The 72,089-nt window shown below is 41.0% G+C and overlaps 1 protein-coding gene across 1 annotated transcript; it reads right to left on the minus strand.

Moving 5' to 3' along the window:
- Positions 1-6,783: 6,783 nt before the first annotated feature.
- RAB4A (RAB4A, member RAS oncogene family) lies at positions 6,784-41,903 on the minus strand. The gene is made up of 7 exons (XM_049776578.1): positions 41,668-41,903; positions 25,786-25,866; positions 15,706-15,820; positions 13,946-14,008; positions 13,526-13,680; positions 11,767-11,862; positions 6,784-6,936 (listed from the first exon to the last, which is right to left on the minus strand). Exons 1-7 carry the CDS (start codon positions 41,897-41,899, stop codon positions 6,821-6,823), a joined length of 858 nt encoding a protein of 285 aa, XP_049632535.1. The 5' UTR covers positions 41,900-41,903; the 3' UTR covers positions 6,784-6,820.
- Between the last annotated feature and the right edge of the window lie 30,186 nt (positions 41,904-72,089).

Genomic DNA, 72,089 nt, shown 5'->3' on the forward strand with positions numbered 1-72,089 from the left:
GTTTTTGCAAACTATCAAGGCATTAAAAAAGCAAATTAAAAGATCTACAACAGATACATATGTATTTTTTAAAGTATAAGTTCTCAAAGTTTGTTAGTGCTGTTGTGTTCTTTAACAACAAAAGTGGTAGGTAACGTCAAAAAAGAAAAAAGAATAAGGAAAAGGTAATGACATCTATCACTTAGACTGTCGCTAAGTAATCACAGCAAAAGAATACATAAGTTGAGTGTTTCAAACTTGTCAGCCTTAAATATTTCAACTTTAAACACAAGTTGTTTTCTACATTGACATTTTAAAATATTAGAACAAGTCCTTCTAATACAACATATATTATACTTCAATATACCTTATGTGAATTAAAAAGTCAACTTGATATCTGTAAGGCACTTAAGTATTCAGCACAAGTTATACAGAAATTAATAATGTCTCCTTAATGTTAACTTGATTCGATGGATTTCCATAAAACGAACACAAAACAATAAAAGACTGAGTTAACCTGTATGGCTGAAATCCAGAAAAAAAGTGCTTTCTTCCTTTCCTTTCCCTCCCACCTTCCCTCCTTTCTTCCTTGTTTTTGGGTCACACCCAGTGGTGCTCAGGACATACTTCTGGCTTCTAGGTTAGAAATTATTCCTGACAATTCTAGGAAGATCATACGTGGTACCAGGAACTGGATCTGTGTCAGCTGCATGCTAGGCAAGTACATTATTACCTAATCTATTACTGATATGGCCCAACAATGTGTTTTTTAACCTGATAAATAAGCATGTCAGGAATATATGAGCAACTTCACTTTATGGGTCAACAGTATAAACCAATACAGTGAGAGATATACAGTATAAATACAGTATAAACCAATAGTGAGAGGAGACTCAGATGCCTAGACTGGTTAAAGTTACTGTAATCCTTAGTGATGGGCATAGTGGCTAAAGAGCGAGTGCTCATTCTAAACTGATCTGGATGAAGATGCTTTAAAATCAAGAGTGCAGGACAATGTAAAGTGGTGGAAAAAACGGCATTTTCCATTTTATTTTGGTATATAAGTAACTACTGATCTGGTATATTTCAAGCGTGGATTATGTAAACACCTTGTACATTGTGGTTAAATAGAGTCAAATCAGGAAGTACTGGCCAAAGACATAAATATAACTGTATAATAATAACTGACATGATGATCAAAGCACACCTCACAATTAACAGATTTTACTTCATATGATTCAAAATAGTAAGACTGCTTTTAGTGCAACATTCTATCAAATCATACATCAGATACCATGCTCAGGGGACTACAGTATATACAAAACGTAGCCAGGGTTTCATTCAAAAGTGAAAGTTAAAAAGGAAGATATGGAACAGAAAATTTTTACATATTTATATCCATCTAATGGCATTGTCCAATGACAACTTAATGATAGGGTTTGCTGTCACACACCTACTAGTTTGCATAACAACCCAGGTTATTATATATATATATATTTGAATATATATATATTTATTTTTTGCACAAAGATCTACTTATGTATAAAGTAGAAAAGGATGGTGGTAAAAAAACTTGATTCTTCAGTTTCCGTGTCTCAAATACCACTGTATGAATGCCTAAAAAAATAAGAACAATTAAAAATATGCATAATTATACATGTGAAAGTCCTACAAGGAATTAGCAAGTACTTGCAATTTTCTTTAAATAGACCTAATCTATTACATATTGCGGACTATAGATTAAAAAGTCCACAATGAAATACTTGTGACAAATGAATACAAACATTACCTATGGAGAAAAAAAATTTCCTATGAAGTTTAAATTCTTTCAAGCAAAACACCTCTTTTTTTTTTTTGTATTGATAAGGTTAGCCTTAATTTATCATTTTACTATCTGTGTAATCTATTCTTTGTTTCATTCTTCTGCCTTCATTTGGACTAAGTATGTGGATTCTACTTTAATTACTTTATTGGCCTATTAGTCAAAATGAATGTGTTATTTCAGTGACTATGTTAGAGTTTATTTCTGATTAAATAAGAGTTTTTAAATCTTTATTTTTTTGCCCCCCCCCCACTTCCACACCTTCCAATCCAGATCGATTTTTTTTTAAATCTTAAAAAAAAAGTTGTTTCTGGTTTGCAGAGGAAAACAGAGGCTTTTCCTTAAACCTGCAGAACCTTCCCTGCAATCAATATCTTTTATTAGAATTGTACAATTGTTACAATGGGTGTTACAATGACATCATCACATCATATCTACTCAAAATCCACGTTCACATTAGGGCTCACTCTTTGTAGTCTCCTTTCAGCGAGTTTAAACAAATGTATAATATGTATTTTATGATATCAAAGTATTTTCAATGTCCTAAAAATATTATGTCCTATCCCTCCCATTTCCAATATCTAATTGTTGATCACTTACTGTTGCCATCATTTACCTTTCCCAGAATGGCATATAGTTAAAATCATAAAGTAAGTATGTGGCCTTTTCAAATTGCTTTCACTCACTTAGTAACATGCATGGGAAGTTCTTTAATGAATTTTTGTGATTAGATAGCTCATTTATTTCTAGCACTGAATGATTATATCCCACTGTCTACATGTACTACTGTTTATCTATCTACCTATCTAAAGGTATTTCAGGAACATTGAAGTTTTGTTATTTATGAATAAAGCAGCTATAAAAATCCATGTGTGTATGGGCCAGTATCTTCAACTCTAGATAAACACCAAGTTGTGAAATATAGTTTGATCATATAAGAATATCCTTTTAGTTCTGTAGTAGATACTTACTGATATTTTCACTTGTATTTTTTTTTGTTTTCTTTTTTCTCTTCTTTGTTCATTTGTATTTTCTTTTTTTTTTTTTTTTTTTTTGGTTTTTGGGCCACACCCGGTGATGCTCAGGGGTTACTCCTGGCTATGTGCTCAGAAGTTGCTCCTGGCTTGGGGGACCATATGGGACACAGGGGGATCGAACCGCGGTCTGTCCAAGGCTAGCGCAGCAAGGCAGGCACCTTACCTTTTAGCGCCACCGCCCGGCCCCTCATTTGTATTTTCTTGATGATAATGACAAAGCAACATATTTGGTATATTGCATTTGTTTGTATTCTCTGATGAGGTGTACAGATATTTGGCCCATTTTTAAAAGGGGTTATTTTCTTTGTTTTAAGACTTATTTGTATATTTCAGGGGCATGGGAGATAATTCAATGAGCTAGAGGGCATGTTCTGCACATAGGTAGTCTTAAGTTTCATCTGGGTGGTATCCTAAGCACAGCCAAGAGTGATCCCCTAGGCAAGGAATCTGGAGCAGTCCCTGAACCCTACAGAGTTTGACCCAAAAAAATAATAGCAAAAATTGTATATCTGGGTCAGAGCAATAGTACAGTGGGGAGAATGTTTGTCTGGCAAGCTGCTGACTCTGGCACCCCATATGGTCTACTAAACCCCACCAGGAGTGATCTCTGAGCACAGACCCAGGAGTAAAAACCTGAACACAGACAGGTATGGCTCAAATTAACCAGATAAAAACCCTGTATATTCTGCTAAACAGTCCTTTGGAAATATTTTATCCTTGCCTGTGGCTTATTTTCTCATTTTTTTGACACTATCTTCCACAGATGTTTGTAATCTTCTTTTTCTTTGAATGGACAGAGTTTGGGACAAGGGATTGGGCCACACCCAAAGATGCTAAGGGGCTCATCCTAGCTCTTTCTGCAAGAGTGAATGCTCTCTCACTGCAAGAGTGCAGTGCTCAGGAGCTCATATGTGATGATGGGAATTTAAACTGGGGTCAGTAATACACAAGATAGTTATATACAGGGGTCAAAGCAACAGTATAGCAGGTATGGTGCTTGGCCTGCAAGCAACTGATACAAATTTGGTCCCTGGCACCCCATATGGTACTATGAACACTGCCAAATAGTGTAATTTTCAGAGTTTTAGGGATTTTAAGGATGGTAGGGACTGAACATGAGAACTTGTGTTCCAGCCCTTGAGTATCTGCAAAATTCTTCCTTTGGTTTCTTTTAATGTTATGTCTTCTTCTGGCTTTGGAATTTGGGTAATGTTGGCTTCGTAAAATATATTGTGAAATATTCCATCTGTTCTTGTTCTGTGAAATAGACTATAGAAACTGGAGTCTTCCTTGTTAATAAATTGGTATCTCTACCTGTTATGTGGGAGACCAGGGTTCTATTCCCTGATGGGGAGGCAAAAAAGGTTGTTTTGTGGGGCACTTGTGGGGCAAGTAGGGCACTTGTCTTGCTCGTAGCATATCCGGGTTTGATCCCTGGCATCCCCTAAGGTTCTTTGGGCATTGCCACGAATGACTCCGAGTAAAGAGCCAAGAGTAATCGCTAAGCCATGTCGGTTATGGTCAATTTCCCACTCCTCCCGCATCCCAAATATATCCAAATATATTCCTCCTTCAATGTTTGATACATTTCATCAGAGAAAGCATCTGGGACTGGTGCTTCTTTTATTTTCTTTTTTTGTGCTTCTTTTCTAAAAATGATTGTTAGATCAATTTCCTTATTAAATATAAGTTTATTCAGATTTTCTACTTTGCCTATTTCTTATTTTTCGGTAGGGAGAGTTTTGCCATATTTGGCAATGCTTGGTGGACCATAGGTGGCACCAGAAATTGAACTGTATGTAAGGCAAGTGCCTTAGCCCCTTGTATTCTCTCTGGACCTTATCCATCCTCTTGTGTGAGTTTTGGCAGACTGTCTGTGTCGGTCAAGGAATTGGTCCTTCATCTAGATCAGCGGTGGTGAACCTATGGCACACGTGCCAGCTGTGGCATGCAAAGGCCTTGCAGCTGGCACATGGGAAGGTCCGCAATTAATAAATTTATAAAATGTATAAAGAGTTTTTAGATACTAAAATCTTGTTATTAAGGTTTAATTGATGTGCTGGCACTTTGAGGAAATTCTTTTGTTTTGTGTAGCAATTTGGGCACTCAGGCTCAAAAAGGTTAGCCATCACTGATCTAGATTATCAAATCTGTGGACACAGTTATTCATAGTGTTCATTATTATTATTTCATAGTGAATTTTTCCTCTTTTATTACTAAGCTTGTACTTTGTATCTTCTTTTTTTCTAAGTTACCCTGGTTAGAATTTTTCTGATTTTATTGATCTTTTCAAATAATGGTATTTTTTGTCTTTTCTTGAATTTTCTTTTGTTTGTTTCATCATTTTTTGCCCTATCTCTTACCATTCCTTTTCTTTTGCTTACTTTGGATTTATTTTTCTCTTTTCTTACAATAAAGACTACTGAATTTAGATCTCTCTTCTTTTCTAATATAGGTATTCAATACCATCAATTCCCTCTAGACAATACTCAATAAATTCCCTCAAATTTGGTAAGTTGCTATTTTTTTTCGTTCAAACTACCTGTATATTGCCAATCTGGTTTGATGTCTGGCACCACATATGGTCCCTTGTAGGCCTGCCAGGAGTGATAGGGCCAAGAGTAAGCCTTGAGTACAGTAGGGTGTGGCCCAATATCCAAAACAAACAAAAATAAGTAATATTTCTTAAGGCTTCTTTGATTCATGTTATTTAGAAGTATGTTTAATTTTCACAGATTTTAATTTTTCCAGCTATTTAATTTATACAGGTAGTGATTTGATTGTCCTCTTCCTTTTTGGTACTGCTGCTGTAATGTCTAAGAGCAGCAGGCCCAATTGGGTGCCCACAAGCTTGATTGTGGTGCACACTTAATACTGGGATAGCAGTGCCACTGACCAAATTCATGCTCTTATGCTTCTTTTTTTTTTTTTTTTTTGATTTTTGGGCCACACCCGGTAATGCTCAGGTGTTACTCCTGGCTATGTGCTCAGAAGTTGCTCCTGGCTTGGGGGACCATATGGGACACCGGGGGATCGAACCGCGGTCCGTCCAAGGTTAGCGCAAGCAAGGCAGGCACCTTACCTTTAGCGCCACCGCCCGGCCCCCGCTCTTATGCTTCTAATCAAATGTGTGCAATGGATAACATCACTGATCCAACTACTATTTTTTAAAGTAAAACTACTGTGGTATGGGAGTAGAAATAATATATTTCTATCCTATTAAATGTATTAATGCTTAACAATCTATAAACTGTGGCTTACTTATTTTGGTGAATTTTCCTTTTTGGCATAATACTCTGCTGTTGTTAAAAATGTCTAACTTTTTCTTAAAAACTTTATTTCACATCCTGCTTTGTACTCATGGGACCATAGCAGATCTAGGTTTCCTATATGCAGAACTCTGGCCACTGAAACAACTTTCCAGTTCCTAAATTTCATAGTTTTAATATAAATAATGTCAAATAGTCGTAACTCATTAGAAAATATTTTACAGGCCTTCAATAATTTATAGAGCTTAGGATATGATTTTTCCCCCTAAATACAGGTAGGTATTATTAAATTCTTTAATTCGAAGATCCAAGGAAATAGCCAAAATATAACTCTTACTACTGTGTCAACCTCTTGAAAAATGTCTAACTTTTATTTTTTTTTTTTGGTTTTTGGGCCACACCCTGTGCCGCTCAGGGGTTACTCCTGGCTATACGCTCAGAAGTTGCTCCTGGCTTCTTGGGGGACCATATGGGACACCGGGGGATCGAACCGCGGTCCGTCCTAGGCTAGCGCAGGCAAGGCAGGCACCTTACCTCCAGCACCACCGCCCGGCCCTAACTTTTAATAATGTAATCAAATCAATCACTAGAGTTAAACAGGTGCAAACCTAAAGAGAAGTAAACAAAGTAAAAGGATATAGGGACAACAGAGATGTTGAAATAAGAGCACCTACCTCTCTCTCTCTATATATATATATATTCTTGTGCTATTTCTAACAACCACACTCCTGAGCATTTGGGGTCTGTGAGCGACGCGGGGACCTCAGCTGTCTCAAGGCAGCATCTCCATACTGAATACCTGAGCCCATTCTTTCCGGGTCCAATTCACCTGCGGATTAAGCAAATCTTTTTTAAAAAAGTACTTATGTTTCTCTGATCATTAACTAATGAATATTAAGTAAAAAAAGTATATAACACATATATAAAGAGGATAAAATATACATGGTATATTGTTTTCTTACACAGGTATAAAAATACTTCTGTAAAATAACTGAATAATAACTGACATCAGGGTGACAAGAATGGCTAGGGGACATAAGAAAGTAATACAAGTTACTTTCACTGTATTCTCTTTAGTACATTTTAAATTTGAAATTATGAGAACATATGCAAAACAAATTAATATTAAATTACACAGATATAATTTGTTACAATATGCTATATGTCCATATCTTTGGTAAAAGTACTTTAATTTGTCACCAACATGCTTTTAACTTATTATTACCTGGATAGGAGGAATTTGATAGCTTCTAATTCCAAATGCTTTTCCTCTTTGGCACAGTAAAATTTATTTTACACAGAAAACTCATGACATATTATATAAAAGGTTATTTACTACATTTTTTGGGGGGCAGCGCTCAGGGTTCTACACTCAGAAATCGCTCCTGGCAGGCTCCGGGGATCATATGGGATGCCAGGATTCGGACCACCATCCTTCTGTATGCAAGGCAAACGCCCTACCTTCATGTTAGCTCTCAGCCCCATTTACTACATTTTTTTTGATGGCAATAAAATGCTGGCAATAACAAATCACCTAAGTAGACTGTCTAGATAAATTATGGCAACCTTCCACTCCCACACAAACATGCATACACATTTTGTGCATAAATGTATATGGACATCTTTACACATATACTTATATATACACACATAAGTTCTTACAATTTATAATGATACATAGGTGTAGTTAAAATAAAGTCCAGGGGTCGGAGAGGTGGCGCTAGAGGTAAGGTATCTGCCTTGCAAGCGCTAGCCCAGGATGGACCACGGTTCGATCCCCCGGTGTACCATATGGTCCCCCCACCCTCCCAGCCAGGGGTGATTTCTGAGCGCATAGCCAGAAATAACCCCTGAGCGTCAAACGGGTGAGCCCCCCCCCCAAAAAAAAGTTCAATAATTTCTAGTATGCAAACCTTTGTGTAAAAGGTTAAGGAAATATATACGTTTCCTTATGTATATACATATGAAATATATACAATATACTGTCTTTGAGCTGTATATTGCATATTGCCTATTTAGTGAAATTACTGCTGAAAAATTCTAATTTATCTTTGCATATTTTATGACTTAGAGGAAATACATCTTGAATTTTGAGTCAACCTATTTCTCTATAGTATTTAAGAATGCAGTATTATTATGCACTTATTTAATTTAAATAAAACACATTTTGGGTCAGGAGAGAAAGTACAGTGGTAAAGGTTCTTGCCTTGCACAATTACTACTCAGGTTTGATAACAGATATCCATTATATCCTCTGGTAGTACTGGGAACTGAACCCAGGTCTTCTGCATGCAAAACATATACTTAGCCTGCTGAGTTCTTTCAGGCCATTTGTGTTCCTATAGAAAACCAGTCTTTTTAATCTCCTTTCCTATTTTATACCAATAAACTTATTTTCTGTTCTCTTCTATCCCTCCTTCTTTCACTTTCCACCTCTTAGTATTCTTATGTGCTACTTCTTCCTTTCCATATACTTATTTATCGTTTGTATTTGCTAATAAACTACTGATTCATAATTATGGCTGACATGAATACCCACCTCTACTCATTCTCTTCATGCATCTCTGACCATTTCTTTCTCTTCTACAAATCTATGAATCTTCAAGACATTGCATTTGATAACTTTTCCCCTTAGAATTTTCCCTTTCAACTGCTCTTTGAATGAGTACATTACTTCCAGTTTCTAAATTTCAGTTACTTTTATAATATTGATAGCTTCAAAATATATATCTGAATATATATGCATATATTTATACATATATGTTTGTAGTTAGCTCAATATTTTCAAAGTTTACTTTAAATTATTCCATGTGTTAGCTCCAATGGTATGGTAAAAAAGAACACAGCCAACTCAGAATCATCTTTTTTCTTGAGCCTGCTGATCCTCTGTTAAAAATCCATCTTTCTTGAGTATCCAAGTATGACATCTAGATAGCCATGGCTCCCCTCTCTTCTTCTTCTATTTTTTTAAAAAATAATTTCTTTATTTAAACACCATGATTACGAACATGATTGTAGTTGGGTTTCAGTCTCCCCTTGACTCCCCTTCTTGACCCCACCACCCCAAATCAATTGCACATCCCTACTATTTAGCATGTAGGTCATATAATATTGCCACCAAAGTATTTCTCAGATTCATCTTTATCTCTTCATTTCTACTTCCACACCACTGTTAAGGAAGCTTTAATTGCTCTTTTCTCAGACTACTAAAATCCTCTCTTACTGGTACCCTGGCCCTATGTCACTTCAATCTGCCTTAACACTGCAATCTACAAACCTACACACTTATCATTTATCATAAGTCACAACTGGACTATATTACTCAATGCTTAATATACCTGAATGATGTCCTGACCAACTATAGCAGCAGTTCTCAGTCCTGACTGCTAGTACTTTGGCCATAATTCTGTAAAGTCAGTTCAGCATTCCAGAGGTGGAAGCTAGGACTCAGATTTTTATGTCCCAATAACTAATGAACTCTTAGGATTAAGTCTTAGTTCCACTGATTATGGTCAGACCTTCCATTGATTATGGCCATTACCTAATAACTTCAACTTTCTTTTCTTTTTTTATTTTGGGGCCACACCCAGTGACGCTCAGGAGTTACTCCTGGCTATGCACTCAGAAATTGCTCCTGGCTTGGGGGACCATATGGGACGCTGGGGATCAAACTGCAGTCTGTCCTTGGCTAGCACTCGTAAGACAGACACCTTATGGCTTGTGCCACTGCTCCAGCCCCATAATAACTTCAACTTTCTATCATATTCTCCAAGTCTTGGCTTATGTTTTCCCTCCCTGGACTATCCTCCTCTCTATTCCCTAGGATGGTTCACTCTTCCTCAAATTGTGAAAGATTAGTTAGCTGTCATGTCCTCTCAGAAGTTCTCCTTAACATCACTTCCATGTTCACTATTTTTTTGTGTGTGTAGACTACAAGACCCTGCATACTTTTAACTTATCATTGTATGGACATGCTGTATTTTAATTTTCCTTTGATAATCTTCCACAAAAGCTTTTTTATTTCCAAGCCACATCTGGAGGTGCTCAAGGCCTATTCCCAGTCTGGAGCTGGTGTTATTCCCGATATTGCTTGGGGAATCACATGGTGCAAAGTTCAGGTCTACTGCATGCAAAGCACATGCTCTACCATTTGAGCTACCTCCTTGATGCAAAACACATGCATTTTCTGAGATGTGGGGGGTTGAGGTCATACCAATCAGTACTCAGGAGTGACCCTCAGTAGTGCTTAGTGGATATGTGGTGCCAGGGATTCTAACCAGGCAGCCTATGCAGCCAGATACAAGGCCAATGCTTTACCTCCTGTACTATGTTTCCAGTATCAAAAGGTACTCTTTGTGTTTTGTGGCTACCCTCAGTGTTACTACTGGCTATACACTCAGGAATCACTGCTGACAGTGCTTGGGGCACCATATGGGATACCAGGTAACAAATCCAGGTCAGCAGAGTGTAAGACAAGTACCCTACCTACTGTACTATCTCTCCATATTATTATTATTATTATCCTTTGAACCACACCTGACTGTGCTCAGGGATAACTCCTGGCCAGCTTGGGGGACCATATGGGATGCTAGGGATCAAACTTAGGTCAAATAAATGTAAAGCAAGCACCCTAACCACTGTACTCTGCCCCATAAAACAAGATTCCTAAAGACATTCTATTTTTTTTGGGGGGGGGGTTTGGGTCACACCCGGCAGTGCTCAGGGGCTACTCCTGGCTCTATGCTCAGAAATTGTCCCCAGCAGGCTCCAGGGACCATATGGGATACTGGGATTCGAACCACTGTCCTTCTGCATGCAAGGCAAACTCCTTACGATTGCGCTATCTCTCTGGACCCTAAAGACATTCTTTAAGTACCCTACTGATTTACATCTTTGAGCCTAACATTTAACTTTAATAAATGACAATTATATAGCATTTTGTCAGTTACCAAAATTAGAATAATTCTAAATGTATTTTGAAATAATACTTGATGCAACAAATACAACAATGAGAAAGAGTACTGCTTAAGCTCAGTTAGCTTCAGAAATAAATTCTCCATGATATCTACCTGCAAGTCATATTATATATATATCTCACCAACTTGATCCTTGGCCATATAAACACTGGCCCAGCAAAGCTAACTAGCTGTTCCAGAGAATGTACAAAGATCTAAATAAAGTGGTGACTCTAAAAGGAAATGAAACCTAAAACCTTGACTGCCAATCTCCATCCCTCATAGGATAGAATGCCCACTTTGAAAGAGGTGTGCTTCCTCCACCTCAATCAGTGAGATGAACATGATCTACAAATCCATAATAAAAAAATCAATAAAAATAAATTTTCCGGGGCCGGAGAGATAGCATGGAGGTAGGGCATTTGCCTTGCACGCAGAAGGACGGTGGTTCGAATCCTGGCATCCCATATGGTCCCCCGTACCTGCCAGGAGCAATTTCTGAGCATAGAACCAGGAGTAATCTCTGAGTGCTGCCGTGTGTGACTCAAAAACCAAACACCAAAAAAAAAAACTTTTTTTTTGTCCTACACTGGCAGATGTGTAGAGAATATACTTTGATCAAATCACTCTGAAATATGAAAAAATGACAATATTGAAACAGTTACTAAAATAAGCTGCAGAAAAGTTAATAGAAAGCCTTTTACCTGATTCAATTTTGTTAAGTATTTTTCTTGCACACTGTACAAAAGCCTCTTCTACATTCTCCCCTGTTAGTGCACTTGTTTCCAAAAACATCAGCTCTAAAATTGACATTGAAAAAATACAAAGTCATATTTAGAAGATGATCATTATTATTCAGCTACTAACAGCCTGTTTAGTATTCTCTTAGAAATGCAGGCAAAATGGAATTTATTATTTAAATCTATGTATCTATAAACAAAATCAGTATGAATCAAGGTCCCAGATTCATTCCAGTAGTAGGAAACTTTCTGCTTTTGGTCTAGGGTGGCAAGTACTGAGTCCAGTGACTCAAATAGTGAAGATATGCTTCTGAGCTGTATCCCCTAATTTAAAAAAATGTTACTAAGAGGCCATCAGGAAAAATGAAGTCATGAAATTTGCTTATACATGAATGGACATGGAAACTACTATGCTGAGTGAAATAAGGGAGGGAGATAGACACAGACTAATCTATTTAAGAATGATAGATTTAACAAAAATAAAGGACAGTATGGTAATAATATCCAGAGACAATAGAGATGAGGGGTGGAAAGACCAGCCCACAATATGAAGCTTACCACAGAGTGGTGAGTGCAGTTAGACCACACTAACAACTACCATTATAATGAGAGAAATAAAATATCTGTCTTGAATACAGGCAGGGAATTGGGGAGGAAGGAGTTGGGGGCATTTGTGGTGGGAAGGCTGCACTGGTGAAGAGGGTGTTCTTTTTTATAACTGAAACCCAACTACAAACATGTTTGTAATCATGGTGCTTAAGTAAAGTTATCTTTTCTGAAAAAGGAACTGCAACTGTTTTATGCTAGGAGGTATATCCATTGAAGCAACTGAAAAAACACAAATGCTCTGTATAGAAGCAGACTGGCCAGAATAAATCAATTATCAATATAAAATTAAGTAGCATTTCCTTGCATTTGTGCCACTACAGTAACAACCTATAAATGTTTCCTTTGGGGAAGAATAATAATGTAATTTGTCATTCTGTCCCTGAAGATGTCCTTTATGACTTAATATCTGTTATCACTAACGTGCTTATTCTTGACCTCCAAAGAAAACAACAATCTTTAAAGTAGAAAATCAGTCAAGTTATAATATAATTTGATCCAATTAAAAAAATTAGAGTACTTCAGTTCTTGACTGGTTCTAAAAAATTAAAGTTCGATACCATTTCCCTTTTTATTTAGACCCAATATTTGACATTAAAATTAATGTCAAACATTAAAAAAATCAACTTAGTTTCAAACTATATATGTTAAAATAATGGTATCTCATCACAAGTACCTTTAGAAACACTTAACAAACTTCACTTTATTTATTTATTTTTTTTTAAAAATGTATATTAATAATTTCTATTTTGACCAAAGTGGATTGCAAATCATTCAGAGTAGTATTTCAGGTACATAGTGACACTGAATCAGGGCATTCCCACCAAATCATTCAGAGTAGTATTTCAGGTACATAGTGACACTGAATCAGGGCATTCCCACCACCAATGAACAAACTTCACTTTAAACAAAGTAAAACATATTAGATAAGTATATTTTATAAGGAAATAATTTTATTATGTAATACAAGTGGAACTTCCACATTTTCTAAATAAGGTTTAATCTCATTTAGATAAGACTGGTAAAAATTCCAAGCAATGTTTTTATTCCTAAATCTGTTACTTAAAAAAAAAAAAAAAAAAAAAAAAAAAGCAGCAACAGGAATAAGGTAACTTGCCGTTTTCTTGAGCAAATCTGGAGGCCTCAAGGAAAGTGACTTCTCGATCAGCATCCAGGTCCTTCTTGTTTCCACAGAGGATGATGACGATATTCTGACTCGCTAGCATTCTGGCATCTGTTAACCAATTAGTAAGCGCATTGTAGGTTTCTCGGCTGTGTAATATAAGATTGTGAAAATAATACATGTATTTTATAAAACTAGCAACTCTTTCCAGTCATTCACATTACTCACTGCTTTTATATTCTTTTCTTCCTTCAATAGTTGTGGTAGTGGTGGTTTGGGAACTGTCTATAGTCCTCACACTGCTTTAAACCATGTTGGGGTTAAAGGCTAACGACCTTTAATAAGGTAACTCAGATAACCTGAAGGCCTCAAGGAGATACCCCAGTGTATGCTTCACAGAGGAGTGTGGATTACCTAGTGATGTCATAGACCAGGAGAGCTCCTGCTGCACCTCTGTAGTAACTTCTCGTTACAGACCTGAAAAAATTAAGATTGCATTTACTTTTCAACCCTGAGAGGTACCATGTCCCTAGACAAAAGCACTTACTTTTGTCTTTGCTTAGGTAATTACAAGGAGGGGCAGGTGTCTATGGGGAAAGGAGTCATCATAATCTTTTGGTGGGCACTAGGTGCTTGGCAACTCTATTCTACTCCCTAGAGGGGTCCATGCTTTCTTCACTTCTGCATAACTGCCTTTCACTTCTTACGGGGGAAAAGGGAAGTCCTAGATGAGAACATCTGCCATTTCCAATCACAAACCAAAACCAACATTGCTTCATCCTAGCTCTGATGTGCCACCGGCCCCAACCCCAGTTATTAAATCAAAAACCATGTTATCAGTTTTCAAGCACACACATCAACCTGCACTTTACCTCTTTTCATTCTTGTGACATTTTCCCCTTCAGTAATCTCTTTCTCCCCTACAGTATTAGTCTCTTTTTTGGTTAGATTTTTTTTTAATGTTTTTGGGCGCTCAGGGGTTACTACTGGATCTGGGCTCAGAAGTCGCTCCTGGCAGACTCGGGGACCATTTGGGATGCTGGGAACTGAACCCGGGTCTGGCCTGGGTCAGCCGCCTATCATGTGCTATCGTTCAGGTGCCTAGATTTCTTTTTAATTAGTACAATAAAATTTGCTCTGGCAGGGGCCGAAGAGATAGCATGGAGGTAAGGCGTTTGCCTTTCATGCAGGTCATTGGTTCAAATCTCGGTGTCCCACATGGTCCCCCGTGCCTGCCAGGGGCTATTTCTGAGCAGATAGCCAGGAGTAATCCCTAAGCACCGCCGGGTGTGGCCCAAAAACAAACAAACAAAAAATTACTCTGCAGCTTCTGTATTAAAAACAGAAGAATATGCCAGAAAATATTCACATGCTTCTCTGCATTCAAATTTAAAAATAGCTATAGTAGGTCACCTCCTTTCAATAATTTACTCTTTAGTGAATATGTCAAAATAAATATTTTACAGTCTTTAATTTCCACCTTCTAGGTCTATCCTGGCTAGGGGTGGAGGTGAAAGACCATTTTTCTGAAATCTATTTAACCTCCACTTTTTCTCCATATTTGGCCTATTATTCAGGTCAGATTCCATTTTTAATGTTTTTGTTTTTGTTTTTTTTTTTGGTTTTTGGGTCACATCCTGCAGCGCTCAGGGATTACTCCTAGCTCTACGGTCAGAAATTGCTCCTGGCAGGTTCAAGGGACCATATGGGACGGTGGGATTAGAACCACCGTCCTTCTGCATGCCAGGCAAACGCTTTACCTCCAAGCTATATCTCTCTGGCCCCACACTTAAGACTTTTTATCCCTGGTTTTGTGTGTGTATGTGTGTATGTACGTGCAAGCTTGCAAATGCATGTATATGTGTGTGTTTTGGCACTGCACACAAAACGTAGGAGCTATTCCCAGCATGATACTCAGCAAACAAGTGCTGGACAACTAATGCAAAGCTCAGTCATATAAAGCACTTACTCCGCCCAACTGAACCATCTCCAGCCCCCTTGAAAGATATCCTAATGTAATTTTGTGAATCATTATTACCAGAGAAAAAAAGTATACCTCACCTATTCTAAAGCTTCCAGAGTAAATGGTTAAGTGATGGTATCTAAGTATGAAGAGGTATAATTTTTTCAAATCCAGTTTTCAAACATTTTTATTAAGTTAGAAAAAGATCTACCTGAATCGTTCTTGGCCTGCTGTATCCCATATTTGTAACTTTACATATTTACCACCAACATTTATTATCTTTGAGCCAAATTCCACTCCTATTGTATGATTTGAGTCATCTTTAACTGAAAAAGAAAAGAATATATTTAATTTTTAAGTAAACAGGCTTACATATCAAAACAAATAATACTAAAATCAAGGGTCAAGTTAAATTCAAATGTAATCAACTCTGGTGTCATTTATTTCTCCACTTGGTCAGTTAATAAGAAGCACTCACTATTTTATTTATTTTTTATATTTTTGGTCACATCTGGTAATTTTCTGCGTTACTTCAGCATAGTATTTAAGGGGTGATCTTTGTAGTGTTCAGGGGACAATGCAGTAGCAGGGATCAAAGCTGGGGGTCTATATGTAAAACATGTATTCCATCCCTCTGAGTCATCTTCCTAACCCAGAACACTCTGTTTCAAACAGAATACATATGATTTCTATTCTCAAAGACAAATTTCCAAAATTTTCCGAACAAACCACACATTTTAAAGCTGATTGCTTAGGTGTGGCCACTCCACATCAGCTATCTACTTTAGGGTTATCACGAATACATAAAATACTCTAGGCACCATCTTCAAGAACTTATGGCCCATAAATTACATATATGTGTCTCTGTTAATAATGAGGGGGTGATCATTTCAACTCTTTGGTAATTATTCTAGAGACATTAAGGGAAAGAGAAAGAAATGTACTTTAGCCTCCATGTAAGTGTCAACCATTAAGATAAAAGAAAAAACTATTATTATATCAAGCACAAAATCTATAATCTATATTATAGTCATTAAGTTTCATGAATTTAAAGTATTCTGTGGCAGTGACTTGTAATATATGTGCTAGAGAAAGTGATAAAAAACTGTCTCAAAGAGCATGGAGGTAGAAAAAAACAAATCAACTATTAGAAAGAGTTGGAAAAAAACATTTCTGTGATAATGATGATGAAGAAGAAATATGCTAAAGTCAAATTTCATATGGTCCATTGACTAGCTCATATTTGATAATCATAGGATAAAAATCAGTCATATCAGAATTGTGACATTTAAAAATTGTGCTACTTCCTGGAATGGGGAAGACCTTTGCACAGCCCTTATGCCTCTGTTATGAGTCCCAGTCAACACACTGTTCTAGAATTAAGCACCAAGTCAACATTGGAGAAAACACCTTTAAAGGTGACAACCAAGGACCAGAGAGACAGCATGGAGGTAAGGCGTTTGCCTTTCATGCAGAAAGACGGTGGTTCGAATCCCAGCATCCCACATGGTCCCCCGTGCGTGCCAGGGGCAATTTCTGAGCATAGAGCCAGGAGTAACCCCTGAGCACTGCTGGGTGTGACTCAAAAACCAAAAAAAAAAAAAAAAAGATGACAACCAAGGTTTCATGATCATGATGTGACATAAGAGAAATAAAGCAGTTTTCCCCATTATTATTTTACAATGGTGGGCAACCTTTTTTTTTTTCAACTGAGCCAAATCTCGCCAAAACCACGATTGAAATTTATTTTGAGAGCCACACAGGGCGTGCATTGACAGAGGCTAGGAGCAGAGTCCTGACTCTTGGAGCGGCCGCCTAACACACGGAAGAGCCGCATTAAAAAATGTAAAAAGCCGCATATGGCTCGCAAGCCGCATCTTGCTGACCACTGTAGTAGACTAATCCAACAAGTATGCGAATTACCCAAGTGACGATATGGGGAAAACTACCAAAAGGAGAAAAAAATCAAGCAACCTGACACTCAACCTCAAATCCCCTGGGTATTATCTGAGATGGTACAATGCAAGTTCTTGGAAACTGTAAATAAATTTAGCAGTCCAATGAATGAATGAATGGTTAAACAGAGACTGATTTACAACTAAACCATGCTTAGTCTTTTACATATGGTCCAAACCATAAACAGTTTATCACTCTGCCCCAACTTCTTAAATTTAAAGAACTATGATTAACAAAGTTATATAACTGAATTTTAGACACACAATGTTCTTGCACCAATTCCACCACCAGTGTCAACTTCCTTCTAACAGTGTTCTCATGTTTCCTCCTGCCCCACCCCACAGCCTGGACTCCCTACCCCAGACTACCACCTTGACAGTACACTATAAAGTATGGTGGCTGTAGTTTGATTATTGTGTTTTCAGTAGTGTTGAGTCAGTGCTTTAAATACACGGCTATTGGCAGTCCCCCTTCAAAACATTGCATTCTCTTGTCCAGTTATTCTACAAATCAGTTGAGAGATAATCCTGTGTTTGCTTTTCTTCTGGCTTACATTATACAACATATCTTCCAGTTATATCCAGGTTGCAGAAAACTGCATAATTTTATTGTTTCTTGCAGGTGCATAGCATACCCTTGTTATATATCATATCTGCACAATCTATTCATCTATCACTGGACACCTAGGTTGTTCCATACCTTAGCTAATGTACTAAGTGATACAATAATAGTATGCATGTATCCTTTTAAATGAATGGCTTTGTATCATGGTGATAGATACCCAATAGTGGAATTGCTGGGTCATCTGTCAGTTCAATTCTAAGTTTGCTGAGAACTCTCCATATAGTTTTCCACAGGGGCTGAATCAGACACCAGCAGTGTAGGAGAGTTCCTTTTACACCACATCGCCAACACAGATTGTTCCCAATATTTTCTTTAGGTACCACTCTCACTGATGTAAGATGATATCTCCTTATTTTTATTTACTTTTAGGTTTTAGGCAACACATGGTGGTGCTCAGGGGTTACTCCTGGCTCTGCACTCAGAAATATCTCCTGGCAGATTAAGGGGATCATATGGTATGGTATGCTGGAGGTCAAATCTAGTCAGCTGCGTACAGGCAAATGCTCTACCGACCCACTGTGCCATTATTTTGGCCACTCATAGTTGTCTTGATTTGGATTTCCCACGTTATAAATGATGATGACATTTCTTCATGTATCTATTGGTCTATCTTCCTCCAAGAAGTATCCATTTCCGTTACTCATTTTAAAAAAATAGGATCTTTAAATTTTCTTTGTTGATCTTTGTATTTTTTATGTCCTAGATATCAACCCTTTATCTGATGTACTGAACACAATTTTTTTCCCATCCAGTTGTCTTAGCTTTAGCCTGTTTTATTTCCGTTTGCCATATAGAAACTTTTTAACTTGATGTAATTCCATTCATTTATTTCTTACTGTAGTACCTTTGCTAATGTCATGGTGTTACTGAAGATGTCTCTGAGGTCCAAATCTTAGAGCATTCTTCTTATATTTTCATTAATATAAGGAAATAAATATATTTACTTAAATAAACTTAAGATATACTTTATATAAAATATAAACTTTACAGGTTTTGGTCTCAAGGTCTTTGATTCACTTTGAATTGTTTTTTGTGTAATATGTAAAGTTAAGATATAGATCCAGCTTTAAGTCTTTCTGTATGTCATGGATTTTAATAATATAAATTAACCTGACATTTTAAAATATAAATATTCATAGATTATTTTCTAATAGACAATTATAAAGATGATGTTATACAGTATAATTTAGTAACCATTGATATATACAAATTTCCAGGGAATGGAAGCAGAGGTAAAAATGCATGGCTATTGACCCTTTGATTTCAGTAGCCTTATGCAAAAAATTTTTGAATGATTTTTATTGTGGGGCCGGCGAGGTGGCGCTACAGGTAAGGTATCTGCCTTGCAAGCACTAGCCAAGGAATGGACTGTGGTTCGATCCCCCGGCATCCCATATGGTCCCCCCAAGCCAGGGGCAATTTCTGAGCACTTAGCCAGGAGTAACCCCTGAGCATCAAACGGGTGTGGCCCGAAAAAAAAATTTTATTGTGACCAAAGTGAATTAAAAATATTTCACAGTAGTATTTAAGGTACAAATGACAATAAATCAGATCCATTCCCACCTCCAAGTTGTCCTCTCTCTACCCCTGTTCCCAGCATGCATCCATTATCTCCCTCATTTGCTCCCCAGACTGCTAGCATAATTGCTCCCCTCCGTGTATAGCTTGTTGTAGATTGGGTATGAATTCTGTTGTCCTTGACTGTGGGTTTGGTGTTGAGTCTGATCATTTTTTATTTCCACTTAATGTTCATATGACCGTTTGGTCCTGGTACCCTCCATTCCTCCCCCCCTCAATTCATGAGGCAGAACAAGGTGATTCAAGTTATGTGGTTCTGTTGGAAAAAAGAAAAAGAAAAAAAAAACTGGGAGGATTCCGTCTAGAGGTTATAAATATCAATTTAAAAGAAGAAAGGGAAAGAAGAAAAACAAAACAAAAAACAAAAAGCAACTACAAAAAAAAGCACCCAGCTACTAAAAACAATCACCATTATATAATAATCACAAGAATGAAGAAAATAAAAAAATTTAAAAAACAAAAGAAAGAAAGAAATAGAAAAGAGAAGAAAAAGAAAAAATAAGAAAAAAAAAAACAAAAAACAAAGGAAGGAGAGATGGAGTGGCAAGATTTTGTGAATTTTTGTTTTGTTTTGTTTTGGTTTGGGGTTTTTTTTTGGGGGGGGGGTCACACCCGGCAGTGCTCAGGGGTTACTCCTGGCTCTATGCTTAGAAATCGCTCCTAGCAGGCTTGGGGACCATATGGGATGCCGGGATTCGAACCACCGTCCTTCTGCATCTAAAGCAAACGCCTTATCGCTGTGCTATCTCTCTGGCCCCATTTTGTTTTGTTTTTGCAGAGGCACAGTAAGTATTGGGGAAATTAGAAAGGTAATTCCCTTGGCCCAAGAGATACAGTGTTTCTCCACCCTTGAAGCATACTGCCATGGAAACAACTACAGGTTTCATATATGCTCATTTTCACACCGCAAGGTCTTTTTATGGTGACAGGAAACTTTCCGCTCAGTTGAGGATAATAGCATCATGTCTCTGTGGCTAGAGATCTTGGTATTTGCGTAGGTCACAGGATGAAGGCTAGGATATAGTCTTTCTTTACGGTTCTAGAAGTTCTGTTTCATCACTGTTTTTATAATCAGTCTTCTGTAATTAGTGGTCTTGTTTTTGCTGAGATCCTAGGAGAAAGCCTAGGATAGAATCTTTCATTATGGTTGAAGAAGTTCTGCTCTGTCTCAGTTGTCAGAGTCAGACCACTGGAAATTAGAGATCTTAATTTTTGTACAAATCCTAGGCTGAAGCCTAGGCTAGAATCTTTCTTATTGGTCCCACGATAGGTTCTTCCCAGTCATGTTTGTCAAAGTCAGTCTTCTGTAGTTAGCGATCTTGGTTTTTGCACAGAGCAAAGGATGACATGTCTTCTGATTTCATCTTACCATTAGAGGTGATGAGATAGGACAACCCATTCTTAGATCAAGTTGTTGCCATTTCCTCACTGTCAGGATGTCATATCAAAACTGGTGCAAGTTGGTTCCAGAGTGGTATTAGGAATTTCTCAAGGGAAAAGTTTGGTTCCTGGTGCTGTTTCTAGGAACTGTGTCAGTTCTATGCCTGGGATCTGGAGTTTGGGATTGGAATGGTCTGAGCATATGGAGACTAAGTTGGGTCCACATGACACATGTTGAGGGTGGGAGGTGCCCCTGTATTATAATATGTATGAGTTCTTATCTATAGTAGATAAGAGCTTGTTTCTGTGCATAAGATTTCCCCTTTTTTAGAGTGCCTATGCAAAAGGGAATGATGCCATATTATATTGCTGGTGTATTTGGGGGTAAGAATATCAGGCTACACAATCTCTGTGCCCTGGTTTTGACCTGAGCTTTTATCCCAGGCAAGACTTTTTCTTCCAGGTTTTTGTATCAAGCAGAACCAGAACCAGAACAGGTGAAGTTTTATATATATATATATGTATATATATACACACACACACACATACATACATACATACATATATATATATACATATGTATAAGAAATAAAATATATAAGAAATAAAAATAAATTTGAAAAAATGTAAATAAAAAATAAGTAATGAAGGAGGCTGCCTTTATATTTGGAAATAAACTCACTAAGAGGTATTATTATAGAGGTATCAAACATACAAAGGAAATATAGGCATCCCCATTAAGTCTTTTGAGATATTCTTTTTTTTTTGTTTTTTTTTTAATTATTTTTTATTATTTTAATTATGACAACAAAGATGCAAAGAAAGAGGACCGGGTAAAGTTACAGTGGAAGCCCAATCACCCATAAACAGAATTCTCGGTAGTCCCATCGATGATATCCCAGCCTTGAACTTTCAGCCAAAGAACATTAAGAAAAACAAAACTGAACCCCTGTACAATACAATTACTTTGTCCCTCAAATCCCCAGTTGTAGTACATACTATTTCTTAGCAGCACACAATATAATCTAAAGACATTAGACTTATGTAACTCCTTAAACATTGAGGGCAACGTACATTTCTCTAGTTCCATGCACATGCTAACTAGTTTAAGTTAACATCAAAAGTTTTAGTGGCTTGTTTTTCTTAAGAATTGGAGTCAAGGGGCCGGGCGGTGGCGCTGGAGGTAAGGTGCCTGCCTTGCCTGCGCTAGCCTAGGACGGACCGTGGTTCGATCCCCCGCGTCCCATATGGTCCCCCAAGAAGCCAGGAGCAACTTCTGAGCGCATAGCCAGGAGTAACCCCTGAGCATCACAGGGTGTGGCCCAAAAACCAAAAAAAAAAAAAAGAATTGGAGTCAAGGGAACATAGTAAAAAATGGAATTAAAGTGGCATTTGTTTGCATAGGCCCACCAAAACATAAGGGACATGGAAAGACAAATTATGGTCTAAATACAAGGAGACCTTACCCCTGAAGTTTCCTGGCACAGGACTGACTCTAGGCTCCAGGCAAATTAGTTTGTTCAATTCAAGTCATCGTCTGTAGTGGCAATACACCTCCATTCCTCACATAGTCTCTGTTGTTGGTATCATGCTTCTGTATTAAAGATCCTGGAGTCTGCATCTCCCATATTGCAGTCGGGGAGGTGCAGAGCATCCTCTCGTTTCACCTCACACTTAAGGGGGACTAGAGAGAACCATGTCCTGTAGAGCAGGTCATTGTTGCTGTCAAGTCTTCTCAGTGTAAACGGAAGTCTCTTTTTAAGAGGTCGATGTCAGACCCTTGGTAGTGTCTTTCCTGGTAGAGGACTGCTTCCAGCTGTTGCTGTAAAAGACCTTGGATGTTTCATAGTTAGCTTGCCTGGTTCCGGCGTGAATGGAGGATGCCCATTCTTCTGAGGCCTGTGCCAGGTCATTATATCAATGTTCAGGGTGTAAGGTACCTTGTACTGAGATTTATTAGATAAGAACTTATCTGTATGTATGATGTTTTCCCATTTTAATGTGTCTATGCAAACAAGAATCAATGCCATGGGGCGTTATTGGTGCATCTAGAGGCACTAGGAACAAGACCAGCAATTTCCATGACATAGTTCAATCATAGGCATCAAACTGGGGGACAGTTCCACCAACAATCCTTACTGAACAGCTTACAAAGAAAAGACAAGATGAAAAGTGAATAGAAACATCATGGTAGAAGACTATATAGAGTGTTACATCAGCTAAAGAAAATACCATTAAAATATTCAAAAGATATATGTGTTCAATTTATGTCCTTCTAAATAGTTCTGGGATTTGTTACATATACTGTATGTCTTAGGTCAGAGATTAGAACTATGTGTTACTGAAGTTAAGAAGGGTAAATCTGGGGTACTGATGGTTGGAAGGAGCAAGTGTTCGCGCGGTTTGCAAAATGTAGACTGGTATGAAATTACCAGTGACAGACTGAGTATAACTAAGCAGCTATCTGCCACCCACCAAATCAAACTCCACCCCCTAAGCCCCACCCTAGGCCTGTCCATGCCGGCTCAAAATCCTGCTCCGGGAAGGGAGGGAGACCCTCCCAAGCCCGGAGTTCAGGGATTTGCTCCCCACCCTAGGCCAGGGACCCGGCCCGGCCTGGCCTGGGAGTGGGGAAAACCCCGGGTGCCCCATCAGCTCCTCCCAGGAACCCACCTGGAGATCCGGAGGAATGGGGGAGGGGGCTCGGTTGACCCCATCCAAGCCCCCTACCCTAGGCTGGACCATGCGGCCGCTGGCATATGGGGGGGCCTGCCAGCTGCCTGTCCATGCCGGCTAAAAATCCTGCTCCGGGAAGGGAGGGAGACCCTCCCAAGCCCAGAGTTCAGGGATTTGCTCCCCACCCTAGGCCAGGGACCCGGCCAGGCCCGGCCTGGGAGTGGGGAAAACCCCGGGTGCCCCATCAGCTCCTCCCAGGAACCCACCTGGGTTTTTTTTTTTTTTTTTTTTTTTTTTTGGTTTTTGGGCCACACCTGTTTCGACGCTCAGGGGTTACTCCTGGCTATGCGCTCAGAAATCACTCCTAGCTTGGGGGGACCATATGGGATACCGGGGGATATAACCAAGGTCCGTCCTAAGCTAGCGCTTACAAGGCAGACACCTTATCTCTCGAGCCACCTCTCAGGCTCTTGAGATATTCTTGTTGGGGGCCAGCTTTAAGATTTTACATGTGGTTATCCAGTTTTCCCAGCACCATTTGCTGAAGAGACATTCTTTACTTCATTTCTTTTGTTGAAAATATTTGTTCACAAATATTGAGTTTTGTTCTTGGATATTATAGTATTTTACTTTTTTTTTCTTCTTCAGAGTTCTTTACCAAGACATTTTATGATGTTTCTTTCACCCTGGTTCCTACCAACCAAACTTTTTTTTTTTTTTTTTTTTTTTTTTTTTTTTTTTGGTTTTGGGTCACACCCGGCAGCTCAGGGGTTATTCCTGGCTCCAAGCTCAGAAATCACTCCTGGCAGGCTCAGGAGACCATATGGAACGCCGGGATTCGAACCAATGACCTTCTGCATGAAAGGCAAATGCCTCACCTCCATGCTATCTCTCCGGCCCCCTACCAAACTTAAGATGAATATATTAGGGGCCGGAGAGATAGCATGGAGGTAAGGCATTTGCTTTTTATGCAGAAGGACGGTGGTTCAAATCCTGGCATCCCATATGGTCCCCCTTGCCTGCCAGGAGCAATTTCTGAGCATGGAGGCAGGAGTGACTCCTGAGCACTGCCGGGTGTGACCCAAAAGCCAAAAACCAAAAAAAAAAGATGAATATATTAAATTAATGGGTTTTGTTTTCCTACTATTAACAAAATAAAACATATGTAATTCTCCACCATTCTTTGTAATATTATAAAGACATTGTTTATTTAAAGTGCCTGTCAAACCTAGTCATCAACCTACCTGGCTGATCTGCAATAAAATGTCTTGGACATTTCCTTTAAGTGAGCTATATTTATATAAATCAAACTTATAAGATATGATTCTGGTGTAAGCATGTGACAAACTATGGCTAAGTAAATTATTAAAAAAAGGCAATTTGTTAAGGAAAAAGGGTGAGGAGAAGCACAAAGTCTTTCTTGGTCACTGGGGGAGGGATGCTGAAACTAGTGGTACATTTTGAGCTGGAATAGTGAAAGCCTGAACTGCTATCAATAGCTTTGTAAATCATGGTTCCTAAATTAAAAAACAAAAAAACACAAGCCCACACCCTCTTTACAAATCACTAAAAATGCCAATGTCAAAACATGGTTTATATGACTAAAAGGCCTGGTTTCGAGACTAACTTACATGATCATCCCCCAAACACACAGCAACTCCTGTTTCTTTATCTGTAAAATAAAACTGATGACAGCATCTGCCTTAATTTCAAACAAGAACACTAAGAAACACACATTTTACAAGGTACGACTGGTACTTTTGAATGGGGAGAGAGGTTGCTTCCTGTCATCAGATGGAAACCCTCTGCTGTCATCTGTATAGTCATAATTTATTTAAGTACACAGATAATATAAAGTAAGGTTAACTATATAATGAAAAGAAAAGCACCATAAAACCAAAGTACTAACAATAAGTCATACAGTCATACTACTAGAAGTTTAACTATGTTCAATACTATTTTAAATATTTATATCACTTTTTCCTTGAAAAGATATTCAGAAATTTTGCTATAAATAAAACTAAACCAAAGAACTGTTAGAAGACATTATGAATTGCCAACCATTTGTTTTACTTACATTTCTTTTCAATAAACTGATGAAGTAAACAAGACTTTCCAGTTCCTGCATTTCCAATAACCAAGAACTTAAACAAAAAGTCTGAAAAACAAAAATAGGAAACAATAACTTTAAAACAAGTTTTATGAATTTTTACAAGTCTAATAAAAACTTAGTTGTAAATAAAATTGCAAAGAGAAAACGAAATGTTTGTAACATTGACAATAAACGTATTAACTAACCTTTTCTTTTTAGTTGGGAAGATGGTAATTTACTGTAAATAGACTCTTACAAATCACATAACATTTTCTCTTTTGGGACCACATCCTGTAGTAGTCAAAGCTTACTCCTGGTTCTGTGCTCAGAGATTACTACTGGTAGGCTCGGGGCTGCATGCAAGACAAACACCCTATCCATTCTGTCCCCAATATCTGCTTTGTATTAGAAAGAACCATTCGATGTCCTAAATGGTTCAGTAGTAAAAGTTTCAAAGATTATAAAGACTTATTATCATCTATATTATTGTCCTTTATATCAGAAAAAAATTAACTCCAATATTTGGCTTACATCATTCATTTTGAGCTTTTTAAAAAATTTGGGGGCTGGAGAAATGCATGGAGGTAAGGTGTTTGCTTTGCATGCAGAAGGACGATGATTCGAATCCCGGCATCCCATATGGTCCCCTGAGCGTAGAGCCAGGAGTAACCCCTGAGCACTGCCGGGTGTGACCCAAAAACCAAAAAAATAAAATAAAATTTATTTTATTGAAACAATTGTGATCTACAGAGTCCTTCATAGTTGAATTTCAGATATACAATGAGTCAGGGGCTTTCCGACCACCAATATCTACCTCACTCTATCAATGGCTCCAGAGTATATCCTATACCACCACCCTTGGCCCCCTGGCCTGCAGTACAACAGAGCTCTTTAAGTTTAGATTAAAGTTTAGGTCCCTTGATTTTATTATCATTGACTTTGGCTTGGATATTTAGTTTTGTCCTTATTTCCCCTCCAATGCATCCAAGACCACCTGGTGCCTGGTCTTCAATATTTCTTTCTTTATTTCTTTGTTTTATAGAAAAATGTGGGAATATGTGATAAAATGAAGTAATCAGTGTCCCAAGGTTTTATGAGAAAGGCAAGACTCCCAATTTAAAAGATAAGAGATTGAAAAAAAATACAATAAAAAAGGTGGGTCTGTGGCAGTTGGTTTTTTGTTGGTTTGTTTTGTAATTGGCACAGCAAAATATGGGGAAAATAGAAAGGAAAACCTTTGCCTAAAAACAGGGAGACCTTACCTATGAAACATCCTGCCATAAGACTAACTACAGGCTCTGGCCATACTAAGTTGTCTAACCCTAAAGTCTATCTCTGTGGTCCCAGTAAAAGTTCTTCACTATCACAGTTGTTGTGGTCAGGTTTCTGTAGTTAGAGATCCTGGTTTTTGTATAGATTCTATGTCAAAATCAGGATGACCTGGAGCGTCTTCTGGTTTCATCTCACCATTAGGTGGCAATGCAAAAGAACCCTGCCTTGAAAGCATATTGTTGCTGTTACCAAATGGTCATATGAACCCACTCTGGAGCAATTTGTTGCCAGGGCAGCATTAGGGCCTTCCCTGGTAGAAGTCCAATTCCTGGTACTGGTGTAGAAAACAGTGCAGGTTCCATAGATGGGATCCAAGGTGCAGGGGTAAATGGCCAATGTCCGATCTTCTGAAGCCTAAGCAAAGTCACTATGGCAAGTGTTCAGGGTGTAAGGCCCCATTGCAACATAAAATTTATATGTTCCTATCCCTCCCTATTAGATAAGAACTTGTTTGCACATGTACGATTTCCCTATTTTAATGTGTCTATGTAAAAAGAAACAATGATACATGGTACTACTGGTGCATATGGGGGTAAAAATAACAATAACCTGATAACCTGGTTCTAACATGAACTCAGAATTCAAGACAAACTTATTGACTAGAATTTCCACTACATAGATCCCAGAAAAGGAATGGGGAAAACTGCCACTACATAAGATAGACAATAAGAATTACATCTATTAAGGAAATATAACTAAAGAAATATTTGAAGGAGGTATACATATTCCCTTTAAGTCAGGGGTCTCAAACTTGCGGCCCACGGGCTGCAAATGGTCCTCCGTACAACATTTTGTGCCCCTGCCCTAGAGGAATCTTTTTTTGTTTTGTTTTGTTTTAGTTGTTTGGGTCACACCCCCCAATGTTCAAGGCTTACTACTGACTTTGCACTCAAGGATCACCCCGACTTTGCCTCCTGCGGCCCGCAGTTAAATTGAGTTTGAGACTCCTGCTTTAAGTCATCTGAAATAGTATTGGGGGGGGGGGGGGGAAAGAATCTGGAGCACAGCTTTAGCCTGTGACATGGTCTTATGGAGTCTGAAAAATGGCTCCTAGCAATCACATATCATGAAATATTCTCGAGCTGGGAGCTTCAGAGCTTTTTAAAACTGTTATTTAATAATGGAAGTCTGAAAACTACTCTCATAATAAAGAAATACCTGATAGGACTCAAGCTTTGAGAAATCCATTCCATTTAAAAATAACTGAGGGACCGGAGTGGTGGCGCAACAGTAGGGTGTTTGCCTTGCACGTGGCTGACCTAGGACAGACCACAGCTCGATTCCCAGCATCCTCTATGGTTGGTTCCCCAAGCCAGGAGAAATTTCTGAGCGATTTCTGAGTAACCCGAGTGTCACCAGTGTGGCCCAAAAAAAACAAAAACAAAAAACCCAAGTAAACAAAATTTACTTGTTTTGGATAAAAAATACACTCCTACACTCCACAAAGTCTAGACTAGATACAAATCATACTACTGTTTTAGACCATGGTGCACTAAAAACAGAAATGAAGAAATAACTCAAACACCTGTAAAGAACTAATTTCTTTCTTTTTTTTTTCTTTTTTCTTTTTTTTTTTTTTTTTGGTTTTTGGGTCTCACCCAGCAGCGCTCAGGGGTTACTCCTGGTTCTATGCTCAGAAATTGCTCCTGGTGGAGGTTCAGGATACCATATGGGATGCCAGGATTCAAATCACCCGTCCTTCTGCATGCAAGGCAAATGCCTTACCTCCATGCCATCTTTCCAGCCCCTATTATTAATTTTTTAAGCTTTACTTTTATTTGTTGGAGGTATTTAAATTTTTTAAGTTTTGCTTGTTGGAGGTATTTAAGGCATTTGTAAGATTGTTGGAGGTATTTAATTTTGATTGTTGGAGGTATTTTTTTTTTAAGTTTTTTTTTGGGGGGGTGAGGGGGGTAGGGCCACACAGGCGGCATTCAGGGGTTACTCCTGGCTCTGTGTTCAGAAATCGCTCCTGTCAGACTCAGGGTACCATATAGGATCCTGGGAATCGAATCCAGATCCATCCTGAGTCGGCTGCATGCAAGGCAAGTGCCCTACCGCTGTGCTATATCTCTCCGGCCTCTAAGTTTTATTTTTGATTATTGGAGGTTCGTGGTAAAGCAAGATAAATGCCATAATTGTAAATCAGCAAACTGGAGATGGCAGATAATGATCAGGTTAATTTATTTGAAGCCAACCATAACTGGTATGCCTTTTTTTGTTTCTTTTTTTGGGCCACACCCAATGACGCTCAGGGGTTACTCCTGACTTGGGGGACCATATGGGATGCTGGGGGTTCAAACCACTGTCAGTCCCAGGCTAGCGCCAGCAAGGCAGATGCCTTACTGCTCTGCACCACCAACATGTTGGTATCTTTTTCATGATCCCTACCTGATAACAAGCAAATAAGAAAAACAGACTTGATTTACTCTGTACAAGAGCATAGATATCCTGATCATATCCAGGGACCAGAACTAGATATGATTTTATGAAGAGAAAGAACTCTTATTTCATAAATGCAGGAAAGGACTCCCTTTTTTTTCTATAAGGAAGCAAACTCACATTATAAAGAATAGTAATTATGACAAAAGGGAATATACAGCAGAGGTTTCCAAATGTATTTGGCCCTATAATTACCTGCCCCCTTTACAGAAGAAAAAAATCATGTAGCAAGCCCCTGGAAAACTATCATCTTCAAGTAATATACATAGAAAGCAACCCAAAATAATAGTTAAGTCTACTATTGGTTTCTATAGATAATTCTAGCCCCCAATTAGTGGTTGATCATTCTTGAGAACTGAATGTGAAGCAGTTTGAAAATTAATATTTCTATCTATGGCACATTTTGCTTTTGTTTGGGGGTTACACCAAAGGTACTCAGGGATCACTCCTGCTGGTCTCAAAGAATCATAAGGGGTGCCAGGGATCAAACTCAAATCGACTGTGTACAAGGCAAACATTTTACTTGCTGTACTATGGCTCTGAGTTAGGTTTTCTACCTCCAACTGGTACACTCCACCTGATAAAATGACCAAACCCTAATAATCTATTATCTTTTGTTGTCGTCGTTTTGTTTTTGGGTCACATCTGGAGATACTCAGAGGTTACTCCTGGCTATGTGCTCAGAAATCAGTCCTGGTTTGGGGGACCATATGGAATGCCAAGGGATAGAACCACTGTCTGTCCTAGGTCAGCGTGTGCAATGCAAATGCCCTACCACTTGCGTCACTGCTCCGGCTCCTAATCTATTAACTTAATAGAACATTTCTTTTTTTGTTTGTTTGTTTGGTTTTTTTGAGCCCAAATATACGTTTGACACTCAGGGGTTGCTCCTGGCTATGCCCTCAGAAATCGCTCCTGGCTTTGGGGGGACTATATGGGACACCAGGGGATCGAATCGCAGTTTATCCTAGATTAGAGCTTGCAAGGCCTTACCTCTAGTACCACCTCTCCAGCCCCTTAACAGAACTTTTCTAAGACTAATTAAAACCATTTTATTTATAGTAGAAAGTTGATTTATAATGAGAAATTTTAGTAATATAGATTAAGAATAAGGGGAATTTCAACTATTTACTTAATGAATATTAGATAAATATTTACCAACTATCTACCTAAATACAAATGCCACAGATTCAGGTCACTCATACATCTGTCACTGGGTTCTCTTGAAGTAGATCTGGATAGGATACCCTAAAAGTACTTGATGGGTATAGCTCAACCTGCCTACTGGGCTCTTCTACCTTCATGCCTGGTCAACCTCCATTTCATCAACATATTCTCACTTGGGACAAAGCTGTATCGAAACAGGCAGTAAACAATCTCAGGAGCTAAAAAAGTAAAGCAAAGCTACTGCAACTTTTAGTTCCCACACATTGTGAACTGATTTTAGATTTGAATTCTCAGAGAGAAAAATCTATTTTTTCTTCTTTCTTTTTCTTGAAGGAAGGAAGGAGAGAGGGAGTGAAGGAAGGGAGAAAGGGAGGGAAAGAGGGAGGGAGGGAGAGAAGGAGGGAGGGAGGGAGAGAGGAAGGAAGGAAGGAAGGAAGGAAGGAAGGAAGGAAGGAAGGAAGGAAGGAAGGAAGGAAGGAAGGAAGGAAGGAAGGAAGGAAGGAAGGAAGGGAGAGAGGGAGAGAGGGAGAGAGGGAGAGAGGGAGAGAGGGAGGGAAGGAAAAGGAGAAGGAGAAGGAGAAGAACCAAGAGAAAAATCTATTTTTTCTTAAGAGACAGTAGGTGAAATCTCTTTAATTTTAGATAATGCAGCCTGTGTGAGAGGGTTTATTGGAGATGCTTCTATATTATGAACAACTAAAAATGGTTAGGTCTGGGGCCAGAGAGATAGCACAGCAGTAGGGCATTTGCCTTGCATGCAGAAGGAAGGTGGTTCAAATCCCGGCATCCCATGTGGTCCCCCAAGCCCGCCAGGAGCGATTTCTGAGCAGAGAGCCAGGAGTAACCCCTGAGCACCGCTGGGTATGACCCAAAGACCAAAAAAAAAAAAAAAAAGTTAGGTTTTTATCATAAAATATGGCCTATTTTTTTACTCAACCAATCCCTATATTTCATATTCTATAACTGAGGGAAAAACATAGCTTCTTAAATGGAATCAAATCAAAGTCTCTTGATGTATTCTTTGACGACTATGTTCAAGAACTGTTTACATTATCAGGAGGAAAAGTCACTTAAACAGTTTCCTGCTTTCAAAGAGGTTCTGATCTATTTTCAAAGATTTGTATAAATGGAAAGATAACTAAACTGCAAAATACCTCTGCAAAATGGAGTTGAAGGTATTTTGTAAAACAGATCTGTAGAGCCCCTAAAGGCAGTGTACATAAACAAAGTGATGCTATTTGATGATGACTCCTAAAATTACAAACTGTAGCAAGCAAATAAAAAAGAAAAAATGGTATTGCAGTAAGTACACTACAGATATTTTTAACTGTAATGAAGGAGAGACATGTCTTAAGCTCTTAATTTTTCTGCAAGATGAAAAATTTATATTAGAAAAATGATAAACCTCATTTAAAAAGTCTCTCATTCATAATTAATCAGCACTTTAAGAAGTTCTTCCCCATCTAAATGGTAGCTGCTACAAAAAAAACACAGCACAGAGAAAACAGAATTATAAGGCTAGGATCACTATGTCAACAAAAAAACTTACCATTCTGAGAAGTGTAGGAGAACAAGGTTTTTGCAGAGTTACAAAGCATTATTCTAGCCAGTATCAACAAGGATTTATTCGTATTGGTGAAATTTAGAGGGGAATTAGAAAAGAATATTTGTAGATACAGTGTATATCTGGCTTACAAGTTATGCTTCCTTATTTATCCTAACCAACAATACCTTGCAAATTATTTGTTTTTATCTCTAGTCATATGTTTAAATGCCAAAGTCGGGTACTCTAGAGAATAGCTAAGCAGTGATATTCAAAGTTAAATGTTATAAGAAATTAAAGGCATCCCTCAAATTATTTCACTGGAAAACATTCTAAGAGAGTTATTAGAAAATGAGAGTAAGGGGGGCCTGGAGAGATAGCACAGCGGTGCTTGCCTTGCAAGCAGCCGATCCAGCCAATCCAGAACCTAAGGTGGTTGGTTCGAATCCCGGTGTCCCACATGGTCCCCTGTGCCTGCCAGGAGCTATTTCTGAGCAGACAACCAGGAGTAACCCCTGAGCACCGCCGGGTGTGACCCCCCCCCCCAAAAAAAAAATGAGAGTAAGGGGTAAATTCTATTAGATCACTGTAACCAATCTCTAGAGCAGCATTTCTCAGCCAGGATATTCCAATTGCATAATGAGGGGATCAACCAGCAGAGGGGTAGGTGGTTTACACAGAAAAGAAACGAAGTAGAAAAGAGGCTAGGATGGGGGGGGGGGGGGGGAGAGTTGAAACATTGCACTGTGGAAGGTTTAAGAGAAGAAATTCAAGAAACAACACTGCTTCATGTCATTTTAAAGACCATCAATACATTTGCCTTCTTATACTGTGACTGATTACTACAATGAATGATGCAAAAGAATTTTTTAATTTATTGAATCATCCTGAGATACAAAGTTACACAATTGTTCAATATTGAAATTTGTTCAAATTGAACAATTGAAAATTGTACAGTTCCCATTGTGCAATGTTCAAGCACTTATCCCTTTACCAGTATTCACTTTTCTCCACCAATGCTACCTGTTTTCCAGTTTTCCTACTGTCCCCAACCCTGACTCCATGGCAGGCACTTTTCTTTTTTCTCTTTTCCTTTTAGGCATTGGGGTTTAGAATATTATTATGGAAAGGGTATCGTGCATATCACTTTACCTCCTTTCAACAGCCAGTTCACCATACAGAATAAAAATAACCAGTGTTGGCGTTAATGTGCTAAAAAGGGGCCCTCACTCACTACTGGTGGGAATGCTGACTGTTGCAGCTTTTTGGGAAAAAAATATGGATAAAAACTAGATATTAAGCTTTCATTAGACTCAGTGCTCCTGGGACCCTAAGGGTATTTATTCTTTATAGCTAAGGAATTCTTTATGGTTAACTATATATAAAAGGGGGTTTTACCAGATGTTCTAAATTATAAAAGAACATTGATGGGTCAGATAGTACCTCAGTAAGGTATTTGCCTTGCATCTGGTTGACCCATGTTTGATCCCTGGCACACACATATGGTCCTCGGAGTCCTACCAGGAATGATACATGAACAAAGAGCCATAAAGACGCTCACCAGGTGTGGGCCCCCAAATTAAAAACAGCAACGACAACATGATATGGTTGGTTTTACTTTGCTTTGTTTGGGGGCCACACTCAACTGTGCTCAATGCTTACTTCTGGTTCTGTGCTCAGGGATCACTCCTGGTGGTAGTTGGGGGACCATAGGCAGTGGCAAGAATAGAAACCACATCTGCGCTGTGGTAGGCAAGCACCTCACTTGCTGTACTTTCTCTTCAGACCTGTGAAGTTTTTGGTTTTTTTTTTTTTTTAATGAGAGATAAAAATGTTTTTGAGGGCCGGGTAGGTGGCGCTGGAGGTAAGGTGTCTGCCTTGCAAGCGCTAGCCAAGGAAGGACCGCGGTTCGATCCCCCGGCGTCCCATATGGTCCCCCCAAGCCAGGGGCGATTTCTGAGCACATAGCCAGGAGTAACCCCTGAGTGTCAAACGGGTGTGGCCCAAAAACCAAAAAAAAAAAAAAAAAAAAAAAAAATGTTTTTGAAATATCATTAACTGGGCCCGGAGAGATAGCACAGAGGTGTTTGCCTTGCAAGCAGCCGATCCAGGACCAAAGGTGGTTGGTTCGAATCCCGGTGTCCCATATGGTCCCCCGTGCCTGCCAGGAGCCATTTCTGAGCAGACAGCCAGGAGTAACCCCTGAGCACCGCCGGGTGTGACCCAAAAACCCAAAAACCAAAAAAAAAAAAAAAAAAAGAAAAAAATATCATTAACTTACAATGATTTTTTTTCTATGAAACTGTGGTCTAGGGCCCGGAGAGATAGCACAGCAGTGTTTGCCTTGCAAGCAGCTGATCCAGGACCAAAGGTGGTTGGTTCGAATCCCGGTGTCCCATATGGTCCCCCGTGCCTACCAGGAGCTATTTCTGAGCAGACAGCCAGGAGTAACCCCTGAGCACCGCCGGGTGTGGCCCAAAAACCAAAAAAAAAAAAAAAAAATGTGGTCTAAGTCATAGTAGTCTGGGTCCCAAAATAAATTTTACCATATCCCTCCCAGAAATAACGTCATCCTTTCTAGCCTCTAGTATACTTCTAGGAGGAACTTCTGAATAGTGGCTTTACTGCTGAGCAGGGGTGCGTGAATGCTGCAGAGAAAACTGAACAGCAATGGATAAAGTCATTCACACTACTGAGACAGGATGGACAAACTGACACAAGGATGAATGTAGGGACAATACATTTATCTCTCTCAGTCTTTCATTGGTATTGTTATAATGAGTAGGTGCAAATGATGGTGGGTATACACTTTGCTTAAAGAAATAGATTTCCGGGGGGTGGGGAGGAGGGAGATCTGGGAAATTGGTGGTGGGAATGTTGCACTGGTGAAGGGGGGTGTTCTTTACATGACTGTAATCATACAACTATAATCATGTTTGTAATCACGGTGTTTAAATAAAGATAAAAAAAAAAAGAAATAATTTCCAGTAGATTGTTGTGTGAGTTTTCTTCTAAAAATGGGGTAGTAGAGAGATGACACTTGCCTTGCATCCAGAAAACCTGGGTTCAATCTTTATAACTACATCAGGTCCTCTGAACACTGCTGTGAGTGATCCCTGAGCACAGAGCCCTGGACATAACTGGGTATGGTCCCAAATGCAAAACAAATGAGAAACAAAATAAAATAAAAAGAAATCTGGAAATCTCTGTTTTAGAGCCAAATAAGTCATAGGCAAGGATAACAATGCTTCATACTACTCAAATAACCATAAATATTATAAATTTTTGCTAAACTAGAGAACAGTGTTAAGTTCTACGGAGACATAAAATATAGTTGAGGGAGGTTTAACCCTCAGAAGCCAATGTAAAAATTTGATAATTCTAAAAATTAGGTGCATATATTGCACGATTTTCTAAAGAAACCACAAAGCAGAAATATTAAAGAGTATCTGGGGCTGGAGAGAATAGTATAGAAAACAGTTTGCCCTGCACATGGCCAGCATCCTGCATGGATGGAACCCCAAGCACTGCCAAGAGTAATTCCTGAGTGCAGAAGCAGGAGTAACCCCCGTATATCACTGGCTGTGGCCCCCAAAACCAAAAAAGTAAATAAGAGTACATTGCAATATAAATATAAGTATAGGGTAATAATATGTATTCTAGTTTTATAGACTGTTTTGACAGAAGATGATATACACCTCTCTCTATACAAAGATTCATCTTATATTTTCCTCAAAATGTTTGTTTGTTTGGTTTTTGGGTCACACCCAGCAGCGCTCAGGGGTTTCTCCTGGCTCTACGCTCAGAAATCGCTCTTGGCAGACTCGGGGGACCATATGGGGTGCCGGGATTCGAACCACCGTCCTTCTGCATGTAAGGCAAACGCCCTACCTCATGCTACCTCTCCATCCCCAAACTGCCTTCAATTTCTAGCATTTTCCATTCCATACTTTATAGCACCTTCTTAATGTTATTGGTCAATATTATCTAATTATTTGTTTTGTCTTACAAATCATAGTGTCAACTCATATCCTCCCAAAGAGAGTTGAAGTTTCTTGATATATACCAAGCTATAATAACTAGTCAAAGACTTAAGAATATTTTATATCCTGGAGAAGGAAGAGATAGTACAGCTGATAAAGTGCTGGCCTTTTTACACAGCCAACCTGGATTCAATCTCTGGCATCCCATATGGCTCCCTGAGTTAGCCAGAAGTGATTCCAGTGTACAGAGCCAGGAGTTACCCTTGAACACTGCTGGGTATGGCCCAAAAGTAAACAACAACAACAACAACAACAAAGAATATTTTGAATCTGATATTTATTGTCAAAGGTAGATGGGGGAGACAGGAAGAGAGTTGGCAGAGTTCTTGGGAGATAAATAAATCAAGATGTTATTGAATGAATTACTGAACCCACTTTATGAAAACAGGACCTGAGGTTGATAAGATTATAAGGCCAGTGTTAGCACTGAAAGACAGATATATAGAAAGATGAACCTCCCTTTCCCCTAAGGAGAAGTCCCAGTAGAAACAAAAGACAAGAGCATTAAGGTGAATCAACAAAACTTCAAATCACTTCTCCTTAGCAAAACCCTAGCAATAGGCTCATCACTACATAGAAAGCTCCACATGGGAGAAAAGTCTATTAAGTTGAATTTTTCAATGGCTTAGGGACTGGAGAGAGAGTACAGTGGGTAGAGCACTTGATTTGCACATGGTCAACCCAGGTTCAATCCCTGGCATCCTGCATGGTCCCCTTAACAATATCAGGAGTGATTCCTGAGTGGAGAGACAGAAGTACCAACTGAGTACACTGGGTGTTACCCAAAACATACAAAAAAAAAAACAAAAAAACACCCAAAAACTGTAATGGCAAATGGCAGGCTTCCCCATTCTGGTGTTTACCTATAATTCCTTTTGATTTATGGAGCATCCCCTCAAGAAGCACCCATGTCTCTCAATAAAATATGCTACTCTTTTGTTCCCTCTTTATAACCACTAAATAAAACCATTTTACTTTACTATTATCTTCTAAAATTCTTTTAGGTGAGGGAAGTTGACAGCCCTGAAAAGAACCTGGGCAAAGGTTAGGAATGATTCATTTTCCTGCAAAGAGCAATTCCTAGCTCCAGTCTGAGTTTCATGATTCCCCAAGAAATCAAATGGTGGAGATTATTTCCTTTGCTGTGTAATTCCAGTGGGACTCAGTCACAGTCTGATGACAGCTGGGTGGAACTGTTGAGACACGTGCATCCTCTACATATTTATGGCATACTCTATAAGTCTTAATGTTCTCAAGCACTTCCCTAGGTAGTCATGGTAGATAAAGAGAAAGGATGCTGACTCCCCTTTGCAGGCTACTATCACCTCTCCGATTCACACAAATCACCTGCAACATTTGGGAAATAGTATTTCATTTGGGGGATATTAAGATGGAGGGTTCTAATATGAAATCTATTTAAGATTTTAATTTTGTAGAGGCTGGATGAATAGCACAGTGGTAGGGCGTTTGCCTTGCACATGGCCAACCCATGACGGATGATGGTTCGGCTCCCAGCATCCCATATGGTTCCCCGAGCACGCCAGGGGTGATTTCTGAGCACAGAAACAGGAGTAACCCCTGAGTGCTGCTGAGTGTGACCCCCCCCAAAAAAAAAGATTTTCATTTTGTATTATAATATCATATATAGTACTCAAGTGCTTGGTGGTTTCAGAGTACCAAAATGTTGGAATATTTTGTGAAAAGTAAAATGTTTTAATAAGCTGACAGAGTTCAGTAACAATAGCATTGTTAACAGTGCAGTACATTAACAGCTCTTTATTTTTCATCACATCCCAGTCAGGTCAATACAGCCTCCGTTGCAAGAGAAAAAATAAGTAGGGTACCATGAAGTTTAAAGGCTAAGTAAACATTCCTCTGTGAGACAAATGTTCAGAAAGAGAGAACCTAATTGTTTTACTTTGGATGACTACCAGAAAGCAAATATGGTCAACCAGGAGAGGAGGGACAGTGAAGATTTGGTTCTGGGGAACTTCTATTTTAGGTTGGCAATTTCAACTCCCACATTTGCTCTTTTTGTTTGTTTTGTTTTTGCTTTGGAGACCTACCTACCAGTGATCAGGGATCACTCCTTGTGAGTTTGGGAGTGGGGGGTTATTTATGGTGTCAGGGATGGAACTCAGTTTGGCTTTGTAAGAGGCAAGTCCCTACCCATTGTACTATCTCTCCAATCCCATATTTGCCCTTTCTAAATCTAATTTTTTCTGTTTTCTCTATTAGAACTACAGACCATTTTACTTTAGAAGTAAAAACATATTTGAAAGGTTCCTTTGACATAAGAACACTAATGGGCAGAGACTTATGATCAGAATGTAACATGCTAATCTATGATGTGTTAGAGTTTAAGTCTGTGTCTGAAGTGCAAAGTCAAAGCTATACAATCCTTCATAAGGTCAAACTTTTGCAGGCCTTTCTCACTACCTCATAATCCCACTTGTTTTTCTTCTTTGGACTTTCCACCCTCCCTACTGGCCCTTATCCAGATTAAAGAGAAAAAGTATGAGGTAAGTAACACCTGAAAATAAAGCAAAAGCACAACCAAAAAAATTACTAGGAAAGGGCCGGGAGAGATAGCACAGCAGCGTTTGCCTTGCAAGCAGCCAATCCAGGACCAAAGGTGGTTGGCTCAAATCCCGTTGTCCCATATGGGTCCCCCCTCCCCCCCCTCCCCCCCCCCTCCCGTGCCTGCCAGGAGCCATTTCTGAGTAGACAGCCAGGAGTAACTCCTGAGCACCGCCGGGTGTTGCCCAAAAAAAAAAACCCCAAAAAACAAACAAACAAAAAATTACTAGGAAAGTGTATTTTCTTTATAAAATCTGGCTGTAGTGCTTGTAAGGAAGAGAAAGCATATGGACCTCTGAAAACCCTAGTCCAGAATTTAAGAGGATTTGCTAAACTTTTCTGAATAGACATCAGGCTCTACACAGAACTAAGAACATGCACAGCCACACAGGTGTAGCAAATGTGCTATGGCTCACCCCTCTCTGGAGAAAGACTTTGCCCTATCCTCAAACCAGGGGTTATAGTACACAGACTACACTCCTCTCATTGGAACTCCTTTCCCCCACTCCCCAGGGTCTGGTATGTTCCTAGTTCCCAAAATTTGGATTAGGTTTCTAACACTCTTTCATAGACTACAACAGAATTTCTGCCTCGGTTTGGGGTAGAAAACGGGCTTGGATTACACCCATCTGTGTTCAGGGATCACTCCTCCTCTCTATTCTTTACTAATGATGGTTCTAGGGACCCATGAGAGGTCCCAGGAAAAGAACCCTGGTCAGTGCATGCAAGGCAAGTGCTTTTTCCACTGTACCGAGAGGGCCTTCTGTCTGTGTTATTGTCTTGTTTTGTGGCCACACCTAGAGGTAGGAAGGATCCAATCCAGGCCTTCCACATGCAAAGAGATGTGTCCCAGCCCACTGCCTAGGTGTTTTTGTTTTGTTTTCTTTTCAATAATTAAAAAAATTGAAACACTGTAAGAGATACAGTTATAAAGTTCCTCATAATTGAGTTTCAGTCCTACATTGTCCAATATCCATCCCTGTACCAGTACACATTTCCTGCCACCAATATCTCCAGTCTCCCTCTAGCTTGCCTCTATGGCAGATATTTCTCCTCAATGTCTCTGTCTCTTTCTCCTCTCCTCTGCCCCATTTCCCTTTTAACTTCCTGAGTTTTTTTTTAAACTATTTATATGGTGTAACTAAATTAACACCTTAATCTCCACTACACTATAAGTAAAATAGTCCATAAAAGTAGACCTGGCTTACTCTGGGGATATTCACAGTACCTCCTAACACATGCTAGTTACATAAAGCCAGGTGCAGCCTGCTAAAAAGAAGAGACAATCCTGGTTTGACATGAGACATAAACTTTTGAACCCGAGTTTCTCTGCAACTGTAAACTTCCAAACCAAGCTCTTAATTAAAAAAAAATGCATAAAAACTATTAAGAGATTAGGAACGATCTCTTCCTCCTGCTAACAAAATGGAAGTTTATTTTATTGTTTAATTTCACCACACAGTAAGAAGACAGTAACAAAACTAAATAGTCTACGGACTAAAAACACTATCATTTAATCAAATGTTTGTTGATGGGGCCAGAGTAGGTAGGGAGCTTGCCTGGCGTGTGGCTGACGGGGTTCGATCCCTATCTCCTCCTACCAAGAGTGATCCCCGAACACAAAGCATAACTGGCCTAAAACCACAATGGCTATGGCCTCAAAATGACAATAAACAAAGTGTTTATTCAGGAGCAGGACATATATACAAAGGACAGGGTGTTTGCTCTGCACGCAGCTTGCCAGGCTTCTATGCCAGCCACCACATACAGTCCACCTGCGGTGATCCCTGAGCACAGAGCCAGGAGTAAGACTTGAGCACAGTCGGGTGTGCCACCCCTCCCCCAGGCCAAATCTAAGACCAAAAATTATTCGCTGAGTTCCGCCAGGTATGCATGCCAGAAGGAAAGCAATGATGACTGAGATGGGATTCTGCTTCCAAAATGTTTATGATCTTTAAAAGACCGAGGAGTCCTAAGTACAAGCAGGTAGGGCGTTCATTTGCTTTGCAGCCTAGCTAGGTTAGATCCAGGTATCGCATATGGTCCCAGAGTCCACCAGGAGTCATTCCAGAGCCACGAGTAACTCGACTTGACATTTATAGCCATCAGGCAACCTAGAAAAATGCTAGAACTCCCGAGAGACATGAGGTACGCGGTCTCTGAAGAATATATAGATTACCTACAGCTGACTCCTCATTGTACCAGTGCCAAGAATGGGAATTACAAAACCAGGAAAGGACAAAACTGGAATAACGGAGGACGACATAAATTTACAGGTCGGTGTCCTTACATCTCCCGCTGGCGATAATTAATATCCAAGAAACTGAATCTCAAACTGGTACCCCAAAATCCGTCGATAACTCAAATGAGACTGAAAAAAATGATTTCCTCGGGCTGCAAAAAGACACTCGCCTGGCACGCGGCCGACCCGGGTTCGACCGTGGCATCATCCCATATGGATCCCCCCCCCCCCGCCCCCGAAGCCACCAGAGGAATTACTTGCACAGTGCGGAACCAGAAGTAAGCATGGGACACCTTTGGGTGTGGCCCCAAATCAAACAAACAAACAAAAAAAATGTCCCTGCGGGAATGCAAACATAAGTAGTGGGTGTCAATGACGGGGATACAACAACGAACAAAAATACTTCTTTAAAATGCAAACCATGCGAACTAACTGCATCGCTCCGATAGACCCCAGGGCCCGGACTCGGGCTCCTCGCTCCTTGCACCCCGCCCCGCGCCCCAGAAGCGGCCGCGTACCGTAGGTTTCAGACATGGCCGTCTGCGACATCTTGGAAACGGCACCGCTTTCGCTCAGATCACCGGCGGCGGCGCTCCCGCTCTGCAGGCAGGCGCGAGCCGAGGCCCGGGGAAATCTTGGCGTCTGTGTGGGAGCGGCTTGGGGCGGAGACCAGAGAAGGAGGCCGGTGGGACCAGGACCCGGCGCAGCCAACCCCCCGGGGCTGCCCCGCCGACTACCGGCTCCGCGCATGCGCACGGCTTCTCTTCCCGGGCCAGGGCGGGACTTGGAGGAGCTGGAGACCGGAAGGAGGCTGGCGAGGCCCCGCCCTGCACGTGGACGCGCATGCGCACACCGTCCGCTGAGGGCGCGCGCCCACTCAGGGCTGGGCAGGGACCGCGAGACCAAAGCGGAGCCTGGAAGGGAAGACATTGAGTCGCGCTGAGGACTTGCTCCAGGTGCCCTGCGCGAGCCGCGTGGCACCTGAGAAGTGAGAAGAGGCCGAAATTGGCCAAGACCACGAGGAGGACCGACTTTTGGCAGCTTTTGGGGAGTGTGACAAAGGACTGGGGGCCAGTCAGGTATTGAGCAGAGGAGGAAGAATTCCCGCGCTTTTTGCATCCAGACGCGTTGGGCCTATGGAAGCTCCTGAATCCAGAATTGCGGTGGTTAAAAGCTCGAAGAATCTGCCCATTGCAGCTCTCCTGGGCGTTCCCTGCAGGGCCGGCCACCGCCGTCTTCACAGTTCTTTCAGAGGCTGCCACCTGCCGCGTGGAGCTGGAGGTTGAGATGGGGGCTGGAGGCCCCGAGGACTATTTTTTCCTCTCAGCATCTTTGTGTTCACCGCATCAGTGTTCCTGAAGCAGGAAGCATCGTCTGGAAGCAATGCAGGCTAGACCTTGCCTGGTCACGGTCGGACATTTTGATTGCAGGAGCAAAACGGAATATATGTGGGAAATGTAGAATTAAACACTGAGGAGGAGAGATTTTGGGAAGGGATTTGCTGTGTATGATCAGGACTCTACTCTGTCTAATAAAACTCAGCCTTGTTCAAAAGGCACCAGGAAATATTGAGAAATGTTTCCCAAAATTTGAGGAATGTTCCCAAATGACTTAACCGTAGGGAAGTATTTTTACACTCCTTTGGACTTTATCCTCCACATATTGACATTAGATTCTTCCTGAGACTTTCTTTTCTAAAGAGTTTTCTCTGTATACTCTTCCCTCTAATAGCAAGAAAATGTGCTTGCTAAATCACAGCTTCTCTTAATCACAAGGAAGGCACCAATTTCTTAGAATTATTTCACATGTATTCTTCAGTGGCTCACATTCTCCGATGCTTGCTTTTCCTTCCTTTCTTCCTTCCTTCCTTCCTTCCTTCCTTCCTTCCTTCCTTCCTTCCTTCCTTCCTTCCTTCCTTCCTTCCTTCCTTTCTTCTTTTAGCTTTCTCTGTATTAGGTTTGATTTATACTCCTGAGATTAATGAAAACTTTTTTAAAAGTCAGCAATCCCTTTTTTGTTTTTGGCCTCACCTGGCCAGCCATTGTCCATGTTCTTGGCTTCACACTCAGGAAAGTGATCCTTTTCCTTTTTTCGAAATCTTCCTGTCATAAACTTATTTGGTTAAGAACGGAACACTGGGTTACAAAGATAGTTTGGATATTTTTTGGGGGGGGCACACCCGGTGACACTCGGGTTAGTCCTGGCTATGCGCTCAGAAATCGCTCCTTGCTTGGGAGACCTTGTGGGACGCCAAGGGATTGAACCATGGTCCATCATAGGCTAGCACAGGCAAGGCAGAAGACTTACTGCTTGTGCCACCGTTCTGGCCCCTGATAGTTTGGATTATCAACTGAAACTTGGCTTTGATATCCCTGAAACCTAGAAAGATTCATAGAAAATTTAAGTTGCCACTTCACACTTACCATATTTTCCGGCGTATAAGACGACTTTTGAAACAAAAAAAGTCAACCGAAAATCAGGGGTCGTCTTATACGCCGAGTATATACCGAAAAATTTTTCAATATGCTGCTAAACGAAAATTGTCTGAATATTGCCACAAAACGAATTTTCCAACTTGATCCTGCACCAATCACTGCAAGGCTGCTCAGACCGACTCTAACTCACCCTATCCAAGCAGGCTTTTTATGCATGCAAATTAGACAGTGTTCTGAACCCAAATCTACACTGTAAAAAGCCTGTTCAGATTGGCCAGAGTCAGAGAGGAAGTCTATTACAGTATAACCTTTGAACCTTTGCTTGTTGTGATAGGCTCACTATGGTACATGAGCACAGGAACACATGCAGCACATGCAGCACAGGAACATTCTGTCTGATACAACAAATATAGGCCTAAACCTATGTTTTAACTGCAAAATTAGGGGGTCGTCTTATACGCCTGGTCGTCTTATATGCCGGAAAATACGGTAATTAAAATTGTGTACTCTGTGGAAAGACTTTTGGTAAAACTAACAATGAAAAGGCTAGTTTGTAAAGACAAATATAACTGGAAAAGAAAACTCTTGAAAGCGAAAGATCAAGGGCCAGAGAGATAGCGGTAGGGTGTTGCCTTGCATGCAGCCAACCCTGGGAGGGACATGGTTTGATTTCTGGCATCCCATATGATCCTCCAGCCTGCCAGGGGCAATTTCTGAGTGCAGAGCCAGGAGTAATACCTGAGTGTCACTGGGTGTGGCCCAAAAACCAATCAATCAAAAATAAGTAAATTAATTTTAAAAAGCAGAGGATCAAGGAATCAAACTTCCTTAGAAAATAATGTAAAAGAAATCACATGGCCTCATATCACTGAGTTCAATCCTGCTGGGATTGCACCACAACAAGAATATGTTTCTTTATCATCAGTGAGCACTTCAACCAAGTTGCAAATCCCAGACGTTGGGATACTAAAAAAGGTAGAATGGTAAGGTATGAGGATGGAGAGAATAAAGAGTTTGTATCTCCATAATTTGGAATCGTGTAAAATGGTTTTTCCTCAAATATTAGAAACAATTACATTAATTCTAATTGATTGTGTAGAAGGGACATTTATTGCAAAAATTGTCTTTTTTGTTGTTGTTCAGGGACAGGTTTTTTTTGGCAGAGTAATAATGTATTTTTAAAGTCTAGACATATTGGGGGGAAATGAAAAGGGATTTATTTCCCCAGCGTAGATCCCTCTAAAGTCAGCAGTTCCTGCAGTAGCTGATACTTTCTTGTCCCCTGGCAATATTTCATATTTAATGAACAATATAGTGGCTCAAGGGACTACCATCTCTAGGGAACTCCTATTCCCTAGACAGACAGAGAACCACCTTGGGGGGAGGCAGCACAACAATACCTCTGGAATGAAGGAAGTTGATGGTGACAAAAGGAGTGGTGTCTCTGAATTCCTAGAACAGTGACCCAGTCCCCTGAAGGAGAAGTTCAGGATTCAGCATGGTCCTGACTTTCAGGGAGCAGTGACATCAGGAAAATAGAAATCAACCATTTAGCAGCAGACACTAGTCACAGTCACTGTGACAGAGTACCTAATGCTAAAGTTTTAGGTTACACCTTATTTTACCTAAAACAAAGATCATCCCTGGTATCTTTGTATCTGTTTGTTTACAACTTGGTTTCACCCAAAACAAAAATTTGTCATATATAAACCTTGGCAGAACAGGCTAAGGATAACCTGAGCTATCTGGCCCCCACCTGGGGGTGGTCTCTGTATTCAATAAAAACGGCATTTCTGGCAGGCAGGCAGCTAATGGAGATATGAGGTAAAAGACTGCCAGACTATATGTGTTTCACCCTCAGCTTGGTTTGGATTATTTCTTGCGTGACCCTGATTCAGACTCATTTTTCTTGGGTTGGAGATATGGCGTGGGGTGATATTATAACTGGCACCCGAACAGCAACCTAGGACCCAGGGACCTAGGTGAATGACTTGACCCTCTGGTGAATTATCACCATGACAGCCCCCTTGAGTTGGAATTAATGTGCCATGCCTTTCACTGGAACATCAGTGTACATGGTCCCTGTTCTAAATGGCTTCCTATTGCTCTGGTCCAGCTACCTGCATTTCTCACTCTGGACTGTACATGCTAGGCTCCATAGAGATTCTCCTCTACACATGCCACAAGAGAGGAAGGGTACCTTCCCAGTGGTGATGAGCTCTCAATATAAAGGCCTTCCCAGGGTTGATAATTTATCATTTACTACTGGCACTAAACCAGAGAGACCCCCATCTCATCAAGAATGATGAGCCAGCTACTGTCTCTGCAGATGCAGAGGCTGAACATGCCTCAACCAGAGATACCACCATGCCCCAAGCACTGAGCCAGGTAGAAAAGCCAGTGCTGGCAATCCAAGCCCTGGGCACTGTCAAATGGTTCATTGTCTGGAATGTTTATGGACGTATCAATAGAAATGACACCAAAGAAAGATCTTTTTGTTCACTGGAAAGCTATTAATAGAAACAATCCCAGGAAGTTTCTGTGTAGTGTTGGAGATGGGGAGACTGTGGAATTTGGTGTTGTGAAAGGAGAGAGGGGACAAAAGCTACTAATATATCCAGACATGGCAGAAAGCCAGTGAAAGTTAGCAGATATGTTCCCAATTGACATAGATTTTGTCGATTCATCTCCCAGTCTCACTCAGCTGCTCCACAACATACAGTGGTGCAAAAAAAAAAAAAAAAAAAAGAAAAGAAAACTACAGACCAATATACTCGATGAACACAGATTCAAAGATCCTCAACAAAATCCTAGCGAATAGGATCCAATGTCTCATTAAGAAGGTCAAACACCATGACCAAGTAGGTTTCATTCCAGGAATGCAAGGATTTTTTGTTTGTTTGTTTGTTTTTGTTTTGGGGCCAAACACGATGATGCTCAGGGATTACTCCTGGCTTTGCACTCAGAAATTGTTCCTGGCTTGGGGACCATATGGGACAGTGAGGGATTGAATCGCATTCTGTCCTAGGTTAGCACGTGCAAAGCAAGCACCCTACCACTTTTGCCACTGCTCTGGCCCCACAAGGATATTTTTATACTTAAATGAATCAACATAATACACCATATGTACAAAAGAAAAAATAAAAACCTTATGATCATATTAATAGATGCAGAGAAAGTATTTGATAAAGTCTAACACCCATTCATGATAAAAACTCTCAACAAGATGGGAATAGAAGGAACTTTTCTCAATATAGTCAAGGCCATTTACCACAAGCCAATGACAAATATTATTCTCAATGGAGATAAACTAAATCCCTTTCCTCTTGTCTGATACAAGACAAGACTGCCCATTCTCTCCACTCCTGTTTAGCATAGTACTGGAAGTACTTACCATAGCAATTAGGCAAGAAAAAGATATCAGGGGCATCCAAATAGCAAAGGAAGAAGTCAAGCTCTCACTGTTTTCAGATGACATAATATTATATTTAGAAAACCCTAAAGACTCTACCTTCTAGAAACAATAGATTCAATTAGCAAAGTGGCATCAAAAATCGATATCCTTATACACAAATAATAATAGATAGGAAGTGGACATAAAAAATCCCATTCACATTAGTACCTCAGAAAACTCAAATACCTTGGAGTCAACTTAAGAGGTGAAGGACCTACTCAAAGAAAACTACAAAACACTGCTTCAAGAAATAAAAGAGGACACGAGGAAATGGAGACACATATGCTGTTCATGGATTGGGAGAATTAATATAATTTAAATGACAATACTTTCCAAAACATTGTACAGATTTAATACAATTCCTCATTCTTCAAAGAAGTTGGTCAAGCACTTCTGAAATTCATTTAGACAATAAACACCCACAGATAGCTAAAGCAATCCTAGAGAAAAAGAATATGGGAGTCATCACTTTACCCAACTTTAAATTGTATTACAAAGTAATAGTCATTAAAACAGCATGGCATTGGAATAAAGACAGACCCTCAGATCAGTAGAATAGACTTGAGTATTCAGAGAATATTCCCCATACATACAATCAATTAATCTTTAGAAAAGGGGCAAGAAGCACAAAATGGACCAAGGAAGACTCTTCAACAAGTTTTGTTGGGACAACTGGTCAGCCACATGCCAAAAAGTAAACTCGGATCTCCATATAACAACAGCACAAAGGTCAAATCAAAATGGATTAAAGACCTTGATATCAGACCAAAATCATAAAGTATATAGAAGAAAATATAGGTAAAACACTCCATGTCATTAAGACCAAAGGCATCTTCAAGGAGGAAACACTACTGTCCAAACAAGTAGAAGCAAAGATAAATAGATGGGACTATATTAAGCTGAAAAGTTTCTGCAATTCAAAGGAAATGTGACTAGGATACAAAGACCACTCACAGAATGGAAGAAACTACCCAATACCCATCAGGAATGGGCTAATATCTAAGATATAAAAGGGACTGATGGGGGCCCGGAGAGATAGCACAGTGGTGTTTGCCTTGCAAGCAGCCGATCCAGAACCTAAGGTGATTGGTTCGAATCCTGGTGTCCCATATGGTCCCCCGTGCCTGCCAGGAGCTATTTCTGAGCAGACAGCCAGGAATAACCCCTGAGCAATGCCGGGTGTGGCCCAAAAACCAAAAAAAAAAAAAAAAAAAAAGGGGGACTGATGGAACTTAACAAAAAAAAATCTAACCCCATCAAAAATGGGGAGAAGAATGAACAATTTCTCAAAGAAGAAATACAAATGGCCAAAAGACACATGAAAAGATGCTCCACATTACTAATCTTTAGGCAGATGCAAGTCAAAACAACAATGAGGTACCATCTCACACTACAGAGACTGGCACACATCCCAAAATACAAGGACAGTCAGTGCTGGAGGGGATTGTGGGGAGAAAGGAACTTTCATTCACTGCTGGTGGAAATGCCTTCCAGTTCAGCATTTATTATAAACAATTTGGAGATTCCTCAAAAAACTGGAAACTGAGCTTAGGGATATACCCTAAGAACACAAAACACAATAATAATAAAAATAAAAATGCCTTCTGCACACCTATACTCATTGCATGGCTATTTACAATAGCCAGAATCTGGAAACAGGGGCAAGAGAGATAGCATGGAGGTAGCATGGGCATTTGCCTTGCATGCAGAAGGACGATGGTTCAAATTCCAGCATCCCATATGGTCCCCCATGCCTGCCAGGGGAGATTTCTGAGAACAGAGCCAGAGTAACTCCTGAGTGCTGCCAGGTGTGACCCCAACCCAAATCAAAACAAAACAAAAGAATCTGGAAACAACCCAGATGCCCAACAACAGATGGGTGGCTAAAGAAACTGAGATACATATACATAATGGAGTACTATGCAGCTATCGAAAAAAATGAAGTTATGAAATTTTCCTATCTGTGGATGGTCATGGAAACTATTATGCTCAGTGAAATGAGTCAGAAGGAGAGAGGCAGACAAAGAATAGTCTCACTCATCTGTGGGATTAATAAAAATACATTATTGTAATAATACACAGAGACAATAGAGATGAGGGCTGGAACGACTGGCCCATGATATGAATGAAGCTTGTCACAAACAGAGGTGAGTGCAGTTAGAAAAGTAACTACACTAACAACTATCATGACAATGCTAGTGAGTAAGAGAAATAAAATGCCTGTCTTGAAGACAGGTAGGGGAGGGGAAGAAGGGAGATGGGGGCATTGGTGGTGAGAAGATTGAATTGCTAATTTCTATAACTGAAACAAACATGCTTGTAATCATGATGCTTAAATAAGGTATTAATTAAAAATTTTAAAAAGTCAAAATAAGATTTATTATAAAATTAAGACACTGAAACATTCTTCTTCTTTTTTTTTTTTTTTTTTTGATGGTGACGGTGCTCAAGGGTTACTCCTGGCTGTCTGCTCAGAAATAGCTCCTGGCAAGCACAGGGACCATATGGGACACCGGGATTTGAACCAACCACCTTTGGTCCTGGATCGGCTGCTTGCAAGGCAAACACTGCTGTGCTATCTCTCCGGGCCCACTGAAACATTCTTATAGTGAGCATTGTAGTGGGAGTCCCTGGCTTTCAAATTTATCCTCTACCTCTTTCTGTGGATAAAACATTAGGACATTATTATAGACCTTTATTAAGAACAGATGATTAAACATCTGCTCAACCTAAACAGCTGTATCTGTTGCTGCAGGTTTCTTTGACATATAAAAGAGAATAAAGGTTTTTGTATTTTTCCTCTTCTATAACCAGAGCCCTAGCCTCCAAAACAAGGATCTGGTGAGACACAGGTGTGGAAGCAAACATTGAAGGCAGGAAATAATCCACACAGTAAAAAGATACAAGAACAGGTTCTGGAAATCCAACAATCAATCAAGGAATCCCACCACACATACCTTCTGCTCCTAAGAAGAAAAGCAGCTTAGTGGAGGGAGTTTGAAAAATGAGTACCTGAGCTCCTCGGAGTCCTGCTTTTATTCATAAGAACCAGACCACATTCCAGGTAGGGAGAGGAAAACCAAGTAGGGAATAATCCAATAAGCCCATCACCAGATCACACCCTAGTATGGAGTATTAATATTGATTGGGGTGGGACCAGTAATTCAACATCTCCCCCTAATTAACTTTATAGAAAAAAAAATAGTTCACACGCCATGGTTTAAGAAAAGAATGGTTGCCTCTAAAGATAAAGATAAAGGTTGGCATAGGTTGTGCATAGGCACAGCAAAAGTTGGGAAAATATAAGAAAACATTTTGGCCTAAAAACAGGTTATCTCTGCCCATGAAGCATTTTGCCTTAAGACCATCTACAGGCTCCAGGCACACTAATTTGTCTAACCCCATACTTTTGCCTTTCATACCTCAATGTGCAGAAGATGTGCTTTCAAAATAGAAATGCACGACTGATGCTGACACTAGCTACTGCCAGCAGTTGACCAGCCTTTACCACTGTCAACATATAACAGGATTCTGGTGATAGTTTTTCTTGTTTTGAATGTTATGAGAACTTGGGAGCCTTGAATAGTTGACATTCTATCACAGTCATGATTTTAAATTGTATTTTTAAAAACAGCTTAAATGATTATAAAGTTATTACATATTACTAAGACTTTAAAAAAACTTGAAAGAAACATGAGAAACTAAATTTGGGAGGACTTAGCATTGTAAAAATAAATTTTATTAAGCTGAAAAAACAATTGTTAACAGTTGAGTTTCAGTTCCAACATCCATCCCTTCACCAGTGTTGATTTCCTAGATAACTTCCCATCTTTGCCCCCTTCCCAGCTATAACCCCCAACCAACCCCAGCTTCTCTCCTCTCTCTCCCTCTCTCCCTCTCTCTCTCTCTCTCTCTCTCTCTCTCTCTCTCTCTCTCTCTCTCTCTCTCTCTCTCTCATTCTCTCTCCCTCTCCTTTATAAAGTTGTTTCTTGAGACTCATTACCCACCTCTTTGGCTATGAAGCTACTCTATGAAAGATATGATGCCTAATATATTGCAAATACTTAACTCACTTAGCTGATCCCAGTTTTTGTTTTTTATTTGTTTTGGGGCATTTTTTGTTTGTTTGTTTGTTTCTTTTTGGGTCACACCCGGCAGCTCTCAGGGGCTACTCCTGGCTCCATGCTCAGAAATCACTCCTGACAGGCTTGGGGGACCATATGGGATGCCGGAATTCGAACCAATGACCTTCTGCATGAAAGCCAAACACCTTACCTCCATGCTATCTCTCCGGCCCCTGATCCCAGTTTTCTTCTTACTGCTTTTCATAAAGATTCATGTTCATTCTTATGACCATGTCATTCAAAATCCGTCATAATATGACCCCCTAGCATGTTTTGCAGAATCAGCTCCAACCATTCTCCTTCTTTTTCATCCTCCCTTCCTTTCAGAAACTTCCACTTGTAGAACTAGGATTATATTCTTTGAGGAAGATACGAACAAAGAAAAAACAAGCAAATGCTCTATCTGATCTTGATTATTGGGTCAAGACAAACACACTCTTGAAAAAAGGCTCACAGTCATTTTGGAAAGGGCTTAATCTCTTGCCCCAGAAGCCAATATGTTGCAATTTCCTTCCAGGAAAAACTTCTTTGCTTTGGCTTTTCCACCCCATACTTGGTGGTTCACATTCTTCCTATAGCTTCTTTTATTTCTTTTCAGTTTTTCATTTTGTACATCAACAGGGTATGGGCTTCCATAGCACCAGGAGCAATTGTTGGGAATGTAAAAACTTGGCTTGCTTTTAGCTTATTGTGTTGGAGAAATTAAATTCAGTGTTGCCAGTATTTTCTGATTTTTTTAAAGAGTATCCTATCCCTATCTTTATTTGAAATATCCTGATTTTAAAGGTTGGGAACAAGTGTTTTTTGGTTAGTTGTTTTTGTTTTTTTGGTTTTTGGTTTTTGGGTCACACCCAGCAGCGCTCACGGGTTACTCCTGGCTCCACGCTCAGAAATCGCTCCTGGCAGGCTCAGGGAAGCATATGGGATGCTGGGATTCGAACCACTGACCTTTTGCATGCAAGGCAAATGCCTTACCTTCATGCTATCTCTCCGCTCCCTTTTGGTTAGTTTTAAGTATGAGTATGTGTGCACAGAAAAGTGCACACATTCATTGTGGACTGTTAATTTTTAACCTAGATTATTTGAGTCACCCTCTTGTGTGTTTCTGGGGCTTACAAAGACTGACCCATTGGTCAAGTTCCGTACCTACCCAGTCACTAGTGCATACCAAGCACACAACAAACCGAAGTTGTTTGCAGTAGAGACAACTTCTATGGGTAAATGTGTTCACTGGTATTCAGTCTAATGCTTGGCAAGTTGATTTCATTCTCAGGTTAGTTCCAGTTAAAGGTCTGCTATTAGTGTTTGCCAGCAACATCAAAAATCTTGCATTCTGAGTCTCTGCTTTATAATCCTTTTAAAATATTCTTGGTGGGGGCCGGAGAGAGAGCATGGAGGTAAGGCGTTTGCCTTTCATGCAGAAGGTCATTAGTTCGAATTCCGACATCCCATATGGTCCTCGAAGCCTGCCAGGAGCGATTTCTGAGCGTAGAGCCAGGATTAACCACCGAGAGCTGCCGGGTGTGACACCACCCCCTCAAATATTCTTGGTGCATCCTGCCTGTGCCTGACATGGTCATCACACTCATTCAATGGCCTTGTTATCACTGTTTGTTTTCTGGCATCACCTCTTTCAACAACAACCCATTCCCAGCTCAGGAGAAGATGGTTTCACTCAATCCTAAATGGACTAGTCTTGGACTGTTGCTTTTCTCTCAGAGCACCTTTTGTTTTGTTTTGTTTTTGTTTTTGGGCCACACCCGTTGACGCTCAGGGGTTACTCCTGGCTATGCGCTCAGAAGTTGCTCCTGGCTTGGAGGGGACTATATGGGACGCGGGGGGGGGGGGGGAGAGGGGGTGTCGAACCGCAGTCTGTCCTAGGCTAGCGCTTGCAAGGCAGACAGACGCCTTACCTCTAGAGCCACCGCTCTAGCTCCAGAGCATCTTTCTTAAACTGCATGGTGCTTTATAGACAAGTTAAATAAAAGTATAATGAATATATGCTTCAAAGGAAAGGAAACTCACTTAGGAGAGACCTTGAGCCAAGTGTTTAAGAGCACTGATTCTAGAGCCAACAACTTCCCAGGACCCAAACTTGCTTCCTTATTTATTGGCTGTTTGTTGAAGCAACTTATTTCCCATCTTGGAAGCTTAATTTTCCCAACTTTTGCAAAGAGTGTTAGGGATTCAACTTTGTAAAACTATTAGGATTTAACTAAATATATAGAACATGCTCAGAACTTTAGCATTAAGCAAACACTTAGTAAGTGGTATTCATTACTGTTACTATGAAAGAAGGTGCATTAAAATCTGTGTGTGTGTGTGTGTGTGTGTTTGGTATGTAGAAGGCAGCAAAGTAAATAAAAGGGAAGATTTTCCCCAAGATTATTATTGATAACACCTCTTTGAGATTTACTCTCTCCATATTTATTGGCTATTTATTAGGTGCACTGTACTAGGCAAGTGTAAAGCAATTGGAGTTAAAAAAAATACAGAAGGAGATTAAAAACATCCTAGGCAGTGAGATAAGCAGGTTCAAAATCATGTGAGAACTAAGTGCAAACTCGAGGACCTGTAAATAGTTCCACAGGACAGAGAGTAGAGTCAGAGTTGAAAGGGGATAAAGTCTGGAAGACAAAAAATTGAGGAAATGGGGGGGCCAGATTGCCTCATATGGCTTCTGATATCCTATGAAATGTATTTTGAAATGCTGGTATAAGGAGCCAAAGAAGGTAAAGGCAGGTGAGTAATCTGACCAGCTATTATTCTGAGAACATATAACCCTGGTGATAATATTTAGCCAGGCCAACTCAAATTTTTAAGGAAATGAGACTTGCTGCCTCAAACTTGTAGGCAAAGCACAGGATGGATTTCTGTGCAAATTATAACCAAGGAATTTTGAAATAAAGGCGGTACAAATTAAACCACGAAAACCCATGAATGTGAATTATCCAAGGATGTTGTCTAAAGCAATGACTTTTTTGAAGTGGAATTCAGGCTGGCATCACTTGAACAAACATAAAAAATAATGCTGCCTGGGATCCATCCTCAGAGATTACACTATTGTGATTGACATGGTTGTTGTCTGACCCACAACCATGTTATCTGAAATATTCGAAAGACATCAGGAACAGTGAAAGCTCTTCAGACAATTTAAATAAGGAAAGCTTATGAACCTGGGGTATCAATATTATACATAGATGGGGTGGACAATACTGATCTTCAAAGAAACACCTGGAACCTGTGAAGAATCAGCTTGTTTGGCCCTGTAAGTTGCCTGACACATTTTGTGTTTCATTCATCTAACCAACAAACATTGTTCTGGGCATTTGGAATATAACAATGAACAACAACCAAACCACAGATGTTTGCTCTCTGGGTTACCTTCAGAGTAAGTAAATTACTTGAAATCTTAGAGATTACTGAAAAAAAATTTTGGGGGGGGTTTGGGTCACACCTGGCAGCGCTCAGGGATTACTCCTGGCTCTATGCTCAGAAATTGCTCCTGGCAGGCTTGGGGGGATCATATGGGATGCCGGGATTTGAACCACTGACCTTCTGCATGCAAGGCAAACGCTTTACCTCCATGCTATTTCTTCGTCCCCAGATTACTGAAATTTTTTTTTTTTTTTTTTTTTTTTTTTTTTTTTTTTTTTTTTTTTTTTTGGTTTTTGGGCCACACCCGGTAACGCTCAGGGGTTACTCCTGGCTATGCGCTCAGAAGTTGCTCCTGGCTTGGGGGGACCATATGGGACGCCGGGGGATCGAACCGCGGTCCGTCCTAGGCTAGCGCAGGTAAGGCAGGCACCTTACCTCCAGCGCCACCGCCCGGCCCCAGATTACTGAAATTTTAAAGATGAACCAGATATGTTCCCTGAGGTTTGAGGGTGGTAGTAGAGTGTATATGTGTTTGAATCTCATTGCCTGATTGGAGCCGGGACAGGCTATTCTAATAGCAGGCCAGCATAATTCAATTTAGAATTAAATTTAATTTTTAATACATATATTTAAGAACCATGATTATAAACATGATTGTAGTTGGGTTTTTATATATATGTATATATGTGTGTATATATATATATATATATACACACACACACATATATATATAAACACACCCTTCACCAGTGCAACATTCCCACCACCAATGCCCTCCATTTTCCTCCTCCCACAATCCTTGCCTGCATTCAAGACAAGCTTTCTATTTCTCTCACTACCATTGTCATGGTAGTTGTTAATTTAATTATTACTCCAGCTGAACCCACCATTCTTCGTGGCAAGCTTCATACTATGGGCTAGATCTTCCAGCCCTCATCTCTATTGTCTCTGTGTATTATTGCAGTAATGTTTTTTGTTTGTTTTATTTTTTTGGGTCACACCCGGCAGTGCTCAGGGGTTACTCCCGGCTCTATGCTCAGAAATCGCTCCTGGCAGGCTCAGGGGATGATATGGGATGCCGGGATTCAAACCACCATCCTTCTGCATGCAAAGCAAATGCCCTACCTCCATGCTATCTCTCCAACCTCTACAGTAATGCTTTTGCTTTTCTTAAAACCCATAGATGAGACTATTCTGTGTCTATCTCTCTCCTTCTGACTTATTTCACTCAGCATAATAGATTCCATGTTCATCCATGTATAGGAAAATTTCATGACCTCATCTCTTCTGACGTCTGTGTTGTGTATATGTGCCAGTTTCTTTTTCTTTTTTTTTTTTGTTTTTGGGCCACACCCTGTGACGCTCAGGGGTTACTCCTGGCTATGCGCTCAGAAGTTGCTCCTGGCTTCTTGGGGGACCATATGGGACGCCGGGGGATCGAACCGCGGTCCGTCCTAGGCTAGCGCAGGCAAGGCAGGCACCTTACCTCCAGCGCCACCGCCCGGCCCCATGTGCCAGTTTCTTTAGCCACTCATCTGTTGTCTGTGTCATCTGGGTTGTTTCCAGATTCTGACTATTAGAAATAGTGCTGCAATAAATGTAGATGTGCAGAAGCCATTTTTGTGTTCCTAGGGTATATCCCTAGGAGTGGTATTGCTGGATCATATGGGAGCTCAATTTTTAGTTTTTGAGGAATCTCCACATTGTTTTCCAGAAAGGCTGGACTAGAGGGCATTCCCACCAGCAGTGTATGAGAGTTCCTTTCTCCCCACATCCCAAGCCAGCACTGATTGTTCTTGTTCTTTGTGATGTGTGCCAGTCTTTGTGGCATGAGATGGTGTCTCATTGTTGTTTTGATTTGCATCTCCCTAATGATTTGTGATGTAGAGCAGTTATTCATGTGTCTTTTGGCAATTTGTATTTCTTCTTTGAGGAATTGTCTATTCATTTCTTATCCCCATTTTAAAATTTAAATTTGAATAAATTTAATAAATGTAAATCATTTAAAGCCAGTAGCGATAACTTTGAATTTTTTCTCCCTTCTCTCTCTTTCTCTCTCTACACACACACACATACACACACATACACACACACACACACACACACACACACACACACACACACACCTTCCCATCCTAGTGTCAGAGTAGTGTGTTTGTCACTAATCCTCTCTCTGTCATCCTGACTCCAAGGGAAGAGTGCCATCTAGTGAATCATCCGCATCATTGGCCAGCTCTGCCAAGTGAAGCATGCAGCATCAGCTCCTGAAACATAATTTGCTGTAAGATGACACCTCGCTATTAACCCAAAACAAAGGCCTCCCCCATCTTCCTCTTTCAGTTAAATCTCTCCTTTGATAGGAAAAAGCCCATTGGAAAGTACCTTTGTCTCTCTTGACCTTCTGCCTTCTGGTTTAAATTGAGGATATTAACCATAAAGAAAGAGCTCAGGCAGAGATATGACAAGAAGCCACTTATTAATCTTTCACCACTGCCTGCTTCTTCAATCCGTCTGCGTGGTGGCAGAAGTACGTTCCTTGGGGTGATCTCACAATTCGTGGGACTTACTTTACAACTTGCCACTAGGGAGCTGACCGCAAGCTAGGGTCTGGGCGCCCCTATCGGATCCGCTCTAGCACCCCTTGGTGCTGCAGCCTTCCCTCCCCATCAATCAGCCAGATGCCTGGATCCCCTGCTGCACAGGCTCTCCCCAGATGCACCTTGAGGCCTCTGCTTGGAGTGTCACTCGGAGCTTGAGTCGCTGCATCGACCCGGCTGCAGCGACCCACGCCTGGGGATCTCCCGCACCCGCCACAACGTGGAAACCCCGTGTCTTGGGTCACGCTCCGTCCTTCCAAGGACATGGGGGAGAGGAGATGGAGAACGAAGATGGGAAAAGCTCCGAGAAAGCACGTGTATTGGGGCCACCGCTTAGCACTCAAATCACCCCAGGCCCCGATTTGGGCAGCTTCTCCCCGTAGGTTTTCTCCCCCTCAGGGATGCGGTCTGGGATGGACAGGGGGCCGGGCAAGGCAGATGTCCGGGTCTTAGAGCGTCCCATTCGCCCAAGACACATGCATTGGGGTCCCCAACCTAGCACCCAGACCCTTCCTGCCCAGTCGGGGCTGGCCCCGCTTTATAGGACACAGGCCTGGCGCTGCAGGTTCCAAGACACTGAGAGGCTGGCCAAGGGGGCGGGGACTGAGTCTAGTGGGCGGGGCTACAGGCCGAGTTAGGGCGGGGCTTGGAGCAGAGGGAGCGTCTCCCGGGGGGAAGGGCCGGGGTTGAGTTGGGGCGGGGCTCAGGGCGGAGTCAGGGTGGGGCGGGGCAAGAGGGCCTAGAGGAGGGCTCGGCTCGCAGTATTGCCGGATTGGTGTCGGAGTCAGGGGGCGGGGCTCAGGCCAAATAGGGGCGGGGCTTAGGGAGGCTTTCGGTAGTGCCGAATTGGGTGTCGGGGCCAGGGGGCGGGGCTCAGGGCCAAATCGGGGCGGGGCTTGGGGCCGAGGGGACGCGGCTCGCGGTAGTTGCGGGGCGGGGCTCTGGAACATGGGGGCGTGGTTAGGGGATGTTGGGGCGGGGCTAGGGGCCGAGGGGCGGGGCGGGCGGCTCCCGCCGCGGGCAGCTGTGTGGCCGCCTCAGACCAGGCTCGAGAAACTGCGGGTGCGGAACTCTGTTCAGCGCCGCGCAGGTCCCCTCTGCCAGGACGCTCGGGTCGGCCTTGGAGGTCCCTGGGCGGGGCAGCCGAGGTGGGCCTGTGGCCTATAGGACGACGACGAAGCCAGCAACTTGCAGCCTGGCCGGCCAGATTGGCTCTGCCACACGCAGCGCCCACCGCCACCGGGCCAGGTTCCCCCAGCAAGCGCCCGGCCCAGGTGGCGGTTCTCCCTGGCCTGCCCTGTCCCCACTTCCCAAACCCAGGGCCACTAGTCCCATTTTCAAGTTTGCTGAGTCGCGTATGGCTGCCTGTCCCCACTTGCCCACGGGGATCATTCGAGGCTTAGAGGGGAATTGGAGCAAACGAGAGTCAGGAGTGGGGATCGAGAAAGATAAAGTTTTCAGGGGCCTTTGCCCTTGCTTGTCTCGCAGCTCCTGAGAGCTTCGTGAAGTAGGTGGGTGATAAATGGATCATTACAACTCCAGAAAGCCTACCTGAATCTATGGAATGAGAATGTGAACAATGTGAATGGCAAGAAATTGAGTGAAAAATGCCCAAATTCCTCAAGGAATAAATGCCAGTAAACTTTTATCCAGTGGATGGAGTGATAGTGTTAGGGAGGTGGCGAGGACCTGCCTCAAATCCTATCCACAACATAGTGTGCCAAAGTCTCACCTAGTGAGATCATTGACCACAGTTAGGTGTGGGCACCACACAAAATAGCTGTCAGGTGAAGTAGTAATGCTCTGGGCACAATGAAGTCCAAAGATGGGCCATAGCCGTATGTAAGGTAGCCAACTTCCTTAGCATCCCAACTGGACATGGTAACACATGACGACACTCTAGGAATTTTTGGACTTGGGAAATTGGTCCAAGGACAGGCTTTAGTCTACAGGGGTATTGTCCTGATTACTCCGTCTGAGTTCATGGAGGAAACCTTATTACCTAGGATTTTGGAGCCGTGAGCCCAACTAAGTCTGGGTTAGGTGAGGGAGGCTGGTATGGGTCCAGTAGAAGGGATCCTAGGAGGTTACCAGCCTAGTTTCCCAGGGAGTATTGGGTGAGTGCAGAGGCAGTTGGGGGAAAGGACAGGTGGAAGACTCAGGCAGGAGCCATATGACGCCAAGGGGCTCTCTGGGGGCTCTGGCTACACATATTGACCCCGTGAGACCACGACAGCGTATTAGACTTGTCCAGATATCCTGCCTCAGTATTTATCTCTTACGACTTTTTTCTTTAGCCACATGCATTTGCTGCTTTTCTTCTAGGAGCTTCTCGAGGGAGGTGAATTGGATGGGGAGATACATCTTGCCGCATCAGTCGATGTCCACCAGAATGCTCCACCGTGAACCACGTTACCACAGAAACGAAATAATAGCAATTTGTTTGTGAGCTCATGGGCGGAGCTCAGTGTCTCCAACTTCATTGGCCAGTGAGAAATCCAGAACGCTGCGTGAGCCCTGAACCCCACCCCACGTCAGTGGGATGATGACAACACAATGGGGACTGAGCCCGCACCTGTGTCACGTGTCTGGACAGGCACAAGAGATGCTCTGCAGCCACCATGCTCTCTCCCCAACATGGGGATTTGGAACGTCAATGCTCAGCGTGGAGGAGAGCAGAGTTCCCAAGGGAAAGCTCATCTTTTCTTGAACAGACCACACCATTCCTGCCTCTTCCAACCTCAGTCCAAGCTCCTTCCCAGGAATTAAGTCCAGGGATCCTCATTCTTTTTTTTTCTCTTGGGGGGGGGGGGGACACAGCTGTCAGTGCTCAGGGGTTCCTCCTGGCTCTATGCTCCAGAAATTACTCCTGGCAGGCTCTGGGGACCATATGGGATGCCGGGATTTGAACCACCATCCTTCTGCATGCAAGGCCCTTCCTCCATGCTATCTTTCCAGCCCCAGATCCTCATTCTTTTTTTTTTTTTTTTTTTTTTTTTTTTTTTTTGGTGTTTGGGTCACACCCGGCAGTGCTCAGGGGTTACTCCTGGCTGTCTGCTCAGAAATAGCTCCTGGCAGGCACGGGGGACCATATGGGACACCGGGATTCGAACCAACCACCTTTGGTCCTGGATCGGCTGCTTGCAAGGCAAACGCCACTGTGCTATCTCTCCGGGCCCCCAGATCCTCATTCTTAACCCTTCACTGTAGATCATTGCCCTTCAGATGTTTTTGTCTTTTTTTTTTTTTTTTTTTTTTTTTTTTTTTTTTTTTTGGTTTTTGGGCCACACCCGGTGACGCTCAGGGGTTACTCCTGGCTATGCGCTCAGAAGTCGCTCCTGGCTTGGGGGACCATATGGGACACCGGGGGATCGAACCGCGGTCCATCCAAGGCTAGCGCAGGCAAGGCAGGCACCTTACCTCTAGCGCCACCGCCTGGCTTTGTTTTTCTCATTTTTATTGTAAACATTCGATAACCTATTATAAAGAACTGCTTGCAGGCGTCTTTCATCTCAGCATCTCTAGTGGGGAGCAAATCCTTCACGAGAGAAAAACAGGTAACACTAGCGGAGCGGCCAAATATAAAATAATGAAACCACACACAGAGTATGTGGGGTCAACACATCTTCTGGCAGGGAGCTTTATAAGGGGAAAAACCAGTTATAGGTATAGAGAAGAATGTTTACAATCAGATAACAAAGTTTAACAGAAATCAATACTTGAGCTATGGGTGTGAGCCATAAGGATTCTGAGTTACAAAAGAGAAGGTTATAACTCAAGGCAGCTTTTTGCAAGCTTACTTCAAATGCGAAAGCAGGGATTATTAGCAAGTAAAAATATCTAGGAACATGGTCTTTACTGAGCTGGACTCTATTGTTTTAGAGGGCAAGTAAAGTAAGAAACCAAATCCCCTAATATGTGGTTCCTTTTTTTTTTTTTTTTTTTTGAGAAGAGTCAATAGCCCAGGATCTGCATTCTAGCTATTCCCTTGCTTACCAGAAACTGCAGCTGCAAGGGCATATTTGAAAAAGAGAAAAAATATCGTTTTTGCTTTTAGGTGCTAAATTTTATCCAGAAAGGGGGTTCTCTTAGTAATCTTTGGTGCTGGAATTTCTGAGCCAAATTATTTGATAGAGGCCATAATTTTGCCTGAGATTTTACAAAGGAGAGATAGCTAAATAATGACAGAAAATGTAATACCAATAATAGATTTTTCTCTTTGGGAATTCCTCAACTATCCACACAGGAGAAAAAGTGTCCACATCGGGCCTTTTGAGGAACCCCATGGGGGTTATTTCAGTTCTCCCCGTCAGGAAAATCTGGGGATATATCTGGTGGGCTGAGCTCCCCTAAAAGCTCGTGCATGCTGTGGCAAAGAACACTTACTATGGAAAGGGAGGAAGGAAGGATGGAAAGAAGGAAGGAAGGAAGGAAAGAAGGAAGGAAGGAAGGAAGGAAGGAAGGAAGGAAGGAAGGAAGGAAGGAAGGAAGGAAGGAAAGAGGGAATGAGGGAGGGTGGGAGAAAGGAAGGAAGGAAGGAAGGGAGGGAGGAAGGGAGGGAGGGAGGGAAGAAGGAAGGAAGGAAAGAAGGAAGGAAGGACGGAAGGAAGGAAGGAAGGAAGGAAGGAAGGAAGGAAGGAAGGAAGGAAGGAAGAAGGGACTGTTGAGAGAGAAGCCAAAGAAGACATGGTGTGCCTAAGTAGTTCCAAGAGCTCTATGGTAATGAAAGTTGTGCAGTGACAAAGGAATCTTTATTTTAGGAGCCAGAGTAATAGCATAATGGATAGGGTGTTTGCATTCCATGAAGACAAGCAGGGTTTGATCCCAAGCATCCTATATACTTTCCTGAGCATTGCTTGGAGTAATTCTTGAGTGAAGAGCCAGGAGTAACCCATGAGCATCAGCAACATTGGTGTTATCTAAGCCTTCCTCAAATCTTTATTTTAATAGTTAAATTACTGTCCTTCCCTTATTGCTATTGGGAGGATTTGGCATCCCATGCGCTTGGCTGTAATTCATATTTATTCAGTGATCACTGGGGTTACATAATTTTGCTTGTGGTACTTGTGCATTGCTCACCATGGACGATTCTCCTTCATTTGTAGTGTGTGGAGACATTGAATTGTATTGTTTCAGAAACCACAAGTCCCTGACAGCAGAGCTGTAGTTCAATACTAAGTGAATGTGGGCAGTATTTGGTATGGACTCAGGGCCCAGGCTTATAAGGCAGGCACCTTTAGCTAATGAAACATCTTCTGGACTCCCTACAGTTCATTTACAGTTTTAAATATTTTTACAGGACTGTGAAGATTTTTGGAGCAAGGTTGGAGGAGAAACAATATATTGTGCTGTGTATACTCTTATCCTTTTTTTTTTTTTAACAGCATGCCTTATTTTATAAGCCTGATGGGTAGAAAGAAAATACCTCAACCCAAAAATATTCAAGCCATAAAAAGTAGGCCAAGGAAACCACACTGTCTTCAAGGAAAAATGGGGGGAGGGGAGCAGGGGGGGGAAGAGAGAGAGAGAGAGAGAGAGAGAGACAGACAGACAGACAGACAGAGACAGACAGAGACAGACAGAGACAGAGAGAGACAGAGAGAGAAAAGGAGGGAGGGATGGAGAGAGGGAGGGAGAAGAAAAGGCCTGCCATTGAAGCAGGCAAGTAGTAGGACGGAGGAAGAGCAGAAGGAAGAATGAGAGGGTAACTGGGGACATTGGTGGCAGGAAATGTGTGCACTAGTGAAGAGTGTTGTACATTATATTATGAACTCAATCATGAACAACTTTATAACTATTTTATTTATATATTTATAATTATAATATATGTTTATCATATATTATGTATTTATTATTTAAAAAATGGCTGAGGGTCAGGAGTGATATAGTGGGTAGGGGCCTTGTTTTCCATGTGGATGAACTAGGTATAATATTTGGGATCCATGTATTTACTTAAGCTTACCAAGAATGATTCCTGAGTGCAAAACCAGGAGTAACCCCTGATCACAGCTCCAAAACAAAGAAATACATTAGCTAGAAAAATATCTCTTCCTAGTTCTGATGAAAGGAGAGACAGCAAAAGCTAAGTAAAGTTTTAGAAATGTCAGAAATTGTGCTACATGTTTAATACATTTTCTTCACTGAAGAGATGTGTAGCTTTTTATATCCGGATGGGCTAGCCTACTGTATTTATAGGAGAGCCTGATATACCTTTGGGAAAGAAATAGGTTGGGAGGTAGGTGGGAGTGCGTGTGGATGGGTGGGTGGGGCGGCTGGCTGGCTGGCTGGCTGAATGACTGGATGGATAGTTTAGATTGACTGATAGATGATAGGTAGGTAGATAGCTAGATGAAGCTAGATAGTGTGTGTGTTTGGATTCTAGAAACTGAGAACCCCATTAGGACTAGGTTGGTGTTCAATGATATATTGGGTTGGGCTGGTCTCTTTCTGTGTGAGACTCTCCAGAATGAGGTCATCCCAGAAATTTCCAGATGGCACTCCCACCCATTTCTAATGATTTTAGCAGAAATCCTGGAAGTGTGTTTCATTGAACCCTATTGAATTCAGTGCTCATCTTTAGACTAGTCCTTGCAACCTGAGATGGAATATACTATTGGATCAGCCTTTCATATGGTCATATGCAGATGGAATGGTGATTTACATATGAGATAGTTCCTGACATTCCTTCTAAACATAGAGGTCCTGTTAACAGAGAAAGAGAGGATGGACACAGAGAAAAAGGCAAGTGATAATGACCTCTACTACTACAGACACGAATCACACTGAGGCAGTGTTCCCCATAACAGACTGGCATGTGGGGACCAGAGATTCCTCTGGGTGTAATTGCCTCCCCCATTACTGGAAAGCCACTGTAGGACTTACTTTCTTGTGCTTCTGGCTCTCTAGGGCAGCAGGGCTGTCCTGGCCACTGTCTCTGCTATTCTTCTTCTTGTGCCTTTTGCCAGGGTTACAATCATTTTCTCTCTCATACAACCTCGATTGCAGAAAAACAAGGCAGTATGATGTTTTTTGTCTCCTTTTTGACATCCTGTTGACAAAGTTCTAATTGTCCCTAGAAAAGGACTCTGACATGAAAAGGCATAGAGTCCCCAATGACTATCAACTAAATTGGACCCAAACTTGTATGGGAAATGGGGAAACTTTTGTGTAGTTTAACTTGCCCTTTCTTACTCCAAATTCTGGGCCAAACCCATGGTGTATGCAGTAGATAAGTGAGCTTGTGAGTCATTGAAGATGGGTAGGAGGTGGGGTTCATCTCTTGCTTAGATCTTGGTTAGAGTCATTTTCACAGCTGGCTTCATTCTTACCTCTGGAACCTGAACTAACAGAAGCAAGTCAGATCACTAGACCTCATATCCCAGAATTTTGTTGGTATCACAGGCTTTCTCTCAGGAGAAGCCATAAAATCTAGATGCATCAAGAGCCCAAGAGTCCATGGCATTCACAATATCCGTGCGGGTCATGTTTATTGGATAGAACCTACTCTGTAGTTCACTTCAAGGTATCTTGAATTCTGGTCCTAAATTCATTCCAGAAAGCCTACATGATACTATGAAATCAGAATGTAAGGGCAATAAATTGAGTGAAAATTCCGAATTTCTCAAGAGTAAAAAAGACAGGAATAAACTTCACTAAATTTTTATCCAGTGGATGGAGTGATAAGAGTGTTAGGGAAGTTGTGAGGATCTGCCTTTAATCCTTTGCATGACAAAGTGTCCCAAACTCTCACCTGTGAGATCTCTGAGCAGTTTGGTGTGGGCACCAAACAAAGTAGCTGCCAGATGAAGTGGTAATTGTTTGGATACAATGAAGTCCAAAGATGGACCATAGCAGTATGTAGGGTAGCCATCTTCCCTAGTATCCCAACTAGACAGGGTAACACATGAGTAAAAGCAAATAAGAGAATCTAGGACCTTGTGGACTTGTGAAATTGCTTCAAGGACAGGCTCTAGTCTATAGGGGCATTGTCCTGTTTCCTCCTCCTCTGAGTTCATGGAGGAGTCCTTTTTTTTTATAATTATCTTTATTTAAACACCGTGATTACAAACATGATTATAGTTGTATGATTACAGTCATGTAAAGAACACCCCCCTTCACCAGTGCAACATTCCAACCACCAATTTCCCAGATCTCCCTCCTCCCCACCCCCCTACACCTGTACTCGAGACAGGCTTTCTACTTCCCTCATTCATTCACATTGTTATGATAGTTTTCAGTGTAGTCATCTCTCCAACTGCACTCATCACTCTGTGTGATGAGCTTCATGTCATGAGCTGCACCTACCAGCCCTCATCTCTCTTGTCTCTGAGATACTGTTAAAAATGTCTTTCATTTTTCTTAAAGCCCATAGATGAGTGAAACCATTCTGCATCTTTCTCTCTCCCTCTGACTTACTTCACTCAGCATAATAGATTCCATGTACATTCATGTATAGGAAAATTTCATGACTTCATCTCTCCTGATGGCTGCATAGTATTCCATTGTGTATATGTACCACAGTTTCTTTAGCCACTCATCTGTTGAAGGGCATCTTGGTTGTTTCCAGAGTCTGGCTATTGTAAATAGCGCTGCAATGAATATAGGAGTAAGGATTTTTGTATTGTATTTTTGTGTTCCTCGGGTATATTCCTAGGAGTGGTATAGCTGGATCTTATGGAAGCTCAATTTCCAGTTTGTGAAGGAAATCTCTATATCGCTTTCCATAAAGGTTGTACTAGACGGCATTCCCACCAGCAGTGAAAAAGAGTTCCTTTCTCCATGGAGGAGTCCTTATGACATTTACCCAGGATTTTGGAATCCTGTGTCCAAAGAGGTCTGGGGTAGGTGAGGGGAGGCTGGTATGGGTCTAGAGAGGGGATCCTGGGGAGTCACCAGCCTAGTTTCTCAGGGAATAGTAGGTGAGGGCAGAGGCAGTTGGGGGAAGGACCAGTGGAAGACTCAGGCAGGAGCCATAGACGCCAAGGGGCTCATTCTGGGGGCACTGGCCACACACACTGAACCCGTGGTTCCAGGACAGTACTTTAGGCTTGTCCAGACATCCTGCCTCAACATTTATTTCTTACTATTTTGGGGGCTCTAGTCATTTCCATTTGCTGCTTTACTTCTAGGAGCTCCTCGAGGGAGGGGAATTGGGATGGGGATTGGAGGTGTACCTTGCCTGACCAGTGGGTGTCCACCAGAATCCTCCACAGTGAACCATGTTACCTACCACAGAAACGAAATAACGCACTTTCTATGTGAGCTCATGGGCGGAGCTCAGTGTCTCCAACCTCATTGGCCAGTAAGAAATCCAGAACTCTGCGTGAGCCCTGAACCCCACCCCACGTCAGTTGGATGATGACAACACAATGGGGACTGAGCCCGCACCTGTGCCACGTGTCTGGACAGGCAGAAGAGATGCTCTCCAGCCACCATGATCTCCCCAACATGGGAATTTGGAATGCCATTGTCCAGCGTGGAGGAGAGGGGAGTCCCCAAGAGAAAGCATGTCTTTTACTGAACAGACCAGACCATTCCTGCCTCTTCCAAGCTCAGTCCATGACTTTCTCTTTCCCAGGAATCAAGCTCAGGTATCCTCATCCTTAACCCCTTCATTTTAGCCATTCTCCTCCGGACCTTTTTCTCATTTTATTGTTAACATTCCATGAACTGTTATAAAGGACACAAAAGGAAGGAAAGAAAGAAAAGAAAGGAAAGAGAAAGAAAGAAAGAAAGAAAGAAAGAAAGAAAGAAAGAAAGAAAGAAAGAAAGAAAGAAAGAAAGAAAGAAAGAAAGAAAGAAGAAAGAAAGAAGAAAGAAATAAAGAAAGAAAGAAAGAAAGAAAAAGAAAGAAAGAGAAAGAGAGAGAGAAAGAAAGAAAGAAAGAAAGAAAGAAAGGAAAGAAAGAAAGAAGAAAGAAAGAAAAAGAAAGAAAAAGGAAAGAAAGAAAGAAAGAAAAAGGAAGGAAGGAAGGAAGGAAGGAGGGAGGGAGGGAGGGAGGGAGAGAGGGAGGGAGGGAGGGAGAGAGGGAGGAGGGAGGAAAAATGAGGAGGAATAGGAGGAGTACTTGCGCACTGCTGAGTGATAAGTCAAAAAAAGACATGGTGTGCCTGAGTAGTTCCAAGAGCTCTATAATAGTGAAGGTTGTATAGTGACAAATCTTTATTTTAGGGGCCAGAATGATAAGTATAATGCATAGGGTCTTTGCAGTCCATGAAGCTAACCAAGGCTTGATCATGAGCGTCCCATATATTCTCCTGAGCATTGCTTAGAGTAAATCTTGAATGAAGAGCCAGGAGTAACCCATGAGCATCAGCATCATTGGTGTTATCCTAGCCCTCTTCAAATCTTTATTTTAATAAAATCAATATTCTTCCCTTTGTTGCTGTTAGGACGACTTGGCATATGTAATTCATATTTTATGTAGTGCTCACTAGGGGCATAATGATTTGGTGTGGTATGTATTCACAGCTCACCATGGACTATTCTCCTTCATCTGTAATGTGTGTGGACACATTAAATTGTATTGTTTCAGAAAACACACTATTTTGTTGCCACAGGTCGCTGACAGCTGAGCTGCAGTTCAATGCTAAGTGAATGCAGGTAGTATTTGGTTTGGATTCAGAGCCTCAGGCTTGTAAGGCAGGCACCTTTAGCTATTGAAATATTTTCTGGACTCCCACAAATTCATTTACAGTTTTAAATATTTTTACAGGACTGTGAAGATTCTGGAGCAAGGTTGGAGGAGAAACAATATTTTGTACTGTCTATACACTTATTTTTTTTTTGAGCAGCATGTTTTATAAGCCTGATTGATAGGAAAAAAAATACCTCAACCCACAAGGTTGGCCAAGGAAACAACACTGTCTTAAAGGAAAAAGGAAAGTAGGGAAGGGAAGTAAAGGAAAGTAAAAGGACTGCACAGATACAGGCTAGGGGAGGGCAGAGAAAGGGCAGGAGGGAGAATGAGAGGGAAACTGGGGACTTCTGTGGTAGGAAATGTGCAGTGGTGAAGGGTGTTGTAAATTGTGTGATGGGAATTCAATCATGACCAACTTTATAACTATTTTATTTATATATTTACAATATAATACATATTTATAATATTTATTATTTAAAAATGGCCAATGGGCTGGAGCTTTAGTAGAGTGGGTAGGGACCTTGTTTTTCATGCGGCTGACCTAGGTATAATACTTGGAATCCCATATAGTCCCCTAAACTCACCAGGATTGATTCCTGAGTGCAGAACCAGGCATATCCCCTGATAACAGCAGCATGTTGCTCCAAAACAAAGAAAAAACATTGCAGGAAAATGGTTCTTCCTAGTTCTGATGAGAAGAGTGAAAGCAAAAGCTAAGAAAAGTTTTAGAAATTTGAGAAATTGTGCTAAGTGTTTAATATGTATTTTCTTCACTGGAAAGAGGTGTTTGTACTTACACAAATCTATTGGTAGCCTACTATACCCTGTTGAGCTAGCCTATTATAGTTGTAGGCGAGATCCTACTATATGAGAATATGAGAGAGGAGAGATCGGAAGAGAGAGAGAGAGAGAGAGAGAGAGAGAGAGAGAGAGAGAGAGAGAGAGAGAGATCAATAGGTAGGTAGGTAAGTTTAATGTTCTTTGGGTGTTCGGTTGAGGTTTAGTTATCCCACAGTTCCCAGAAGGGAAAGGAATGTCCCATATCCCCTATCTGGGAAGCACAGGAGAAGCTGGTTTGGTAATAATCCCCCACAATAAGTAATCTACACAAATATGGGTGTTATTAACAGGCAAGAAAATTCACACTGCAAGCTGTTCACCCACAAACCAGTCTCTCCACCACATGGAACTACAAGCCTAGATGACTGCTCCCAGCTAAGCTCTCCTGCCTTCTATTTATTGAGATCCAATCAAAGCCCCTCCCCTGGGGGGGGCAGAAAAAGCCAGATAAAAGACAATGGGAAAACAAGATCAAAGAAAATAATTAAGATACAAATGAGAAATATTATATATATATATCTTTATTTAAGCACCATGATTACAAGCATGTTTTAAGTTGGGTTTCAGTCATAAACAGATTAACCTCTTTCATCAGTGCAACATTCCCACCAATGCACACACACACACCCCCGCACCCCTGCCTGTATTTGCGCCAGGCATTGAGGTAGAATGCCTCTTGCAAATGAGAAATATTTGATGCAAATGGGAACTATTTCAAAGGCCTCCATTTACCGCATATTTCCCCCTTTCTAATTCTCTAAAAATTAAAACAAAATAGAAAATAAGTAATAGGCCCCAAAATGACAAAGGAAAAACTAAACTAAATGAATAGTAATAATTTGCATAGGTGCATCAAAAAGAAAAATGTAAAGAAAAAATGTTAGGCTTAAAAACAGGGTGTTCTTACCCATAAACATGAGTCAAGGAACCAACTACAGGCTCCAGACTATTTTACAATTCCCAAAGCACATTTTGCAAAGTTCTCAAAAAGTCTTCCTTTGTAGACCAGATGATAAAGGCGGAATTCAGCGATCATGGATCTGGAGATGATGAAGATCCTATGAAGCAATCGGAGAATCACACAGTAATCCACAGTTAGAGATCTTAGGAGGAGATGTAAGGTAGTCAGCTTTGCAGGCAAGATCAAGTTTATTTTCAGGTCATAATTCGGGTGGCATGAAAGTTCATGTTAGGGCTGATTTTGAGCCTGTTCCTGGAAGATGGTAGATGCACCCTGAATAAAACTGCAGTATCTCTTCATTCTTACCCAGAATCCATGCAGAAATCCATGATAAATCCGAAAATGAGGTACAAGGTATAGGAAAGTTTGGCTAATTATTGATTGATGGGAGCTCAAGTCAAATTACCAAGACAAGATGTTTCAGGTGGAGAACCTCCCTGTTTCAAGGAAAAAAAGAGATTCCATCCTAATGGATAGAAACTCCTTTCTGTACCTACAATTTTTCCGATTTAATGCGCCCATGCAAAAATCTTACCACAAATTACAAAGGAAAGTAATCAGGATAATGATGATAAATCAACAAGACCAATAACTCGATTTTAGAAAAAATAAAGCTAAAAAATGATATCTAAAGTAGAGTCCTACAAGTAAAATTAAAAACAGGGGGAGAGGGGCTGGAGAGATAGCATGGAGGTAAGGCGTTTGCCTTTCATGCAGGAGGTCATTGGTTCAAATCCCGGTGTCCCATATGGTCCCGGTGCCTGCCAGGAGCAATTTCTGAGCCTGGAGCCAGGAATAACCCCTGAGCACTGATGGGTGTGACCCAAAAACCACACACACACACACACACACACACACACACACACACACACACACAAACAGCGAGAGAACTATGATTATATAAGAAAATAGGAAGTAGAGGCATTTACAAATCAAAGAAATACACTCATATGAAATATACACAAGAGGCCAGTATCTTTGAGTCCATTTGAAAATGATCTGGAAAGAAGAATCTGGAAAGCTGTTTCAGCCATCAATGGAGTCTTGAGGAGTCTGAGCAAATGGTTCTTAACTGTCAGTGGCAAGCAGAACTCTGAAAGCTGTGGATCTCTTCAAAAGGCCAAACCCAGAAGCTTGTAGCAGTGTATGGAGGAGATAACTGGAGAAGATGAGGGAGTTTCTGTATGGAGAAAGTTAAGGGCTGAGGGAAGAGAGAATTAGTTCTGGCAGAAAGCATCTATCAGTTATGAGAGAAGGGAGGAAGAAAAGGCTTCTATACATATTATACAATATACACAATATAGATGAACAAAAGACAATACAAACAATGAACAGAAATAAAGGTGGCCATTACAAGAACGCACACCCGGGGCTGGAGAGATAGCATGGAAATAGGGCATTTGCCTTGCATGCAGAAGGACAGTGGTTCGCATCCCGGCATCCCATATGGTTCCCTGAACCTGCCAGGAGCAATTTCTGAGCATAAAGCCAGGAGTAACCCCTGAGCGCTGCCAGGTGTGATCCCAAAACAAAAACAAACAAAAAATAAATATACACTCTCTGTACACACATTTAACCAAAATTTCAATTGAAATGGATTCAAAGGTAACGAATGAAAAAGCCAGCTGGAACAATTTAGAGTGCTTCAAAATGTAATAGCCAGCAAACTAGGTAGAAGAATTAATTCAAAATAACAAAAATGTCTTCCAAAAATTAAGAAAAGCAGACCTGGGCCCGGAGAGATAGCACAGTGGTGTTTGCCTTGCAAGCAGCCCATCCAGGACCTAAGGTGGTTGGTTCGAATTCCGGTGTCCCATATGATCCCCCGTGCCTGCCAGGAGCTATTTCTGAGCAGACAGCAAGGAGTAACCCCTGAGCACTGCCGGGTGTGGCCCAAAAACCAAAAATCAAAAAAAAAAAAAAAAGAAAAGAAAAGCAGACCTGAAAGAGAATTTCCTGTATAAAATAGGCATGGAGAATACTACTCAGAATACTGAATCATAAATCTATAATAAATTGAGAATTGTTGAAGAGCACTGAAAAAGGAGTCCACATCAAAAAGTATTTTTTTATCAAAATTATGCATCCAGTTTTTTTTTTTTTTTTTTGGTTTTTGGGCCACACCCGGCGATGCTCAGGGGATACTCCTGGCTGTCTGCTCAGAAATAGCTCCTGGCAGGCACGGGGGACCATATGGGACACCGGGATTCGAACCAACCACCTTTGGTCCTGGATCGGCTGCTTGCAAGGCAAACGCCGCTGTGCTAACTCTCCGGGCCCTGCATCCAGTTTCTATCCTGCAAACCAAACTGAGGGAAAAGGAAGAAGAAATATCAGAAAACTATAAAACTTAAAACTGACTATAAGAATATATTATAATATTAAGATATGGACCAACATCAACAAATGCAGAAGTTCTTTTTCAGGTATCCCTGTGAAGAAAAAAATTATGAAAATTTTCTAAATAAAAATATTATATAGAAGTCATAAGTAAATGCAATCAAAAAAAATA

The sequence above is a fragment of the Suncus etruscus genome, chromosome 7 (assembly GCF_024139225.1).
Source record: "Suncus etruscus isolate mSunEtr1 chromosome 7, mSunEtr1.pri.cur, whole genome shotgun sequence".
Taxonomy (NCBI): domain Eukaryota; kingdom Metazoa; phylum Chordata; class Mammalia; order Eulipotyphla; family Soricidae; genus Suncus; species Suncus etruscus.

Excerpts from the sequence above, each read along its gene's own strand:
- RAB4A (XM_049776578.1), bottom strand. The coding sequence starts at position 41,899 with ATGCGCGGAGCCGGTAGTCGGCGGGGCAGCCCCGGGGGGTTGGCTGCG. Across the intron at positions 15,821-25,785 it reads TCAGTTTATTGAAAAGAAAT|TTAAAGATGACTCAAATCAT; the intron begins GTAAGTAAAACA and ends TTTCTTTTTCAG. Across the intron at positions 11,863-13,525 it reads CAGATTTGCTCAAGAAAACG|AGCTGATGTTTTTGGAAACA; the intron begins GCAAGTTACCTT and ends TGTCAATTTTAG.